We start from the raw sequence: 72,089 nt of genomic DNA, 5'->3' as shown, positions 1-72,089 counted from the left end.
TAATCTTTCCAAGAGGAAGCATACAGACTGAACAGCAGGGGGCCGAGCACAGAACCTTGGGGCACACCACAGGACAAAGGAGCAGAGTCTGACATATATGTTCCTATGGACACAGAGAAACTCTTGTCTGAAAGATAGGAGGAAAACCAGTCCAGAGCTGATCCAGTAATGCCCACAGTTGTTTTCAGTCTATCAATCAGAGTGCAGTGATCAACAGTATCAAACACTGCACTGAGATCTAATAGGACCAGCACAGAACATTTACCCCCATCAGCGGCCATCAAAATATCATTTGAGACCCTAAGGAGGGCAGTCTCAGTTGAATGGTTTTTACGAAAACCAGACTGAAACTTACCAAAGATATTATGGGAATCCAAAACATTGTTTAGCTGGTTCGAAACAACCTTTTCTAGAATTTTCGAAAGAAAAGGCAATTTAGAAATAGGCCTATAGTTTCTAAATAAAGCTGCATCAAGATTGTTCTTTTTCAAGATAGGCTGAACAACAGCATGCTTAAAACAGCTGGGGACCTGGCCCAGTAGATGAATCTGGCCCAGGATGGATTTTAAAAGCAAAGATGTGGGTAAAATATCAACAGGGCTTTGGGAAGGTTTCATCATGCCCACTAACTTAATGATGTCATTCAGGGTAATGGGGCAGAAAGAGTCCAGTATTGAAAGTCTGTGATGTTTAACTATATGGGGGTTTGCTGATGGAACAATGCTTCCCCTTGCAGCTCTAACTTTGTCCACAAAGTGAGACAAAAAGTTGTTGCAGTGGTGTTTTTTTACAGGCAGATATCAGGTTAGTAAAATAAGAGGATCTAACATCCTTGATAATTTCGTTTAAGTCTATTAAGAGCTCTTTAAGATGCAGGCGTTGGACTTGTAGCTGAGTTGCTTTCCATAAACGCTCAGTTCTCCGACAGACACGCCTCAAGCTGCGAATGGCGTCATTCATCGACGGGGATGTATTAACAGAACTCTAGTGTTAAGAGGCGCCACTTTGTCCAACAGCAGGACGCAGTGATCATTAAACGCCTGTGCACAAGCGTCCGCGTCATTCGAAATAAGTACCGAGCTTGTGTCAAACGCGGCAGAAAGTTTCTCAACAGTAAGCTGGTTAATCAAACGTGAGCAGGACGCTCGTTTAGCAGGCAGAGGAACCTCATCACAAACAAGACCAATTAAGATAACAAATACATCTTCGATGCAGACATTATTCATTTTTGAACTGTGAGAAAGAAAAGATCGTGCGCATGTCCCTTGCTGTGCGTAGGACCAGAGACATGCTGAGCGAAGTTAAAGATTCAGTGATGTTTACAAATTCAGAAGCATTTTTGCAAGTATCATCCACATGAATATTAAAATCACCAACAATGATCACTCTGTCCAGCTTAATAATGGATGATAAGAAGTCAGAAAAGAGGCTGCTGGCCCAGGTGGCCGGTAGACTAAAATACAATAAAATGTATGACTAAACTTAGTCATCTGTAGTTCAAAAGAAGAGTATGTGCCAGCGCTCATTGACTGGCAGATAAAATGTTTTTTAAAAACCAAAGCAAGACCTCCACCACGACCCGTGAGTCTTGGCGTGCTGATAAAAGTACAGTCCACAGGACAGAGCTCATTCAAGTGATAGTATTCCATATCCCGTTGCCAAGTCTCCGTGAGCAACATGAAGTCCATGTTCTTGAAAGTAAATAAATCACTGAGCAATAGAGACTTGTTTGCAATTGAACGGGCATTTATCAAACCCATCCTGAGCGGTGCAGGAACACCTGAAGCAGAGAAAGAGGCAGCAACCTCAGATGCACAGAACACACGTCACGACCAGTGGTAGGGTTTCTCCAGGGCACCGGGACCAGAGTTCTAGGGACGTTAGGGAAGACAGAACGAAGACATGAAGGTCTGGCGTCGCAGTCAAAGACCCCCAGCTTCAAGAGTTTTTTCAGATGAACCTGCCTCCCTGCCCTTTTTCCTCGCTTTCTTGGCCGTCTATTTGTAGGTCGTATTAGGCCCTCTCCATGCCACATACAGACAGTCTCTCAACTGTCCGATCTGAAATACAGGTACAAAATGCCTCAAAATATATCTTAAACAAACAAGACAGCATTTCCAGATTTAGCTTAGCGTGGAGGCAATGAGCTAACACACTAGCTAGCGTCATCTAAATAGACAATAAATGGCAATAAGAGTGGACACTGTAACATCAGCACGGAGCAGTGAGGTTTCATAAATAAAGCTGGACACACAGAATCTGGCGACGACGCATCTGGACGCAGCGTGCCAATGAACGCTCCGGCTAGTAGGTGATGAAACTGCGAGTTGGGTGGTGCTTGGCTGTGGATTGTCCGTTGTCAACATGGCAGCTGGGTCAGAAATGTTTTCATATTAGATTATACACTAAAATATGTTTCTGAAAACATATTTTAGTGTATAATATAACAGGCGAGAAATAAGCAGTCCAGTAACATAATCTTGATTCATATTTGGTCGGCACTGCCATGTTTTACGGTTTGCAGTGAGTTTTGTGAGCCTGGTGCGTTGCGTTGGATTAACTCATTTACTTCTGAGTCGTCTTTATGCAAATTCAGATATGGCAAGTGGTCAGCCAGATCTCCTGCTTTCCATAAAAAAAGAATATCACATCACATCTGTCAACGGATCCAGTGTGATGAAAACTGACTTAGGGAGTGCGAGTGCTAATAGCACAGATAGTATTGGAGTTTCGTGATCACTTCTTAGAGTTCAGCAGCAGAACTGCACCACACAGAATCCTTTACCGTAATGACCAAGCTCTGACTTGCAAACCAAAAATAATAAATGCAACCTCACATTTCTTTGCATTTTTAATTACACACAAAACTAACCCTATAATTTATGTCTGAAGTGTCTCGGTCACCTGACTCAGGCCTGAACATGGTTAAAAGCCGGCACACACCATTGTGGTTCCTATATAACAATAATTGCAGACCACGTTAAAATAATGAATAATATGATGGGTAGCATTTACAGACCGCACACAAGACATAAGAGTCAATAACAGTTGCTCTGAACATTCAGTTTGATAAATAATGATGAAAACTAATTGGATATATATGAATACAGCAAATATCTTCTAGCACTTTTACTCCTAAAAATCCCACTGTTCCTGTACCATAATAATCATATAATATTAATTAACAGTATTCACACAGGTGACACGTTCGTAGAAACAATTTCAAGAATACTCTAAAAGCAATCTCATCTTTATATTCAGAGGGCTTAGTCTGTAAAAATGCTTTGTTGTCTTTAAGTGCCCAAACTGTCCTTCAAAAGCAGAATTACTTTTAATTCAGTGTCTCCATCAGGTTTTTAATTTCCAGGAGTACTGTTGGATCCCGTATGTCCATTTAGAAACAAGAAATAAAGGTAATTTGTAACCTTCCCATGAATTAATTTGTGTAATGAGCTGCTGCTACAGTTTTTCTGCTGAAGAAATATGAAGCTGCAGCTGATTAAATTGAAGTGACGAGTCTCTGTGGAGCAGGTTCATATAGTCCACTGTTACACTCCACGCTCCTGTATGTCATTGATGTGAGCACTGAGTGCGTCCGCTACATTCAGTCAGATGTGGAGAGTTTTAACACCATCTTATTTCTCATCATCATATTATCAACTTCACTAACTTTATTTAATGAGGTTTTTCTCGTTAATATTCAAGATAGACCTGTCAACAAGGCATTTACAGTGGTGGAAGTAGTATTCAGACACTTTACCTCAGTAAAAGAACTAAAACCTGTAAAGTAAAACTTACATGTTTGCAGTGTTGCTGTACCATGAGAATCACGCATCTCTAAAAAGTCAACTTTTCATGAGCTCTGAAAAATTACCCTTTTTTTAGCTTTGTGACAACACATTTTCTTGCTAATCCAAGGGGGGTTTATTTAGCTTCAGAAGGAGGAGAATTTTCTTAACCCACAAAAGATTACATCATCCTTCAATTTATCACAAACATTCACATTCAGAGTCACCAGATTTTGAGATACGTGGTTTTCACTGGACAGGAAGGGTATGAAAAACTATTGCTAAATAGCTGTCAGACAAATGCAGTAGAGTAAAAAGTGCAATATTTGCCTCTGAGATGAAGTGGAGTAGAAGCACAATGTGTCATGAAAAGAAATGACTCAAGTAATGCACGGAATAAATGATTTATGTTACATTTCACCTCAGCAGTCGACCAACAATTACAAGATACACTAAGGTCCCAAGTACACGATACAAGTCAGAGCTGAAGGTACAGGTATACATTTTAATAGGCATGTGTTTATCTACCAGTATTAATTTTTAATTAAACATTATTTTCTAGTTATACTCGTTTCATTGCAAATGTCACAATTATTTTGGAAAGCACAATGGAATATTTGATATATATTCCCAAACTACATGTGCGATCTTTGGCATGTTATGTCACAAGATGTTTAACACATAAAAGTAAAAGTTGTGAAATGGTCGTAGTTTGGTTAACAAAACCACTTGGTTTTAGGAAAAGAGTGTATGATGTAAGTAACTTACGAAACGTGATTTAACTTACTACCTATACGGCTATTTCTCCAGTTAGGACGGGCTGGCCATTTGATTTACAATTTATGCATGTTTCTTGTTATTTTGTTTTTTATATTATTATTGGTTTTGACATTTAAACAATAAACTGGTGAATTAATGGAAATATGTACTGTAGTGCCATCTTAAGTCAAATTTGTCCAGATTTGGTGTGATTAATCTGCATAACCAAACCAAATCTCTGAATGTGAAAAAGAAAAAAAATCAGTTCTGATAAGGTTTTAGTCCTCAGATTATAATAAGCAAAGTTTATTTTCTCTTCACTGGAAGAGGAATTTCCTAATTTGAAGTTTTATATGTTCATCACACGCAGCCTTTAGATATTTACATGTGAAAACAATAATGTTAAGTGCTTTTTGTTGGACTTTCCAGGATTTCCAACTGTGTCTTAATGTTTAAATGCTCCGTTAGTAATTCCAAAGTGCGTGTTTTTATCTACATATGACGTCCTGTCAGTTTAATTACCCACAGAAATCATCATCATCATCTTTGACATACAGGGCTCCGTCTTCCCATCTGCCTTGTATGTAAACTCCTCAGATTAAATGGCGGCAGGGAAGGGTTGGTGTGGTAATGGAAATAAGGCCTGCTGCAGGTGAGTCTGAAAAGCATGTGATAACAGAACAGGATGAATCAAAGTCTTATCAGAAAATAACTCTTATTGCTCTTTTGTTTACTGCTCATCCTCAGATGAACGAGCTGCCAGGGAGCATCATCAAACATCCTGCAGAGGTTCCTCCTCTGGGTCAAACTGACTGGAAATCTGTTAGAAATAAAAAGATGGGATATAAATGTTTAATTTAACTTGGTTGAAACCTGACATATCGTACTTGACAAGAGGCATATTTATAATTCCAGACAGGAATTTCAAAATACCTCTTAACTCAGTGAGCTATCAGGATTTCAACAGCTTCATCAGCACTCACACAGAATAATTAAAATGAGAGTTCAAATGACAACGTCGGAAAAAAGGATGTCATGACAGCGACGACTTGAGATTAGTCTGTTTGTTGTTGATTTTCAACAACAAACAGACTCTTATCTTATCTATAAAACTACAAATCCTATCATCTTAAATAATCTGGATATGTTTCCTGGTTAGATTCTTCTGGTTTTGGACAGAGAAAACAAAACTAGAATTTCAAAGTGTTACTAATCTGCTTATTAACACAGTCAGCTATTAGGACTGTCAACCTCAAGCTGCTCTTGCACACGCCAGAAACATCAGAATCAACATCCAGTCTGAAAGTTATTTTAGTCTGCAGGTTAACAGTTTGAATTTCCTGAAGGAGAATTTTCTAGCAATTCTTCAGTCTGACCTTCTTTTTCTCTCCGGTTGGTTGTGTTCACCAGCACAGAAGATGGTCCAGGGGAGACAACCCGGTCTCACATATGGACGCTTGATCAAGAGCCATAATCGTCAGTTTGTGACGCACTAGGGATCCCTTTGACGTCATAGTTTGACGTATTGAGGGAAGCCCTGTTGTGTCATTTTTTGATGGTAAAGGCAAGTATGATATTTAAGAGAAAAGACGAAGTAAGGAGGTGATTGGGGTGGATAGAGGGCCAGAACCCGGACCTTGAAGCAGGAGAACAGGGTTTGTGTCCCGTGCGAAACAAAACATTAAATGTTTTTATTTAGGCGAGTGAGGTAAATTGACATTAACGTTAGTTAACTTAAGTCTTAATTGACATACATAGCTATTTTAACCCAAACCATGATCTTTTCCTAACCTTAACCAAGTAGTTTTGTTGCCTAAACCCAACCAAGTACTTTCTGTGCCTAAACGTAACGAAACTGCAACGTTTCACGACTTTAATTATGCGCGTTTCAACATGGCAATGTATGGAAACGTTACGTTTTATCTTGAAAGTGTAACCGGATATTGCATATTTATTGTTGCTAAGCGTTGCTAACTTGACTGTGGATCCCTAAACGTCAATAATTGATGCAAAAGGGCTACCCAAGTCTTTAAAAAGTGACGACAAAGGGCCTTGACCATGCGTCAGACATTTGACGAGTAGGGAGTGAGACTGTGTTGGGGGAGAAAGACACCGTGAAGTGATGTTGAGACGTGGGTTCGAACCACGGCTATGACAAAGGTTTGTGATGTGTGTGTGAAGTTTAAAGAAATCCAAGCACAGCGTAATTTGTGTTGGCCTTGTTCGACACGTGAATTTCATCTTGTCAGGACAACGGTGACCATTGATGGAACAAAGACCGTGTAAGTTAAAAGCTTTTGCTTTTGTTAAGTTTTTCTTGCTTTTGAAAAGGTTTAGCTTGTAAACAACCATAGCTATGTTTTGACTTCCATGGCTGGCTAGCATGTTAGTGGTTTGCTCGCCAACCAACCCCATAAGTAGGTCTCTAGCACCATCTGTTTCAAGAGAGCACAAATAAATTTTTGCTGTGCAGTCATTTTTGCACTGTCGCCTCACAGCAAGAAGGTCGTTGGTTCAAACCCCAGTTGCCCACCGGCCTTTCTGTGTGGAGTTTGCATGTTCTCCTGTGCTCGCGTGGGTTCTCTCCGGTTGCTCCCGCTTCCTCCCACCATCCAAAGACATGCAGGCTAGGTGTGTAAGTTAGGTGTGAATGTGAGTGTGAGTGGATGTCTGACTATGTGTGGCCCTGTGATGGACTGGCGTGTGCCCAAGCCTTTTGCCCGATGTAGGCTGGGATTGGCTGCGACCCTGTGCGCAGGATGGGCGGTTGACAATGGGTGGATGGATGTCTTCATCTTTGAAACTGAATATCTTGAATAACTTTTTCTGTTAGTCTAACAAAGTGAGCAGTTCAAGTCAGGGGCTGCTGTGGCACAGGAGGTGTTGAGCGGGTTGCCCGTTAATCAAAAGATCAATCCCCATCTCCTACAGGCTGCATGTCAAAGCGTCCTTGGGCAAGAAACTGAACCCTGAATTGGGGGTATTGGTGGGTTAATGTTAGCATGTTCCCAGCTAGCTAGCTAACAAATTTTCAAAAATATTGGTAGCCTAAGGAGACGGAAAACGGAGAGCTAGTTTAACAGAAGTTTCTCATAAATGCCTCTAGTGTGCAACATGAAAGTTGCTTTTAATTAAGTAATATATTTCATGACGGCAGCAGGGGCGGCCTGATAAGTCAAACCTTGATGCTCTGCTGTAAAGACAACTCATTGTGGTACTTTAAATACTACTGATACGCTCTCAGTGCAGCAGCCTCACACTTGTGTTTAGTACACAGTATAACCACAATCTGTGTCTCTGCAGGGGAAAATGAAGTGACGGCCTGCTGATGTATCACCTCTGTGTTTCCTTTAATTAATCCTCCTCCTGTGCAGTAAAGTGAGCGTAATAATTCCACACAGGCCACTCTGATCTGCCTAATGTGCTGCTCTACCTCTGACTTAAAGACGAACCATAAATCCAGCTGCAGCAGAACCTTCAGAGACACCGACTGAATAATGTCCCTATTAGGTGATAAGGAGGGACGCAGCAGGGGGTGGGGTCAGGGCGAGGGGGGTGGAGTCAGGGCGAGGGGGGTGGGCGTCCACTCAGCTCTGAGGTTAACCTGTGAGAGGGAAACTCACCTGCGATTGTTGTTGACCTCAGAGAGAAAAGCACCTTAAATATCTGTGTATAATCACCCTGCTGCAGATTTCTTCAGTAGGTAGACGTCTGGGTTTTTTAATCTAAATGTTAATGTTTAGGTTTAAGCAACAAAAGCAGTTTGAGGTTCAGGAATGACTGTGGTTTTAGTTAAATGTTAGTAAAGTAAACTTATTGTTAACTTTTATAATATTTAAGAACACTGTCTTTCTTGAACCAAACCACGTGCCTTAATAGAACCATTAGTTTTATCATTGTTTAGTTGCAAGTGAGAAAAGCTGATACGTTCATGATAAATATTTAATGACTTACAAGATACGTTCATGAAAAAAAAAATCATTCATCAAAAAAATTCATCAGTATCTTGAAGAAAATCATAATTGGGCCACATTACGTTTCTCCCAAAATTAATAGTATAAAAATGTCATTACTAAGAGACAGGTTTTATTGTGGATCATAAGTGTTCTGTTTGAATTTTTTGTGTAAGCTTACAGCCTTATATTACAACATTAAAATGAGCTCCTGATATCATCAAGAGAATATATTCTATAAGCTGGCAAAATTCACTTGGATGAATGTTTTTTATTTCTAAACAATAATTTCTGCATATTTTCCTGCTGGATTTTGCAGAGAAACACTGAGAGGTGAAGAAAGAAACACAAGTTTGAGCTCACTTTTTTAGATATTATAATGCGTTGCCTTGAGAAACTCTGTGTTCTGCATAGCAATGATTGAAAACAGAATGTACATTTCAGATTGCATTTGGATGAAATGTGCTCACTGCTGACCTGAGGCCAGTTTCATTCACTGCCTGCTCCTCTTTTTATGGGAACATTAAACTTGTTTCAGCTCTTTCTCCGCCGGCTAAAGAACTGAACCAGTCTCCGCTCTCAGTCCACTCAAATAATGTTTAAGTCCCAGCATTGTTTTACAGCTGCAATATCTACAGGAGAGATGGCTCTTTGAATTGTCCCTGCTTGTTTATAAGATGGTTTGTTAAAAAATCCATTGCTCACCCTTTTCTGCAGGCAGAACTGGAAATGAATTGTTTAACGCACGGTTTCATCTCTTTGGAAATATGAAGCTGAAAGGTCAGAAGAATAAAAAGTTTTTATTTTAATGGGTGTTTTTTTAAAACTTTGCTGTTTATTACATATTTAATAGACACACGGAATGAAAGAACAAAAGATAGATTTAAAAAAAGTACAAAGCAAAGAAAATCTTGACTAAAATGAGAAAACATCCACACTGAAAACACAATTTACATGTGAAAACAAATTTTGTTGGCAGTAGCCTTGGCAAGTGGTTGGTCATCTCCCACTCGCTACATCTTTTCAGATCACACCAGTTCTGGATCAGTGTCTTCATTTTTGACACCAACATACCCAGTCAGAGCCTTGAACTTGAACAAAATCAGCATAGAAGTAGCCAAAATCTAACTAGCTTACTAACTTTACCTTTCGTACGACCAGCATAATCACTTCCTCTTTAGTGTTTTTTCCTACAAACTAAAAGCGCGAGAAGCTTATAGAACTGAGCTTTTACTTAACTGACATTAAAAGAATCTGTAGCCTGCTTGACACACCTCTGAAAGAGCCCGTAAGAAAACATGATTCCCCTAAATGTCCTCTGCCTGGAGATACTGGGGAATTCCAAAGCAGCACATGGCGTGATCTAAGAAACATTCGCTGCAGAATCCATTTGTTGAAGAGAGAAAAAAAAAAAAGAATTGTGAGGTGAGATCAAACCATCAACCCTTGGGAAGTGAGTACTGCACCTTACCAACTGAGCTAACCAGACAACATGACAAAACAATGTGGTGACGTCCATGGAAGGGGTGCCTGCGGTTATGGAGAAATAAATGGCTCATTCTAAGGTAACAAAAACATAATGGTTTATTATGTAAGGTCTTTACACCACTGAAAACATAGTTTTGGATCTTATATTGAATTTCTGTCGATAGATCCTCCGAAATATTACACACTGAACCTTTAAAGTACCAAAATTATGCAGAATGGCTTACTTCAGAATAATGTATGTTATTCTAGGTCTTCATACTTAAACAACAAAATAGGTTGATTGTCCAAGACTGTTGTCCAAAACGACATGTACGAGTCCATCGACAGGCGTACTCAGCTGACCTAAGTCACAGTTCACATTAATACATGGTAAACAGTATAAAATGGCGGTAGTTTGGTTAGGTTTAGGCAACAAAACCAGTTAATTAGGTTTAGGAAAAGATTGGGGTTTGGGTTAAAATAAGTACATTACGTAAGTCATCTACAAAACGTTATTTAACTTAAAACATGTCAACTTTCTTTCACACGGGCCTCAAATCACAGTCTCCTGAATAAAAGTCCTTCTCATCTCAGAGCGTCATATACAGACGATTTGAGAAAGGGTGACAAAGTGTAGTTATTTGCCCTTTGGCAGCTGTAGGAGATGCCCCGGGTGCGTGTGTATGAGGCGCATCTATATATGACGCTAGCTAGCGAAGTTTTCTCACAAGTCTTTGTCCAAGTCAAGCATCAAGTCACTCGTGGTTATAATGAATGTTGTATCACCTGCTGCGTTCAAACCAGGCTGCTTATAAAACTGCATAGCTATAAGGAATTGTGTAACTGTAACATGTTTTTCACTTACAGAGCACAACCATGTAATGTGCAATGCAACTAATAACAGCTTATTAACTAGCAGCCTACTGTAAGTCAACACACCCCGCAGACTCTCAAACCCAGCGTTGACTAAATAAAACTGTAACATCACATGATCAACAATTAAATCAATAACCTGTTTGCAGCCAATGTTAATAATAACACAATGGCAGCCAGGAGGATGTAAATGATTACGTTAATCGACTGCCAGAAGTTTGGCAAGTAAACAAACGATCATTCATCTTTTCATAACGAAGGGCAGTCGGAGTTAAACTCCGGTAGGTCGCAGCTAAAGCAAGAAGCAAGGTAACGATAGATTGCCAATGCTGAGACAAACATGTTTACTAACCTCAGGTTACTAACCTATTTTGCATTCAGTGCTTCTTTGTTTGGGCCTTATTGTATGAATTTTTAAACCAAAGTTTCTGATGAGTGGCGGAGCAGCTGCCGCTGTTAGTTAGCAGCAGATTCATAGCATGTGTTACGTAGGCAGGTTAAAGGTAACGGAGGGAGGGGAAAAAAAGCAAGATCATCAGTCGTTTTCTAAAAATAAACATTGTTCACGAGTCCCGCACCTCAAGTCTGAGTCAAGTCTGAAGTCACTGTGTGTGCGACTTAAGTCCGAGTCTCAAAATTGAGTACTCATCTCTAATATTAGGTCACCTGACTTCTTCTGCCACTAGATGTTGGAACCTAACAAAAAACGTAAAAATGGTTTCCAATAAGATCAGAGCCGTTTTGAATAAGGTCCTGCATAATTGCGATATGGCTGTTTTTCTGGTGAGGAAAGACGATTATTATATTAAAGTAAATGTAACATAACATAATGTAAATTTTTCAATGCCCAGATTGGAAACATCTTGAAATGAGAACTTCCTGATGCGGTTGAGGAAAACTAAGCTTTTGGAAAACAATGAGTTAAATAAGTTGACGTTGACTTCAGCTGCATCATTCCATCACCTCTAACCTTTTCTGTGATCACTCATTTTAAATGTTAGTATAGAACTGTCGTTTTCAACCTGTATATATGTAACCGTAGGACCAAAACAGAGATAAAAAACTGTTTCTCTGATAATGATATCACTTCGCATATGGCTGAGCTACAGTTTTCAGATGTGATTTACTTGTTTCCTTTCAGCTGCAGGTTTCAGTCTGCCGTGATTCACTAACTCGCACGGTGATAAAATGTGTCGTATTTAATCACTGACACTTAAGTTTTTACTGCTGCTGTGTGTAATCAGGCTGCTGCTGTCAGACACTCGTATTTCAAACTCACACACAAGTACAGTTACACAGTTCTGATATAACGCTAAAATTACAGCATATGACTGAGTTGAACATAAAAGTAAAAACAAAACTTCTTTAACATACGATATTTACCAAAGGTATGTGGCCAAATGTTTGCATTTACACTTGATATCAGAGAGAGATACATTCAAGACATATGAAGTGGTTCAGTGTAAAAACACTCTCATTGAAATCACTTCTGTTCTTGCACATACATCCTATGCTGCTGATTGGATAACACTGAAAGAAGAAAGACACCAATGTTGTCACCGAGAATCAAGTACTCACACATGGAGGTTCGAATATGTCAGGACCTTTCAAAATGACTGATATGATTGTTTTGTAATCTGCCACCTGTGTGGTTAAGGTTTGGTTTGGTTTAGACACAAAACCTGCTTTTTTTAGTTTAAAGAAAGATGGCGATCATAGTTAAAAGAAGCTGGTGGGAGACGGTTGTGGACAGTAGTCTCTGGTGTCAAAGTCAGACACTGTTTGGATGCATATCTTGTTTCAGAAAAATACTCATAACAGAAATTTTTTACCAAATGATTTTGGGCTAAACTGAAGTGTGTGTGTGTGGTCACAGGGTTTTCATATGACTGACATTTCTAAAGGTCAAAGTAAAACACACTGAGCACCTCCATATCAGATTAAGTTGGTCTGCTTTGACTAAATGTCATCTTTACGTGTCACATGCTAAAAGCAATCGAGCAGGTTTCCAGCTGGCTGAACTTCATCGAGCATCAGAGAAACAGCCGGCAGGTTCAGACTGGAGATTTCAAGAGGAAATAATCAATAAAGTTGCTTGCTGTGACAAGTTATGTCCCTAAACTAAGTGGATCCTGAATTTACTGCAGATGTTTCAAATTCTATTGGAGATCACAAAGTCACCAAAACATGTTAAAAGTTGGAGAACCATATTGGAATTAGATAGATTGGCATGATCATCATCAGGTCAATTTGTCCAATGGTTTATGACCAGATAAGTACCAGTATTAGTAATAAGCAAACATGCTACCATTGAAATGGTAAACATTTCCTAGACATCACACTGTTAAAAGTGTCATAGCATTTAGCTCAAATCATTACTGTGAGTACAGAGAGCCACTAACATGGCCGCAGCTCTTAGGCTTGTTTGTACACACAGTGAGAAAAAAGATGTCTTCTAGGCTTGATCATGACCAGATGACGCAACAATCAGACACTGAAAGGAACTAGACTTTATCCTTCTCTAACGATACCATCACAAAACATCAAAACAAGGCAATACAGAACATGAAAAGGCAACAGAGGCCCCAGACTGGTGACATTGTTACACAAACCCCCGAGGCTGACCGTGGCGCCCTCATTTGAGAGAGTGTTTGAAAATGTCTTAAATGAGATGTTTCAGTAGTATAGAAAGAAAGAAGTGTGTGTGTGTGTGTGTGTGTGTGTGTTTTTCTGTGAATCGTTGAATCGAGGACTCTCATTAGTCGCAGGTACGATCTCTCTTCCGGCTCCATACAATTTCTGCTCATCACCAAATAAACAGCATTTGTCAGAGTGAATCTGTCCCTTCTGCTGTGTTAATTTGGCTCCTGGAGGAACAAAATGAAACCCAGACACTAAAGAAACAAACACAGACACTGATCCTCAGCTCTGAGTTAGAGAAGAAGAGAATCGCTCCTCGTTTCAAAGCCAGCTGTGTCGTTCTCGTTGATTGTGTGCAGTTTTGCTGTGAATTTGCATTTGTTTCCTCTGCTTCCTTCACGCCTGCTGAAATTCTCTTTAACACAGTCTGGAGGAGTTTTGATGGCGAAGCACACATGGAGCTGATTTCCATGAAATAAACACAAAGACCCCCAGAGGGTTTTTAATGGGGTTTACACTTTATTCTTCATCAAAGAGAGACGACACACTTCTCTCCGTTCATGCATATTTGGACAAAAAAAGTGTTCATTCTGCAAACAGCAGAGTTTGTTCTGAATACCAACCAGTTAATGGTGTTAACTTTTGTTCAGGTGGGCATGCACATGCAATTCAAAGCATTTTTTTTAATCATTGTTATGGTAAATAACCTCTACTTATATAGTGCTTTTCCAGTGGTGCAAAGTAACTAAGTACATTTACTCAAGTACAGTACAAATTAGAAGTACTTTACTTGAATATTTTATGCTACTTTACACTTCAAATCCACAACATGTCAGAGGCAAATATTGTACATTTTACTCCACTACATTTGTCCGACAGCTTTAATTACAAGTTAGGGGAGACCGGGGATGGTTATAACATGGGGAGAGTTATAACAGATAGGAGTTAGGTGATTATTTCAGTATTTACCTACTTCCTCCCAGATCAGGCCTGGTTGTTATCAAGTCTGGAAAGAGGTGTATTCAGAAAATATATAGAAAAAACTGATTTTGAGTTAAGAAAGTAATTTTTGTTTAGTATCTAGACTGTTGCATGTAGAATAGTTTGACTTATATTAGATTGAAATATAGTTTCTCAGGCAACATGTGATGCATTTCCTTTCTAATTTCAAACACCTATGGTAATACAGCTAGTTAAACATTGGCTGACAGGGGTGGGGTGGGTTGTAACACTTCTTTAAAAAGTGTTACAACCATCCACGATACATCAAACAGGAACCTTCTTGATTTTAATATTTTCCAGTTTGCTCTATGCAGTCTGGGTCCACCAAGCCAGCACCACGGGGTTACCGGCATTAATTTGTCAGCACTGTGACCAGCACCTCCCATTCACATTTTGTACACATGTTGGCGAATGTATCGTCACTCGACCTTTTCCATACTCGGTCTCCGCTGGTGGAGAGGGTAGAAAAGTGTATGGGCAGCTTGTGAGAAGTGCCTGTGTGCAAGAAAAAGTCCCGATACGCCAAAAAGTAAAATATAGAAGTGCAAGAATACCGGCCCACTTCACGCACTGACTGTGACTCTGAATAAGAAAATAAAAACACTGACACACACACACACCTCTTTTTAGTTAGACCTAAGGATGTACAAAGATGATCTTTAATTAATTACATTTTAGTAGTATTTATTAAGTATACTTTTAAGTAAGTTTATTCTATAGATAAATTTACATACACATATACATATACATATTCTTTTATATAACTACCAGTTTTGGAAGCTTATCATATAGTGTGGCATCTATTTTTGATTCTTTTGTGTGATTGTTACAACCTACCCCAGCATGTGTTACAAGGGAACACATTGCATTTGACACCAACTCACGAGGTCTGTGTTATTCTTTTAGAGGATTGAATTGGTGCCATTTGTAGTGAACAACAGTGTTGGCACTTTGTATAAAAATTTGAAAACTGTAGCTAAAAAATTCAGTGAGTTAGTTACTGAAACAAAAAGTGTTGCAACCATACCCGGTCTCCCCTAGCTTTTTTTTTTTTTCCAACAACAAAGTATCTTCAGTCAGGGACTCCTTCAGCTCTGCAGCAATAAGGACCGTTACAGAAAGTAATTCCTCTTAACCAGTGTGCAAACTATGCCATAGCTTTCGGGGGAGCTCACTTTTTTTCCCCCGGGATTCTTACTGCTGACTCATTATTAGCTGCAAGCACGTAGGCCTGGGGCTGACTGTGCAAGTATCAAGCATGTTTGTCTTATTATAATAATAATAATTATCATATGTAGCCATTTTGCTACAATTACGCTCAGGGTGCGAACTACGGGGGAGCCAGAGGGAGCCGAGCTCCCCTTAATAAGACATCAGCTCTCCTAAACGCATGGTTTGTGATATTTTGGGGGACTCTCTAAGATATTCACAGCGTGCATTATTGCAATTAACTTCTATATTTCTCTGTCATCGTGGATCTTGCATAAAAGCAGGAGCGACAGACTTCATCCAGCCAGTCAGAGGGAACGTTTTGCAGGACTTTTACATGGAGTATTTTCTCAGTATGATATTACAACTTTTACTTAAGTAAAAGATCTGAATACTTCTACCACCACTGTGCTTTTCTACCTCAACTGACAAAGCGCTTTACAATTGACCCCTCATTCATCCATTCACACACACTGATGGCACTGATCTGCCCATCGAGAGCAACTTAGGGTTCAGTATCTTGCCCTAGGACAATTTGACTTGTGGACAGGAGGAGTCAACCAATCGCCAACCCAGAGATCTCAATATGTTGGAAATGTTTTAATTGCGCTCGCTATGACTATGATTTAATTCTGTACCAGACCCAGCCTGGCGTCTGTTACGTGACAACAAAACTCAAGTAGTCATTTGAGCGTGTGAGAGGTGCCTGGTGGGTTTTAGTTTTTGTCTGTCTACATGTGGTGTCTCGTCTTTTCCTCCCTCTCCCTCAGGGCGGAGTTGTGGGCTGCATCTCTGGAACACTGGTCGTTTCCCCCCAGCTGCAGGCAATCTGCGTTTCATACACCTGTCTCCTGTGATCATCAGGACTGGCTTATATACCCTGCCATCTCCTCAGTTCCCCGCTGGATTATTGATTCTAGTTTGTAGGTACACTATGACCATTTTCACCTGCCTCCTGTTACTCTGTACCAGTGTTGACTCTGTTTTCCTGTGCCCTGCTTTAGTGTTTGTTGGAGACCCTGCTTTGCTCCCGTGCCGTTCTGTCACGGAGGACGCCTGGCTGGAGATTTCCCCACCGCAGACTCACTTCTCTGTCAGCCCTGTTACCCGCCTGGCCATGGCCTCGCACTTACCTGCCACCCAATGCCACACCGGAGGAACCTTCTCCCCAGCATCAAGCCTGTCTAACCATATCTTGTGTTCAATAAACTGTGTGAATATCCTCCTGAGCTGTGTTCTTGTTACATCTGGGTTCTGAGCCACAAAATCCCTGACAATTACGTCAGTATTAAACAAAGTGGGCGCTAAATTTTCTCTAAAAAAGAAGGTGTACCCCGCCTTTTGCCCGATGTCAGCTGGTATTGGCTCCAGCCCCCCCGCGACCCTGTACGTCGATAAGCGGTTGAGGATGGATGGATGGATGGATGGATGGAGATCTCCTATTGCATCCAGAGACATTTGTGCCTGCTCCAATTGATAATGCAAATTGGAAATCGATCTGTACATATCAAGACTGTTGCTTTAAGTACTCTTTAGGTAAGTTGACAGAGTTTGTGGTCACAGGTGTGCGTTAGGTGTTCCTTCCAGACCTTTTTTGTTTTGACTGAACCATCTTCATCTCCTCCCGACTTTCCATCCTGTCAGACAGTTTTCATTTCCTGTGCCGTTACAGATGCCAGATGAGTCCTGACAGCATTTGCGTTGATCTCTCTCTCTCCGGTAGCTTCTCAAACGAACCCTCCAGCCACTGACTGATGCTTCTGTGGAAAGGTAATCGATGGCAGGAAAACATCAGCAATAATCACAGCTGCCAGAGGCCCAGAGAGCAGGACCTGACGGAGACAGATCCCCGTCAGAGCAGGAGGGCAGCGGTGATGGAGTCCGTCTGACAGACAAGAGCTGCTGAGACCTTTGATAAGAGTTTGAACGTAACCTGGAGCCTCTAAAGCTGAACGATCAATCAGCCAGATGGATTCATTCAGAGAGGAGAGACACACTGCTGCTGTTGCTGTCATCATCAAACGCCTCCATCAACCATCAACAACCAACAACCAACGCGGAGGACAAATATTGCTGCTTGAAATTTTTAGGTAAAGTTTTTTTTTTTTTTTAAAGGATTGTGTGCTCAAGAAATGAGAAGATTCTTTAATTACATACAGAACATCCTTCCACTGAGCCCAACAGGTATACAATGTATTATAATATTTACAGTGTCATTTGGTTCAGTACCAATACATTACATACTGGTTCTTACTGCTACTTAAATGTAGGTACAATAGAAGAAAATAGACAAGTGAGCACTTTAGAGAAAATGAGAAGTAAATTATACTTGCATTTTTGTAAACACTAGGTTTTTAAGGGTACTGGGAGTGTTTAGAGGTTTGTTGGAAAAGTTAAACTGGTAGAAGTGTCAGTACAATTTATATTCCAGCCTGCATATTTAGTTCTTACTGAGTAAAAAAGGAGAACAGTCAAGATATTTGTGTTATTGTCTGCATGTGTTTTTAAACCATTTAAACTGTCACTTTCACTTTACCCTGTAGTCTTGAATTGCTTATGTATTACTTTTTCTACTTCTTCTTCTGATTATTATTATTATTATTATGTATTTATTTTACTTCTCTATTAGTCTGTAATAATTCTGTCCTTGCGCTGGGGATCAATAAAGTTTTATAACCAGAAATAGGCTATGCCAAAATACTGCAAGTGAAGATATATAATTTGACATATTCGTAGATACATAACAAATGTGTTATTAGAAGTAATTTGGCTTAATGGAAAGGACATTTTTGTATCATTTCAGATTCTGTGTCGACTGCAGCTTCAGTTTTTATAGAAGCTCTAAATAATATACACCATTATGGTAAATAAAACATAGAGCATAATATAAAGATCAGCAGATTGTAGACTTGGATCACAACAACATCTGAGTTCATGGAAAAAATAAAAATAGTTGTTGGCTGGTAGATTACTGCAATAATTCATGTAGTCAGGGCTGCTCGCCAACAACTGCGGATCCATGTGACAACAGCACAGACTGTTCACAGAAACATTCTTATGAAGGAGGATTATATCTGACAAAACCCTTCTGGTTTAAATCCAGACGTGTTGCTTTTTCATGATGGAAAAAGCAGCAGTAGAAGTTTGTACGTGGGGTAAGTACAACACTTCGCAAAAAGACTTGTGCCTATAAAATAAGAACTTGCACACAAAATTTTGCAGTGGTGAAATAAGTACTCTATTTGAGTAAAAGTAGTAGTCCTGAAAATCCAATAATTTAAGTAAAAGTACAGAAGTATTGGATTAAAATTACTTAGTGTCACTAAAGTTGTCGCAGGTAACAGTGGAGATAATTTTAACAACTTTATATACTGTACTTTCAGGTAGCTTGATCTATAAATCACAATTTAATCTATCAGTTGATTGTTGTTGAATATTAGTTATATTTTGTATTATTAATCTGAATCTGTAAAAAGTACCTAAAGCTGTCATATAAATGTAGTGGAGTAAAAAGTATGATATTTTCCTCTGAATTGTGGTGGAGTAGAGGTATGAGGAAATACTCAAGTAAAGTACAACTTCAAATTTGTACTCATGCACAGTACTTGAGTAAATGTACTTAGTTTACATTCCACCGCTACAAATTTGCACAGAAGTTAGATGTGATGATTGATTAGTCGATCAACAGAATATTAGTCTGAAACTATTTTGATAAATCTTGATTAATCATTTTTAGCAAAACTGCAAAATATTTGACGAAGAATTGGCAAATTGTTTTATAAAATATATATACAGAACTTTCAAAACAACCTTCAAAACAAAATTACAAAGTGCTGTACATGATTGAACCAGGATTAAAACATTTCATTAGGCAAGAGGGGAAATAAAATCAGAATTAAAAAATAAAAATAAAACATAATCAGCAGATTAATGGATAATGAAAAATCATTTAGTTGCAGCCCCAATAAGAACAATTTCTTTGGGTTGCCAGGTTTGGAAAATCCCTGGCTGGTGTTTTCATAGGCTAATTCATGGTAGGCAAATAATGCTAAGCCATCAAGTTTTAATGCGTTGTAAAGTGTTTTTAAAACAATTCTAGGCATCAGTTCAGTGGTTAAACAGTTAAACCACTTTTTACTGTCCATGTAAAACGTATTAAACTGACTCGTGAAGCATCAGTAAATCAGCTCTATTAATTAACTATTAATTACAACTTATAAGGCTTTGTAAACCACACCAGGCTGCCCCTTTCAGCCTTTTCTGTAGCGCATCAGTCTCGGTGTCTTACAGCTTGTGGACGGTTTTGACACACGTTATTGTAAGCGGCGTGACGTCAGTCCGTGATTAGAGAGAGACAGAGAGAGAGGGGGAGAGAGAGAGAGAGACAGAGAGAGAGAGAGAGAGAGAGAGAGAGAGTCGGTGTGGACGCAGCAGATCGCGGCGGATCTTCAGACCCTGAGGCAGCAGCTGCACCTTCTCCTCTTTCTCCTCCTCTTCTTCCTCAACTCTTCACCACAAGTCGGGCACCGAACAGTCGGTCCGTGGAGTGACAGACCCGGCGGGGAAACGTGCAACATGCCCGCTGAGCAGCTTCAACCGGGCGCGGTGTCGGTTTTTCCACTTTTTGGGGAATTTACGCGGACGAGCGGAGGAAGTCTCCTGGTGGATCCGAAGCGCAGAGAGCTGTAAGTTGGAGGCGGAAAACTTAATATTCGGTGAAGATCTTGTGTTTTGATGAACATGCTGTGGTGGAGGGCATCGCCCCAGGCATCTGCTGCTGCTGCCGGCCGCCGCTGCGCACCGTGAGGCGCCGGAGGAGCGCAGCGAGAACCCAGGCAGTTTCTCCCAGAGAGTCCTGGGAGGGAAAACAAAAACCTCTCTGCTCCTTAAAATCTGGCCACTCTGGATTTGTCACTTCAGGCTCGTGCGTTGATTTATATCCCGGAGATGCCAGTCATCTCTCGCCTCCGTCCTCCTCTGGGTCAGATCGGGATGGATGTGGCGCAGTGAGCCTGCGGATAATCACAGTTTGGACTTTTTGGTTACCCCTGCGCTCGCGGCTCTCCCTCATGCAGCTCCTCCGGCTGGCCTGGGCTCTGACTGCCGCTGCGGTCTGCTTCCTCTTCCTCCTGGTCATCCACAACCAGATCCTGAGAGAAGGTACGGCTCTGTAGTCTGGTCACAGACTTTGGGATGGTGTGTGTGCGTGTGTGTGTGTCTGTGTGTAAGGTCAAACTGAGTGTCAACATGCCTAAAATCAAATCTATTCAGGGTTGTTTTTTTTTGACGTTAATCTGAGGATCTGTGTGCGCGCAGTCCTAGGTGTTTTGCGCACCTGTCGTCCCGTCTGTGTGCGCAGCAGTGGATGGTGATATGACAAAAAAAGGCAGGAGATGGAGAACAGACAAAACAGCAGCAAAATCAGTAACAAACAGTATTGGGCTCTGGCCGAACCGGCCGGGCCGATCAGGAGGAGGGCTGAACTCCAGCAAGGTCCGCTGGTTTTTACTGGAAGAATCCAGAAAGATTGGAGACAGATGATAGAGGAGGCACTGTGACTCTACCTCTCTACCTGACTCTCTCTCTTTCACCGTGCACACTCACACACACATACACACTGACGCCTGCTCTCTCAAATTTGTTGTATTTGATTGACAAATGAAAACCATTTGCAAAGAAGGAAAACAAATAAACTAGAAATAAATGTAGAGCTGCAACTAACTTTCATTATAGATTAATAAATACATACCTTTCAGTATATTGAATTGTTTATTCTGTAAAATGTCAGATGTCTGATAATGACTTGATATTAATAAGTAGTTCCTGAATAACTCCAAATCCAGGACCATATAGTCGAAAATGATGAGTAACAGACTGGGGGATATTAATGAATTATTAGTTAATGATTAATTTATGAATATCTGTGAATAGACACACAAGTCCTTCCTCATTTACTCAAACCAGCAACCACTCATTCATAACTAATTAGCCTACCAAAGCATTTCTCTTTTGCCCCCAAATTAAAGCATCATCATACAAAACTAACAATGTGGAATTCACATTTAGTTCAGTAATTACAGTGACCAGCACATAGTTAATGTTCACATCCACATGTCACATACTACACAGGTAGGCAAGCTATTATATATTTCCGATCACTTTTAAAACAATAGGCCTATCTTCCGTCAGAAATACCACGAGGAGATGCAGGTCCTTCCGTCAATCTCTTACACAAAGCTAAAATATCCAAGATTCACATTTTTATTGTAAAACTACAAAAAACTACAAAAAAACTTTTGGAAGTCACTAGCTCCACACACAAAGACGCACACTAAAATAGATTTTTCACTAAGTAAGTCAACGTGGACATTTGTGAGTGGTGGAAGCTCTGCACAAAGCAACATTAACTTGCTAGATGTGGTGTTGCTGTGTTACAGCAGGCTATTGAGAGAAAACATGACATAAAACCAAATAAATACATATTTAACAGCCATAAACTCAAAGTCCCCTGTGAATTTAGGGCTAGTCGCCCCCTGGTGGCCATTACAAAGAATGCCAGTTTAAGAGACTTCCGCATTGGCATCACTTTTCAGAAGGTTCTTACTTTAACTCAAGTTCAAGTAAGAACTCAGAGTTAAAATCAGTTCAAAACCAGAACCACTTTCCTTGTAACAAAGTACTATGGCATGGTTGAGGTTAAATGCACGTTAACGTTTCCTAGCTATAAAACTGACAACGAAGTGTTGGCTTGTGTTAATATTCCAGGACATTAACTCCAGTAGTGTCTAAATCAAACCATCCAGAATATTGACAGATAGCTTTAATATTCAAGTATTTATACATGCATATTTTAATTACTTGTTCTTCTTATTACGTATACAACGTAGTGACAAAACACGCTCTGTAGAGCCGTTTGTCCATTTGGGCTACTGTAGAAACATGACGCTGCAACATGCGACGTCCATGTAAGAGGTGTGTGTAGATAGAAATGGCTCATTCTAAGGTAATAAAAATATTATCGTTCATTATGTAAGTTGTGGATATTATATTGCATTTCTGTCAATAGATCCTCCTAAATATTACACACCTTTAATACATTTACAAGGCGGCTAACCCTGATGAAGTCATAGTAATCCCATAAGGGTTATCTCAGTTTGGCCTTGGAGACTTCAAATTCATAACAGATACTGTCTAGTTGCATTACGGGAAATGTAGGACTCTATTTTTTGAGCTTGTCACGTACAGTAGTAGGGACTTATTTTCAGGATATTTGTTTTTTTCAGTCTGCCTCTCACAAGTACAACCGTGCAAGTGACAACCTAAATGAATCGCTAAAGTACTAAATCTCTCTTTTAAGTCTTTTGAAGTCTCATTAGTCTGATCATTAAAGTGTTCAAGATCTGCCTACTTATCGAAACTTAAAAATCGAAAGCAACCATCCGCAAAACACCAAAGAAGAACAACAGCATTATCGTTTCAGCAAGAGCCCCAAAACATTTTGTATAAAACCAGATTTTCCCTTTACCAACCTTTACCAAGTGCTGCCAGTGCTTAAACATAACCATATTCACCAAGTAATGAAGCATGTCAGGGTGCCAGAGAATGAACAAGGCTCAGTCCTTACTGCAGTGTCCCGGGTTCGAATCTAGCCTCCCTCTTTACTCATTCTATCCACTGTCCTCTCAAATAAAGGCAAAAAATATCTTTTAAAAAACAAAAGACATTAAATATGTCAGTAAACATATACATTCGTTATCAAACATATCCGGTCGCCATTACGTTTCCCTCAAAACATACTCGCTGTTGCAAATTATTTGCAAGCGAATGTAATTTCTAGGAGACAGGGTCGGCTGACAGCTTGAACTAATCATCACCTTCATACTTGGTGGTGAAATATGATAAAATTGGGAGTTTGTTTACACTCTGTCCAAAATTAGATTTTCTTTCAAAAAGTCACTGATTCGGTCCTGACACGCAGATGACAAGCGATGTTCAGGTTGAGATTTAAAGCTTCACTTCGCCTGTGGTGTACAACACAAACAGTAAAAGTCCTTCTGCTCTCCGAGAGTCTTAAGGAGAAACTCAGCAGTTTTTGTCTGGCAGCTGACTCCTCGTATGCTGATGTTTCAGATCATCAGCGCTCCAGAAAGAAGACAATCATAAAATCCAGCAGATGTTTATTGAAATTCAAAAGTCAGCCCTTGAATAGACTCAGCGGAGCAGGTTGGGGTTTCCTGTGATGCTACAGTGAATCTTATTTTGAAGAGAGATGAGGTCTGTCGGTTTATATTACATCATTGGGTTAAACAGGTGAAGTATCCGATCAGTTATCAAATATAATTAATGGTTCATCATATTTCTGTTTATATTACACATACAGGCATGTTTTCATACATACTGGAATATACAGTATAGTAGTTAAAAATCCCAAATGGGAAATCAAATAAACCCTTTTAAAGAACATAAAGAATCAGCTTTAGGGGCTGGTGTCTGTTGTCATCTTTTCTTCATTGATCATCTCAGTGTGAAAAGCTTTAATGAGCACAAACTGCAGAATGAAATTAATTCCCTCACGCTCTCTGTTTACTGAGTTTCTCTTTTCTTTTCTCTGCCCGCTCATAAAGCTCATTTAGATCCTGGAAACAAGCCTATTATGCAGCACATAGACTGTTGTGCCTGCGGTGTAGAAAGCTTACCTAAGGAGCCTTCCTAGTCCAAATTAATTCTCAGTGCTCCATTAAGTTGAGCATATATTCATGGGAATTATGAACACGCCGCTGATGAGAAGAAAAAAAACAACACAAACAGAAATTAACGGAGCAAAAAGCTGCAGAGGGTGTAATTGGATTTGAATAAATTCTTCTGGAGGAGTAACGTCAGTGAGTGATTCAACAGAGCATGACTGACGAAGCTATTTTAAAAAATTTAAGTCACACCCCAACTGCACAACGATAAATGTCCTAACCCCCTCGGCTTACAAAGGCATTACAGTTTTGTAGCTGATGATTCTATCCAAAGCCTACAAATGACATGAACCACATCAACTACATAAAAAATGCCGAGCTGCTTCCAGTGCTCCATTTAGAGATAGACATAAGGTGAGTTTTCTGACTGTCATGGTAGATGTGTAGAGTTTCTGCTGTCCTGATGTCAACGGGGAGCTTGTTCCACCACTGCAGAGCCAGGACTCCCCCTCCCCATGATGAGGGAGCAAGCCGATTGGCAGTAGAAGATCGTTGTATGGCGTGACCTTGGATGTAGGATGGGCCTGAGCCATTCGCAGTGGAGTGTCTGCATCAACAACTACACAGTAAACACTGGCTGAACCCAGGGACCGACTTTACCTTCAGAAAAGTCAGAAATAAAATTTGGAATCAGGGGAAACATTCAGAGACTTGATGTCAACGTCACTAACTGACTGACAACGTCTACCATTGTTTGTTTGTTGGTATTTTTAACCACCTGACCTTCTCAAGTCTTCACATACACTCGGTAAAGACCCTTGGTATCACACACTTTTTAACGCACTGGGTACCCTTTTAGCATAACTGTCAACGCTACAAGAAGGCCTAGTATAATAAACTCTAAAGTCCACATTGGGAGGATTGGAGGACTGGTGTTCGTTTCCCGTGTGCAACAAATAGCATTGACTCTTTTTAACTTGATGCTGGGGCAATGATTTGTTGAAATTCTCTTTACATCCCGACAGCAATGAATAAATCAAATGCTCTGACACAGGAAAAAAAAAACCTGGACTTTAATAAGCATGATTTTATTTGCAATGATTTCATTTGCGCGTGCAAATGGTTTTTGGGGGAGTTGGATTTGGAGGGAAGCCTGAAGGGAGAGTTGAGGGATTTGTTTGAGTTTGATACTTTCAAAATGCGGCTATGTCTTGCTAGTTTCTCCAAAGTTGCCTATCCAAGCTTTAAGCTACATAAAGTACATAATTTACGTAACTAACTTCAGTTACATAACTTAATTCATGCAACTTAACTTAAACTAAACATAACCATGTAGTTTTATTGCCTAAACATAACCAAACTGCGACAGTGCATTAAAAAGCAACACCAAAGGGTCTTGACTAAGTATATGTGACAACTTGGGAGTGGAAATGTGTTTTACCTCTACCTTAAACCCTAAAAAGATGGATGGATCGAATCAGTGCGGACTCTAACAGACCTCATCTCTTTTCAAAATAAAAGTCTCTGCAGCCTCTCAGGAAACCCCAACCTGCTCTGCTGAGTCTAATTAAGTGCTGACTGTTGCATTTTAATCAGCAGCTGCTTTATAATTTTCTTCTTTCTGCAGCAGCACTGACGATCTGAAACATCTGCATATGATGAGTCAGAAGCAACTGCCAAGCTTTTCTGCTTCAAACGCTCACAGAGGAGAAGGACTTTTATTGTTTTTGTCGTACACGAGAGACAGAGTAAAGATTTAAATCTCAGCCCGAACGCAATTTGTCATCTGTCTGTCAGAAATGGCTCCATTAAAGGTCACACTTGTATTGACTGATTTGCATCAGGCTTCACAGTGATTGGCTCATTCACAGCTGTGTGGCCAGTAACATCCAATCATATTCACGCTGTAAGTAAAAGACCTAACAATTCATATGAGACTCAAAGACTTAATGTTAAATTTAAATCTAGTTTTAGCACATGTGCCTACAGCTCTCTTAAAAATGATAAAGGGTGATAAATATTATGTAGAATCTGAAAATGCACATCTCTTCTTTTTTTTATATATATAAATCCACACTATGCAACAATTTTTTGTATTTGAATGTGAATTTCAGGTGAACTTTGTTATGACATTGAAGTTAAGTCTTAAATGTTGGTTTCCAAATTGAATTTTGGACCCCGTAACCTTTACAGGGGTTGCTTACCATTCAGAGGTTCCTTCCTCCCCTCAGTTGCCTTCACTCCTCCAAACAGAGCGGATAAATTAGGTTGTGAAAAGCTGCAGCTGCAGTTAGTCTGATACTTTTGAGATATTATAGAGGTAATAATAACTGTGCAGCTGTGGTGCACAAATATTTGGAGAAACCTCACAAAAGAGCCAACATGAACTTGGAATAAAAAAATATGACTCAGTCTTGTTATGATTCAGTCAAGATTCAGTTTACACACATGTCTTAGTAAACATAAATAAGAATACATTTGCAATTATGCAGTAAAAATAATATTAGAAGTACAGTTCCTACAGTAGCCAGACATTATTTTTACTGTCTCACCAGTTCTTCTTGTGAAATAGTTTTTATTTATGTATTTATGATGATGATAGGTTTGCCTGACTTCATTGTGCCAAGTGTAAAGTTTGGTGGAGTGGGGATTATGGTGTGGGGTTGTTTTTCAGAGGTTTGGCTTATTTCCAATGAAAGGACCTGTTAATGCTTCAGCATACCAAGACATTTTGGACAACTTCATGCTCCCAACTTTGCGGAAACAGTTTGGGGATGGCCCCTCCGTGTTCCAACATGACTGCACACCAGTGCACAAAGCAAGGTCCATAAAGACATGGATGAGCGAGTTTGGTGTGGAGAACCTGACTGGCCTGCACAGAGTCCTGACCCCAACCCAACAGAACACCTTTGGGATGAACTAGAGCAGAGACTGCGAGCCAGGCCTTCTTGTCCAACATCTGTGCTTGACCTCACAAATGCCCTTCTAGAAGAATGGTCAAAAATTCCCATGAACACACTCCTAAGCCTTGTGGACGGCCTTCCCAGAAGAGTTGAAGCTGTTATAGTTGCAAAGGGCGGGACAACTCTAAATTAAACCCTACAGATTAAGAATGGGATGTTAACAACCTTCATGTGCATGTAAAGGCAGTCGTCCCAAAACTTTTGTCAATATAGTGTATTTTGATTGACTGATAGATGTTCTGCTTCTCCTCCAATAACAAAAGCAACAAAAATCTGTACCAACTCTTTTGTGTTGTTGTATATTTTGTTACACCTATGCCTGTCTAATTTGACAAATTATGTCGTATTGCACTATTAAAGAAAACAATGAATAAACAAATAAAAAGCTCTGCTGACCAATCAATAAACACATTCCTATTGAAGGGGTGTTACTGTCCTGTTAAAAACTTCTCCACAAGATACACACCATGGTTCCTCACTCCCAATCTCCAAGATGCATTTAAGGGACTGAAACGTCTTTGAGGTTATCGGACCTTGATTGATTTCAGGGTTATGGGTCAGGGGATGATTAGCACCCACAGTCTGCCTTAAATCTTTCTGTTTTAGTGTATCTCGTGTCATCGTGTTAAACATGCCCAATAGTAACGACCTTGACTCGTATTAAAGTCCTCTGTGGTATTTTTGTTTCAACTCAGCTTCAGGGACTTTTGTCTAGCCTCATGTTGGATTCTGGATTTGCCTCCTGCCGCAAACAACTCATTAACTATCATCAGAGGATCAACAAACAGCCGCTGCGTCGTGTCAAAAGCAATTTCAGCCTCATCATTATTCCTCTCTCTTCGCTCTCAGGACAAACACAGTGACTCCAGTTTTCCTGCTCTGTGATTGTTGTTCTTATTTTCAATTTGCGGAGAATTTAAAAAAAAAAAAAAAAAAAGATGACGGATAATAAAAGCTCATACCAACCAGATGTCAGTTTAACTTCCTCTCTCTCATTCATGAATAGATTACATGTCAGCTGCTATTGAGAAAACATAGTCAGAGCAGAGAAAACAACGTGCTGTAATTTCATTATTCTGCTGTAATGTGAGCGAGTCTTTATGCTTTGTGCGAACACGACGCTGAGGTTCATCTGTGATTCATTCAGCCAACACACAAAGTCAAATAGATGTAAAAGAGTTTTACCGCCGAGAGGGAGGAAATCAATCCCTGCAGGCAGGAAGTCATCACAGCAAGTTTACTGCTGTAAAAAAGGAATAATAATAATAATTATAAAGTTATAAATAAAGATTTTCCTGCAGATGGAAAAAACATTTTCAAGTTTACAAAGCAGATCTGACAAGTTTGAGTTGAACAATACAAGAGTTTCCACCTTTTAAAAGTAAATTTGAGGAAACTTTATTTTTCCACCAAATTTATTCTTGACCTTGGGAACCTTGTAAAGTCCACGTACCAGCTTCATCAGCTGAAACTCACAATCTTCATCAGCTGATAGATTCTCAGTTGTCATCATGACCACCATACAGAGAACTTATTGTGGAACCTAAGTGGACCTTGAGTTTTTAGATTACCTTGATAATTATGGCTTTACAAAAAAGTAAACATATGCTTAAAATTTCACTGCCGCTCAACGCATCACATTACTGTTTATTGCACCTTTTTATGTTTTATGTGCTGCACATCCTGTTCAGGGACTGTGACTGCAAATTAGCTTAAAGATAACTGTGGATCCACTGTTTTTAAATTGGACATGAATGCATAAACAGCAAACTAAACACAGAACGTGCACACAGTGAGGCGCGGACCTGTGGGCTTCAGTGCACGACAAATTAAATAAATGATAAATAACTAACATTCCTCTTTGGTTTAGTTTTTTGCATCAGGGTTTCTCAGGATTTGTTATAAAATACTAAAAGTGTGGGATGCAGACAAATAAAGTGAGATAGAAACTGCTGCAGAAAGAAAAGTGAAAGTCAGCAGAGATCCAGTGAACTTTTTATGTTTTCCTTTCATTCAGTGAAAGAACTTGCTTATCAGCTGTTTACTGCGTTTTTCAGTTCTGAGGATCTCAGAGGTCCCTGAGTGTTGTCACTAAGCTTTTCAGCCTCAGTTAACAACTTATTTATTTCCCATCATAGAAACTCTTGAGCTCACAGGAGGGTGAAGCCTCCTTTTGGCCTCATATTCAGGTCAAAATATCCACTCCTGTCATGTTTGAGGAAGGGTTGCGTATGTTTTTCATCAGAAGCGATTCGAACGACCTTCATGTGATAAGTGTTAAATGAAGAGAGAGGAGGAAAATCTGCAGAGTTTCTGTGTGTGTGGCCGAAAAGTATAGCTTTGGTTTAGTTTAGTTTGGCGCTAGAGGAAAGGGTCATTATTGGAACAGGAAAATCCACAGAATATTTTATGTCAGTCTGTCAAAAAGTAGTATGTTTTGTGATGATGGTATAAGCGTGTGTTGAAGTGCAGTTAAGTGGGAAACGCTGATTAAGAACTCCTCTGATGCAGCTCATAGTGAACGGTTTTTCATTCACTAAAGACGTCCAACCGTTAACAGTTTTAATGTGCAGCTCCACAATAGACCTGCGGCGTCGTGCCTCAGTCATCAGATTTCCTTCAATTGTGTTTTTGTTTTCCATTTTGTTATTAGTATTATTATACATTTTGCTGCCGTGTCTCTTTAATCATGTTTACAGCGAACGTGCTGTGCGGTCGTCTTCTCCCAGCATGCTCTGCTCAGACTGATGAAAATGAGAAACAATAGTATTTCCATCCTGGTGTTCTGCAGCAGATGGAGAACTAAAGAAGGCTGGAGCTGCAGCTAATGAGCAAACAGAGGCCCGCTGCTGCTCTGCTGCTGTCTTGGTTTCCATGGTATACTACCTGTTAGCGAGCAGCGTCTCTCACATCATCTACATGTAGGCTGAATCCCAATTATTGCAGAAAGCTCCAGGGCTTCTCGATGTCAGCAGCTCAGAGGGTTCAGGATCACTGAAATAGAAAAGTCGGTCTGTTATGTTTAAAACGCACTGCAGCTGTTTCACCGAAGCGCTGACACTGGTCCTGCAGATAAATAATCACGCTGACTTCAGTTTGAAGGGTAAAGCGGCACGGCAAAATTAATCTGCACATCTTCATGAAAATATTGGTTCTATAAGCTTCGTGATGTCATTGACTACTCCCCAGGCTGCTTGGCGAGCATTGACCATAGCCATGTTTCACCTGTTTTAGTGGAAACTGGCCCCGCCCTCCAAATATAGTCAAGATCTTTCTGAAGCGTTTCCTCACTGCACTGCATAATTATAAGCTATGATGAACCGGTCGTGGGTCACATCCTTCTCTCTCGTTGAGGCGCTGTCTCTCCCTCTTAATCGTCTTCAGTTCAGTTAATATCTTGCACCATTTAGTATGACGTCATTATACAGACTGACCTTCTCTCAGCGTCCTTGTTTAGCGGAGATCAGGGTTGGTTGGCACTCTTTTCACTCTCCACTGTATTTCTCTGGCATAATTTATCTCAGAATAATACAACAAACGAAAGGCTAAGGTCTCAGCTATAAATACAAATGTTTTATTGTACGTTAATGTTTTCTAAAATTAGGTGATTTGTGTGCTAACCAGCCCCATCATGGGGTTGGCTCTTAAAAACAGGTGTCCAGATGCTGAAGCCTGCCACGGCTGGCGAGAGAATCACTAACACGTTAGCCACTGGCGAACACGCTGGCACTATTAAGTCACAATTGCTCTCTGAGCTTCTTTCTATTTTCTCTGCACAGTCCTTTTTACTCCTAGCTGGCATTTTGTTCAGAGGACTGACGAACTTGCTAATGGTCAGTAAGCAAGTAGCAGACCAGAGTTCACATCCTGAGTCCTGTGTGTGGTTAGATTTAGGCAGCAAAAGAACTGTGCTAAAGGTTAGTAACAGGGGGTAGTTTCAGTTAAATGTGAAAGGATATTTTGGGGGAAATAATTTGATGGGAAAAGACGCTCTCATGTCTGTAGAATAATAGCTTTAGATTTGAACAAATTAACCCAGAGAACCATACTTGACCTAGGGAAAAACATGAAACCCTTTTGAGCTGTGTCAGGGTTAGATATGTTCATTAAAAACATTTCCTCATGATAAAAAATAGTCTGACCAGCTTTATTTTTCTCTCTTGCTGAACATATTTGCTGTTGCAGAATTTTAATGTAATTTCTAAGAGACAGAGTTGAATAAAGACTTTGTATCTGCACATTCTTGCCTTGTCAGAGCCTCTGAGTGTAATTTAGTTTTTTTCCTAGAGGTCAGTCTCTCACTCCTCTGTGGTTTTGTGTGTGTGTGTGTGTGTTAGCATCCATCCTCTGACCTTTGACCTTTGTGTCAGATATGATTACACTGTGGTGGAGGTTATAGTGTCCTCCCCTCTGTGTGTTGTGTCACTTGCTGTCAGATTGTGACTTTTGACCCTATAAACATGAAAGCACATAAACTGCTGATTCCACAGAGCTTACAGAGGTCTGACTATCTGTATTCATACAGAAATGAGGAGGAGGAGGAGGAGGAGGAGGGGGAGGTGATAACCCTCATCACAGCGGCACTCAGACAGAGATGAGATAGTTTATTAGCTTTCATGTAGCCTCGAGGCTAACAGGAGGGGGAGAGCACATCAGACAGAAAGCAGCAGTCGTGTTAATGCAGGCTGTCAGGTGTAATTATGAGCTTCATTAAAATTGCAGAGTCTCAACACCAAGATCTGAACAGTGTTAGTGTTTTAAAGAAGAAAATTCAACCTGTTTAATCTGGATTTTATCAAACAGAACCCTTCCTACTAAGTTTTTAAGTCAATCCTTTAAACTGGAGCTCGCTGGTGTGAAAGGAGGTTCAGCATCTAAACCTTTCTGTTTTAAGACCAGCCTCAGTAGCCTTTTAAAAATTATCTTCCCTTGTGGCTGTAGTTAGAGAGAGGTAGAGTTATTGTATTTACAGGTGTATTTATATATTTCTAAAAGTAAAGTTATAATCCTTAAGATGTACTTGAGCCATTCAATGCATTTACATTCAGTAATTACCTCTACATAGTAGTTTCTATCATTAGTGGTGGATTCTGCCATTCATTCGCTGAATTTGCTTCATTTGTATATTGAATTTGCTCATTTATATCAGTTTATAGTGCACAATATATGATGACCAATGGTGTCACACACACTGAATAACAGGTAACACCAGTGGTGTAGTCTAGTTTTTTGTAGTGAGAATACTGTGAATTTTCCCTTCCAGCCAAATACTCACACGTCCCATTGCGACCCGTCCCAGAACAACTTCCCATAAGCACCACTATACTCACTAATATATACAGTGTTCATGTACATGGAATAGAGAGCATTGTGCAGGACTGCTTAGGCCATGTATGATCAACACTGCAAAGACTTTAACAGCCTATGACGGTAACAGGTGGGCAAGGGCGTCACTTTGTGCTGAACAGTGGTGGGGACATTTAAGGGCTCAGATTAGAGTTGTGACAAAACACTTGGCATACAAGACGTGACAATCCAGAATATTTGGGTCACAATAACAAGCCTAGAAGATATTTTAATATTTAAAGAAATATTTTCCTTGATGAAATATATGATTGGGGGGTCTGGGGCTCCTCCCCCAGAAGATTTTGAGTATTAAACACTTAATTTATTGCATTATGTGGACATTTTTTTGTTACCAATTTATGGTGGAAATGTCTTTATATATACAAAGGTGAACAAAGTTCATGTAGCAGGTGTCGTATCAGTAAATTGTTGGTTTTATTTTACTTAATAATGCAGATCTGTTTTTGTCAGTGTATGTTTACACTGTGTTGCATGATTTCTTATTTTGCCAAAAAATCATTTGTTATTTAACATTTCTTGTTGAAAGCTATTTTTCAGAACATTTTTAACAAATATTTTCAGAAAGTGGTGGGGACATGTCCCCAGTGTCCCCATTGTAAATGACACCTATGCAGGTGGTAAGAATAGACTGATTTTCTAATGTTTTTACTTTAGATGAATTGCTTGCGCAGAGTGACCGCCAGGTAGCTGTGCTGTTGTTTGGTAGGTGACGTCAGATCCCGGTCACAGGCCACGGAAGCCCCAAACGTCAGTTCAGTGCTTCGCAACACAGACGGGGTGAATTTATGAATGAACGTGTGAAAGTTCTGCCACAAAACAATATTGATACTTATCATCTCGCTATTTTAAGTGGGTATACGGAAATCTTTGACCGTTCCTAGTGGGTATACGGCGTATACGTGCGTATCACATAGACTACACCACTGGTTAACACGCCAACAAAGACAGGAAAGAAGAAGACTGCAAGTTGGGAAACATGGATGTAAATCATTTTGGATTTAAAATACTTATGTTTGTTTGACCTCATTGATACACACAATCTGTTTTTGTAACACTGAATGTAATCATACCTTTTATTTGGTAACAAGGAAACTACACAGAGCTTTACTTTAAATAAATTGCAGCCTTTCTGTTGATTGGTGTGTGGTCGTCTGTCTGATGAGCTACAGGTGGGCCGCTTTGATTGGTTGATTTGACTCTCTGAGGGAACAAAGGCCAGCTGCTTCTAATTTTCCACTTTCAGACAGATCTGATTGTAAATCATCAGATTCTTGAACCTGTTGCTGCCCTGGAGATGAAGAAGTGGGAGTAATTTTTGTTTTTTAATATAATTTTCTTGAGTCAGGAGCTGAGTAACTTGTGTTTTATCTCGTGTTTTGTCGGCTGTCATCAACATCATCAGGGTTAGTTTCTCAGACTTTAGAAAAGCATCTGATGTTTTGATAAGTCGTTTTGATTATGTAATTTCCCTGTAGAAGTGGAGGAGCTTGTGCGTACGTGAGAGCAAAACACTCCTCATCACACAGACATTAATCCTCCTGAACTCACCTGATGGACAGCAGCGATGACTCAGACAACAACAGTTTCTTCATTCATGTTTCTCAAAGACGCTGCTGACAGAAAACACTGCTCACTACATCAAAACCTCTCAGCTTCTGAGTGCTGTTGCTGTTGCACCATGTTTCAGGCTGACAGCTGAAGCCTTTCACCTCAACACATTACTTCAAACAGCTACAGCTGCAGAAATGACAGGATAGATTTTTTAAAAACAGCTGAAAGATAGATTGACCTTTTGTAAAATAACTGTAAAATAACGATTATTATACTAATTTCATAAATACTTACATTTCCCCTTAACTAAAGATAGAAAAAAAGCTTCTCAATACTTTTGGGGATGCCCAGTTAAAAGTGCATTACAGTGTAGCATATGACTAGATTCAACTGTTAGTGGGACATGGGGACAAAATAGTTTAATGCAATTAGTCGTTTTTGGTCGATATGTGCACACACAAAAAAATATCCATAGCTTAGCAGCTCCTGTTTACACTGGATGTACAGACAACTATCACTGGGTTACTTTGACACTGAAGAAAACTTGATGTATCTCTGGCAGGTTTTGGACTTATAAGGAGCGTAATTTTTCTATGATTTCTAAGAGGATGGACGTTTATTCACAATAGATGATCAGAGCGAATGATAACCTACCAGGAATGTATGTGAAATAGAAATGTTCTGTCAAAAGTGACGCTGCAGGAATGCTCATAGACTGTCTACAATAAAATGTTCAGGATTTATCATTTTTGGAGAGTCTCAGGGGGACTATGTGAGGCGAAGGCCATGAGACAGATGACGGTAGCAAAGATAGTACAAGGATGCTAGGCTAATCTGTATTATCACAAAACTGTCAGGGGATTCAGTGTTAACAGCCTATCCAACAGTATAAGCATAGACCTCATATGTTTTGGCTGTACAGTTCAAAACATGAGTTAACACAACATACCAAGATTTAAATAATTGCGGTGTCAAATACATTGATGATATTTTATTCATATAAAAAAGGTTTTGCTTTGTACGTAAAACCTAAATGGAGCTAAAAGAGCAATGAAACTGGCTGTCAAACAAAACACAAGCCGTGTTTCCATCAACATTTTTATGCGCATTTTGAAGCATCGCATTAGAAAAGGTTGATGGAAATAGAAAAATTTGAAAAAAACTTAATTTCCTTCCTTCCTTCCTTTTTTTCGCAAAAAAGTTTTATGCTCACTTGAGGTGGTTTTTTGCCTTTGTCAAAAAAGAGTTAATCCGCTAAATGGGAGATGAAAACACTTTTTCTGATAGCGAACAGGTATCTCACGACTGATGGACGCATTTTTCTATAACGCACTGAGATATGGCTTGTAGCAGTTTGCCCGCTTGGAACACATTCTTGAGGACCTCCCTCCGTTTTTCTCAGATCCATGGTCCTCAGGTCCATGCGACTGGTTCTGTTTGTGGTTTGCAACCCATACTTCTTGTTTATTACAGCCATGTGTAAAGTCAGCTACTGACCTAACTACGCTTGCTGTAGCCCGGTTTATTTGCTCCAAACCAGCTGATGGAAACGCACCTATTTCGCGTTTTGTTTTGTTTCTTTTTTGCGCCATTTCAAAAGTCTGCTTAAAATTCAAATGAAAATTAAATGGAAAGATGGCTATATTCTTGTTTTCTCTTTGCTGTGAAATTGTTTTACAAGTTTTGAGTACAGTTGTCTAATCTCCAACTAACTTTTTTTTTTGTTTTTGCCACAAGCAGCGTCAAGCAACACAGAGCAGATTGAACCAGGCGGGAAGTCAGACACAGAACGACATAGAGAATTAGGTCAATTTTCAAAATAAAACACCCTGTGGAGACTCCCGATCGTAAAACAACAATAAACACGGTTGAAACAGACACAAAAAGAAACCTTTTAACTACGTAGCCCACTTAATCATAGTAGAAGCACAAAATGCAAACACCGGTTACCAAATCCACAAAATCTAAACATGTCATCAAAATCAGACTTTGACGCCGGGCTATGGACACATCAAAACTGTGGCGCAGCCGTAAAGTGGCGTAGTCAGTGGATTCCAGGCATTAAAAAGACTCTCTTACTCTCTCCAACTGACCTCTATCTTTCTGAAAACTGTTCCCTCTGTTCTCCTTACTCTGAAGTCCCGTTTGTTGTAGGTCCAGCCCTTTCTGAAGAGGGGACGGTCTATGACTCTTTACCAAGTACTTTTCACCCAGCATTCATCCATCCATCATTCAGCCTCTGCAAGAGTGAAGTTTTATTATTGATACTGCCAGCCTCCAATGATTCCTTCCATTAATCAGTTATTTTTTTAGATGTCCAAAGTAATTCTTCAAACCGTTTGCGTCTGCACGCTAGCGTCATCTTCAAGGTAGGTAGTCAATGTAGTTCCCAAGTTAAATAAATCTCCTCCAAAGACAGAGAAGTTCATTCAGACCAGTAGACACTGATAATGGAAGGTGACCTTATCCTAAGACTAATGAGATGAATGGACACAATGTCGAAGCAGTCAGTGACTTTCAACTCCAAATCTAAACATCTTTCCTTTATTCAGCTTTCTCGTGTCCCAGTCAACAGTACTGTGCAGGTTTTGACCACACAGCTCTATGTTTACATGATTTACTTCCATGCGACCCTCAGGTCAGCTGGCGGCAGGGACCTGTGAGATCGTCACTCTGGACCGGGACAGCAGCCAGCCGAGGAGGACCATTGCTCGACAGACGGCCCGCTGCGCCTGCAGGAAGGGACAGATCGCCGGGACAACACGAGCCAGACCGGCCTGCGTTGACGGTAAGACGCTTGCTCTCCTCTTGACAGTTGCTGCCAACAAGTCCTCCAAATTAAACAACAGAATACATTGTTTGGCCACGCCCTCTCGCACGACGCAAGACCGTGCCATCCAAAACGGTTACAGAAATCAGTTTTATGATATGATTTTATGGTTTGGTTGAGGGAAACATCATAGTTTGGGTCAAAATTATACATTTTTTTATAGTTAGAGGACCTTCATCATCATAGCTACAACAATAAACATACATTATGGTTATGGTTAATTAACAACAATGGAAAAACAATGGTGACTGTTGTTTTGAACCAGTAAACAAACAGCAGTCTCTGCTTTTGTTGACACATTGATCCACCTCGACCTCCTGGATTTTGTTGCTTTATAATAATCCTTTGCTGCTGTCATAATCATTACAGCCACGAGAACACTAGGAATCTCAACGTATGTCATTTTGGGGAACTTGCTGACGCAAAAAATTATCACTCCCAACTTGTCACATATGGACACTTGGTCGTGACGCCTCAAGCATTGCTTTTTAATGCACTGGTTACCCCTTAAGGATCGTTTTTGGACGTGTAGAGCTCCGTGGTCAAGTTAGCAATAATAAAAACGCAAAGTCCTGTTAAACTTTCAAAATAAAACACATGGTTAACGTTGTGAAATAGCCACATCTCTGTTAGGTTAAGGCACCAAAACTACTTGGGTTAGGAAAATATAATGGTTTGGGTTAAAATAAATACGTTAGTTACGTTCAAAAGAATCAACACTATTTGTTTCAAACAGGAATTGAACACCACCTTCCTGGGTAAAATTGTGGTGTCTGAGCCATTGAACCACCTAGACCACCTCCCTATGTGTACTGCTTTGAGTTATTTATACTAGGCCTACTTAGCATTGAACAATGACCCTAATGGGGTACCCTGTGCATGTAACAATGACGATAAAGGGGCTTTCCAGTGCGTGAAAAACTGATGCCAAGGGGTTTTGACCATCCATCTGCTGATTGGTGGAGACACTCAGCAACAGGTCTCTTTTACAATTTTATAACATTTGATATCGTTAAGGCAGGTGAGAAGATTAGTGAGTTTTTACTGCTTCCGCCATATTCCACTATGCTTTTTTTTTCTACTTCTAATCTATTCCCTAATCTATGGAGGTTGTCTATTACTGTCTTCCCTGTCTCGCTATGAATTTCCTGCCATAACAAGGACTTGTTCTACAGAGTTTCTGATTCCTGACAATGTTCACAAACTTGGATGAAAGCGTGTGTTTTTATGGGTAAATTAAAGGGTCTTTTAATGGATTGTTGTTTCACATTGAGTTAAGGTGTCGCCAGCACGCAGACTGAAGGCCGCTTCACAGCTTGGGGTTAACTTTAATTTATGAAGGAAACAAACACACAGATACCTGCAGCTTCCATCTGTATCCTCCTCATCTCTTCATCTGGACTGCACGGTTCATAAAGTCACAGTCCAGATGGGAACAGCCCAGAGTTGCATTGCATTTCATCACCGGCTGTCTCCTCCTTTCTCTTTCTCTTTCTGCCATCTGGAGATGATGGCAACAGCTGGAGGGACTCGGTCTGCTCTGCAGGGATTTACAGGCTCTCCCGGTGATACAGTGAGACAGTGAACAGTTGTTTAGCCGAGTTAAAGAAGCTCTGCAGTCTCTCTCGCTGCTTTCCTTTCAATAAAGCTTTAGATGAATAGAACTTCAAATATGTTCTTCTTCAGATATTAGTTTTTCCTCACATCTGCACTGACCAAAAAGGTGTAACCAAGATTGCATTTTTACCTAATCAGCAGAAAAACTTCATTGAACAGGTTTGAGCTCTGACTAACTCTACTCTCAGACTACAGGGTGGACTGCTACGCTAGCAGTTCCCCCTCGTCCCGTCTTTGTGCTAAGATAGGCTAACTAGCTTTACTAAGCTGTTTATATTCATATTTTACTGATATATCTGCTGAGAAACCTTTTGTGTGTCGTTGGTCAACAGTGCTGATCCTCAAGGTGTTGCAGACAGTGCTGGAGCTGCAGCCTAAACACTGTGACGTCAGTGATCCGAGCTGTTTGAATTTGCTCTGCTGCTTTGGGAGGATATTTTCAGCAGCAGACTCGATGTGAGAACGCTGCTGATCGCTGCGACCTGTTTTCTGAGCTCAGAGACTCATCAGCAGCTTCCTGTTTTTTCCTCACTGAAATGTCTCAGAAAAAACAAAACCTGTTTAAACTCTTAGTGACTTCTTCACTGCAGTGGATGATAAATTGCTGCTGGTTGTTAGATAGGCGATGTCAGACAATAAACTCTGGAAGGGAAAATGCTATGATTTACATACAACACCTTTAACCTGTTATTTTTTTAAAACTAATTACTGCTAAATGTTGAGGCACAAAGTATCCGGACATTCAAGCTATATAAGACAGTCGACATATTTTTGGAGAAATAGTGTAACGCATATTAGTGAACATTAATCCAAATCTTAGTAATACAAAAAACATTCAGTGCTTGTGAATGGCAAATCTTTGTAACTGTCCATCAGAAAGAGTTGTTTCGTAAAGTATTCGGTGCAAACTTCAGCCTTCATCTCAACGTGACCTTTACAGAGCTGCGTGTTGATATTTATGTCAGTCCATGTTTTCTGTTGCAATCTCAGGTAACATAAACTCTAAAGTCTCTTCAGCGTTTCAGGGAGAAAAACTGATGTAGTTCAGATAAAATACAACTTACAACACAATCTAAACTTTCCACACCCACATCATGGGACGTGAAAACTGAGGTGGAAGAAGTATTCAGAACATTTACTTACGTAGCAGTCCCACAAATAAAAATTACGATTCAATTCAATTTTATTTATACAGCGCTAATTCATAACATAAATGATCTCATTACATTGCATTTTTATATGGAGCAGGTCTAGACCATAGTCTTTGTAATATTATGTACTGTAAATAATAATATATAAATACATATACCAGTACAAGTAAGTCCTGCACTGAAAGTAGTACTAAAAGTACAGAAGTATAAGCAAGAAAATTTACTTCTTTTCCTGAAGTAAAGTGTCTTTAAATTCTGTTAGATAGTTTAATTAATAATATTGCTTCACATTTTAGATTATATTATTGCTTTTCCCAGTAATGACTAGGGTTACTATTTCCAAAACAGTAATAATATTACAGTGATTAATCCAAGTAACGCTGTGTTACTGAACGCACCATCTTGTTGTTCAAGTCAGCTGTTAGCCATAAAGGAAGAATGGAGAACGAGGGAGAGAGGCGATGTATCCACAGCTGTAAGTAATGTTATTGCCATTATTGTGTCACAGTCTAAGATGCAAAGAACATTGTCATCCGTTGTAAACTTTGTGCGACCAGCAAAAAGCTTTCAGCCGCGAACAATTCTAATTTATTGAAAGAAACTAGTAACTTGCCCAACACTGATCCTATGTTTTGTACATTTTTAATCTGAAAAGTATCATAGCATTTTAAACAAATTACATTTTAAGTAAAGTATTTCTCTCTGAAATGTAGTGGAGTAGAAATGCATCTTTTTGTAGTTTTGTTATTGTATAGTTTTTTACATAGTAGTGTGGAACAGTTAAACTGGTAAAACACATTCATTTATTCTTTGCACTTGCCTGGATTTCATTTTCCTCACCATTTTTATTTTGTTGTATTCGATTTTAGATATATTTGTATCTGTATATCTTTCACTGTGTATATCAAGCTGGTATTTTCTCTGTGATTAGTGATGAGTTTGGTCTTACATTAACTTATCCTTTAAACAATAAAATAGACAAGCAAGCTCTTCAGATATTTTGTGTGTGTGGTCAGAGTTCAGAAAGTCTTAAATAAAACTCAGACCTCTCAGCAGCCGATTTGTTTGGATCTCTGACCTTTCTGCTGCCTGTGAGAGCTGCATGTTGGTATTTATGTCAGTTTGTATCTGAGGCGGCTGCTTGCTTTGCTTTTTATTGTTCTGCTGTTTAAATCCACCGGCGCAGCTGCAACCGCCAAGCTCAGAGAAAGGATCAGACTGCAGTCAGTTCTTATCTGACCACTCACATCTCCAAGCTCCGGCTCATATACCTTGGCTGGCTTAAACTGTGATTCTGAGTCTTGGTTCCTGTGCGGCAGGTCCCACTCTGAGTGGAGATAATCCCAGCATGCATCACAGGAGGTCACACTGAGAGGACATAACATGTTTACAGATACAGAAACTTCACCAGGATGGAAAAGTCCTCTTAACTTAAAACGTCTGTAGAAAAGGTCTGTGTCTGCGTTCGTTTGTATCAAGACTTTGTTGGGCTCTGAAGGAGCTGCTGTTCACGTAAATCGTTAAAAAAAGAATATGAAAACTCAGCTTAATCCTGAAAAATTAATTTTGAATGGTTCTTATCATCCTCCTCTGCTTTTTACACCAGAAAAAAACGAAAAGATGCTACTGTGTCAGAATATTTCATCCTGCTGTTTTGTTTCAGTCGTATCAGATTGATAGCGATGAATAAAAAAGGCCACCAGGCTCTGAGTACGTGTGGAGAAACAAACAAACAGATGAGACCTTTTTGTTTCTCATCAAGTGCAGATGAACTGAAAAGGGCAGAGACGCATTCGAGAGTATGAGAGAAGGTAAAACCTCTGACCTGAAGACAGAAGAGAGGAAAAGAAAATATTGCAGAAGCAGCAAGTGTGTTTCACAAAATTTATTATTTTTATTCTCAAAATCAAGAGTGATGTATCTTATAAATGGGATCTGAATGAAAAATATTTCAGTATTAGGATTTCTGTATCTATATATGAGATCTTTCTCTTTTAATCAGGATATTTTTGTCTTGCAATGATGAGATTGTTAACTTGTGACATAACCATAATAATAACGAGATCATTTATTGTTTAATTGAGAAGCTACTGTATATGCTACTTTTCTTTGTTGAATGCAATGTACTTCTGCAGAAACTAAAGTAAAACAGACCCTCAGGAAAGAAAATGTAAATAAGGAAAAAAGAGAATAAGTAAAGGAAGACAACATCAAAGTGAAAACGAATAAAAGTTGAGAAAGGGTTGGGTAGGAGGCAAAGCAAAAAATTTAAGGAAACAAAAAGAAAGATCAAAAAAAAGGAGCACAAAATGGATGATTGTCTTTGCCTTTGCAGATCATCAAACTGTGTTCTTTAAAAGAGGAATAATGGTTTCTGTATCCACTTCCTGTTAAGACTGTAGCACAGATTATATTTTTTTCTTCTTGTTTTTCCGCCTTGTTTCCTTTTCTTTGTTCCTCATCCTTTCCTCTCATCCTCGGGGGATGAAGCAGTGTCCCTCCTTCTGGACGCAGTCTTTGATGAATGAAGCGATTACAAAAATGGCCTCCTCCCTTTTCGGATAAATGAACTGCGCTGAACGGTGGCGGCGGATGGATCTGCGTTGCGGTCATTCATTAATCAACGGGGTGATGCAGCGCTCGCAGGTGTTCAGGTGTTCACTGATACCTGAGATTAATCCACTGCGTCTCCACTACACAGTGTTTGTTAATATGAAAGTCTGTTTTCTGTTTCTGACCGTTTTCTATATTTAACGCCAGAAAACACGCCGATTCCCTCTGGAAACACCAGGTATATCATCCTGAGTGCATATTGGTCAGATAGTATGAAACCTGCAGGTGAATGAGGTTTCTATAAACTCTACTAAGAAGAGTAGATCCCAGTATAGATAAAAGCCACAGCTCTGTTCTGAACCAAAATAGAATCGTTGAAAAATCAGGAGAACTTTGAGTGTTCTCATGTCTAACTTTTATTAAAAATGCAATGGTTGTTTAGGTTTGCTGTGGACATTCACGCCATGAAATGTAATATGTCAGATGTGAAAACTTTAATTTGTTTTTATAAGTAATAAAATTCAAAACCAAGACATTATCCCTTTAACTCTAACAGTGCTCATTTTGGTGTCTTATTTTAATGATTTTAGAGAAAAAAAAGATAAAATTACAAGAGAACAAACACAAACATACAAACAAAAAAGAACTAAAAAGTAATATAATATAGTTAATTCATTGCCTATAAGGACTTTGGTAGGATTCATCCTCTGGGGACCATGAATGTCTGCTCCAAAAGTTCATGGGGATATTTCAGTCTGTACCAAAGTGGTGGACATTGCTGCTAAAAAAGATCTTTTGGCACTGTGTCCGCCCTTCATCCAGTTTCATCTCCCAGGATTTAACTTCAAATCGGGTGAAACTGCAGGACAAAACTTCCAGCAGCAGTGTTCAGAAGAGTCGGGTCACAGTACAGATGTGGAGGCCAGGGAGGAGGACTGACATACAGGTGGTTCACTGTGGCAGCGGAGGGCCCGGTGGCTCAACATTTTTATTAGTATACTTTTATTGTGCCTAAAATAGAACCACTAAGGATGACTGTAGATCAGATGGTGTTTACTAATCGTATGGTTGATGGTTTGATTCCCTGGCTCCACCTGTCCACATGCTGAAGTGACCTTGACCGTACGACACTGAACCCCAAATTGTAGAGAAGAAAATATAAGTCAGTGTGAATATAAACTAATAGGTAAATTAAGGATATGTAAAGTTTAAGAACTTTGAAAGAGAGAAAAAGCTGAAAAACAGTATTTTTAATAGTGATCGGCTTTTTATCGGTATATGTAGCTGCAGTTCATTTCGAGGTTGTTACAGGTCTTGATTGAACATTTTGTCTTGTTCTTTGATTTGATAGCCTTTATTGTACCCGAGAGGCAATTTGTTTCGCAACAGTAGTCAATACACATCAACCAAATGATAAATGGAAGACATAAAAACATATAACATACAATAGGTGCTGTCAACAAACAGTAAAGCTACCATGAAATATAGAGCACTATGAAATATCCTGTATTAGAGTATATGTGCAACAGCAGTTTGTTTAAAAACCCAACAGCTGATGGAACAAATGATCTCAAATATCTGTTTGATTTGGCCTTTCTAGTGTTCCTCCTCCCTGATGTCAGAAGTTGAAACTTTGCCTTTGCCTTTCGAATGTCTCTCTCTTCATAAACATGGTCAATATCATTCAGGCTAGTGCCAATGGTCTTTTGGCAAAGTTTAACAATGTTTCTCAATTACCAATTTTTGTTAATCATGCTGAGATTGCCAAACCAGCAAATCATTGCAAAAGTTGCAAAAAAACATTTTCAACATTTTACATTTTCTTTGGGTTGATGTGTTCAGTCTGGACGTTTCCAGGTGATTCTAGGAAACGGCAGCATTTACAACTTCAACTCTGAGCCATCTTATAAAACACTGGGATACTGCTGAGGTAATAGAGGTGTTATGGAGAGAAGCATGCGGCGTACTCACTCAGCGGAGGCGTCCAGGGACGATGGAGGAAAGAGATGAATCAACAGACATCGGCTTCCATCCCCGTCCACAGCAGGAAGTCAAAGAAGCTGTGATTACATGTCGTCCTCTCAAACAGGGCGCTGCTGTTTCCTGCCGCTCTGTTCTTTGACGCCTTATGTTGTGTCTCAGGGGGTAACTGAGAGCGTTCAGTGCTCAGTGAAATGTTTCCATACAAGCCTGGGCAGGACGACACACTGAGCCGGGGGGCCGGCATTAATAGGCTTATTATTAATAACTGACATCAGCAGCAGATGTACAATCAGTATCTCTGGTCCATCATTTAATGTCAGTTTTCTCTGTTCTCTCTCACACTCACACACACACACACACACACACACACTGTCCGCTCGTTTTCATGCTTAATGTTTTGACCTGTCTGCACATCAGCCACCTATGAAAATAGAGGAGGAAGAAGAGGAGTAAGAAAAAGAAGAAGAATGAGAAGAGGAATGTTGGCTGTGTCCGACATCCCCACTCATTCACTACTCCCTACCCCCTATGTAGGGAGTTGTATGTACAGGACTATATAGTGAGCTCACTCACATTATTAAAACAACACTGTCGGACACTACTCCGATCATTATTTTGGCGCCTTTAATTTCGTCATTGCCGTCGGACAGTCAGTTGGTGGATTGTTTTTTCTATCAGCGCAAAGCATGATGGTAGGTAGGGCTTGGTTAGTGACCATCGGTTGTACACTACTTCTCAAAATGCATACTGGGATACATTGAGTGGACTATTTAGGGTATAATAAGCTCACTGTATAGTCCACTATATAGTGAGTAGTGGGTGATTTCGGACACAGCCAATGAGAATGAAAAGAGGAAGAAGAAGAAGAAGAAGAAGAAGAAGAGAAGGCGAAGAATGAGAGGAGGAAGAAGAAGAAGGGCTGCAACCTACATTAAAACTTCAATTAATAGCCGAGTGACAGTGTCAGTTCATTTAACGGAAACAACAAGCCCCAAAGTATAATTCTTATAGATTTACTGGTGTAACCTGGTACAGGAGATGAAAAGAAAAAGAAAAGTGCTAACTCACGTTACCTTTGATGCGCTCTTTAAGTTCAAGCGTGTCTGTTCCTTGATTATTTATATTCCTTTAGTCTGTAAGAGTCCACTGATCAAAAGATTTGAAATAGCTTTTCATAAAAAATAATCCAAATTATCCTGTCATGTGAAGTCCTTTGCTCTGTGTCTGCTAACTTTTCTCATCCTGCACTGTGTTGATCTTTGCATTACATTACTGCCTTCAAAATAAAAGCACATAATGCTAACAGTTTGTAAAGTTAGCTTCTTGGTCCCTTTGGGCTTAGAGGTAATTCTAGGTACAATTAGAGTTTTCAGAGTCTGAGATTGTGGGCCTCCCCTCAGACAAGCATGGAAAAAGGTGCCCCCTAACCATAACTTCAGACCACACCAATTACATAAAAAATGTCTGTCACAAGGCATTTGTTAGTTTCTGACTCTGGGAAAGAGCATAAACTTCCACAAACTTGATGTATCTCTGAATGTCTTTATAACCAAAACATTTAGGACACTTTTATGGTAGCTTCTGCCCCCCTAAAATAGGCCTAACGACGTCCATGGATCAGACTTACAAAATGGATCACCAGAATCTTTTCTTTGAAAATAACCTTCATGCTATTTGTTATTTGAAAACTAACATTTTCATAAGCAGTTGAAGTATCTCCTCTTTGGAGGATCCCTCTTTCGCCACCTTGATCGAGGTGTAAGCGATGTGAGAATTTAATTAAGTATCATGGCTGAGAGGAGCTGCTGTTCAATAGGAAATTGGTTTGATAATTGGGGCCTAACGGGCTATCACAATCACACCACTGCTCTGCTGCTCCAAAGGGAGACCTGATTACCTGGTTATGTATTACAGGCCTATACAGACTCTCATTTTCTTCATCGTTCCCCATGTTCACAGAGTGTAATTTAATGCTGGGAATGAGAGCGGGGCTGGAACGACAGGAAAGAATGGGTCAGTAAAGTGTCGCCAAACAGCAGGAAATCGTCTGAGAGAAGAATTAATTTTCTAATGAGATAACAGAAAGAGAGAGGCTAGACACATGATCAGTTGACAGACTGGACAGACATATGTTTGTGTATGTGTGGCGTTCTACTGAGGACACCTGCTATAGGTACTAAATAATACCAGTATATTATTTATTTCATTTACGTTAAGCCGTGTATATTGTGTTGTGTTACCATACGTTGCTTTGAGATGTGTTGCTTTGCGTTAAATTACATCACCTTGTGTTACATCATATCATCCTATGTTATGTAATGTCATGCTACTTTGTGCTGTGTTACGTTACATTATGTAACAAAGTCATTTTACATTAAGTCATGTCACATTAAGTCATGTCACATTACGTCACGTCACATTAAGTCACGTCACATTAAGTCACGTCACATTACGTCATGTCACATTAAGTCACGTCACATTAAGTCACGTCACATTACGTCACGTCACATTAAGTCACGTCACATTACGTCATGTCACATTAAGTCACGTCACATTAAGTCACGTCACATTACGTCATGTCACATTAAGTCATGTCACATTACGTCATGTCACATTAAGTCACGTCACATTACGTCACGTCACATTAAGTCACGTCACATTACGTCACGTCACATTAAGTCACGTCACATTACGTCACGTCACATTAAGTCACGTCACATTAAGTCACGTCACATTACGTCACGTCACATTAAGTCACGTCACATTAAGTCACGTCACATTAAATCACGTCACATTACGTCACGTCACATTAAGTCACGTCACATTACGTCACGTCACATTACGTCACGTCACATTACGTCACGTCACATTAAGTCACGTCACATTAAGTCACGTCACATTAAGTCACGTCACATTAAGTCATGTCACATTACGTCACGTCACATTAAGTCACGTCACATTATGTCACGTCACATTAAGTCACCTCACATTAAGTCACGTCACATTAAGTCATGTCACATTACGTCATGTCACATTAAGTCACGTCACATTAAGTCACGTCACATTACGTCACGTCACATTAAGTCACGTCACATTAAGTCACGTCACATTACGTCATGTCACATTAAGTCACGTCACATTAAGTCACGTCACATTATGTCACGTCACATTAAGTCACGTCACATTAAGTCACGTCACATTACGTCACGTCACATTAAGTCACGTCACATTACGTCATGTCACATTACGTCATGTCACATTAAGTCACGTCACATTAAGTCACCTCACATTAAGTCACGTCACATTAAGTCACGTCACATTACGTCACGTCACATTAAGTCACGTCACATTACGTCACGTCACATTAAGTCACGTCACATTAAGTCATGTCACATTACGTCATGTCACATTACGTCATGTCACATTAAGTCATGTCACATTACGTCATCTCACATTAAGTCACGTCACATTAAGTCACGTCACATTAAGTCATGTCACATTACGTCATGTCACATTACGTCATGTCACATTAAGTCATGTCACATTACGTCATGTCACATTACGTCATGTCACATTAAGTCATGTCACATTACGTCACGTCACATTAAGTCATGTCACATTACGTCATGTCACATTATGTCATGTCACATTAAGTCATGTCACATTACGTCATGTCACATTACGTCATGTCACATTAAGTCATGTCACATTACGTCATGTCACATTAAGTCATGTCACATTACGTCATGTCACATTACGTCATGTCACATTAAGTCATGTCACATTACGTCATGTCACATTACGTCATGTTACGTTGTGCAGTGTTACGTTTTGCTGCTATTTTGTGTTGCATTTCGTTGTGCTACGCTGCATTACACAACGGTTACTGTTACGGTAGGCTACTTCATGTTCCGTTACAACATGTCATGCTATGTTATGTCATGTCATGTCATGTAATGCCATGTTGTGTTGCATTACATTGTGCTATGTTGCGTGGTGCTGTGTTACGATGTGCTGTGTTCGTCATTATAGCAGAAGCAAGCATTATTACAGTTATGAGTTTTTGTTAGTTATATAATGCATTAAATATTAAAATGACATTATACATGTTATATATAAGTTTTTTTTGGATCCAATGCTGTCCATTGAGGGCAAAGAAGTCAATCATTGTAATCATATTAAAGGACCCCAGATTTATTTTAACCACATGTATTTTTTTCAGGAAATGTTTCTCTGATTTATGTTGTTATGTTTGATGCTTCCTCCTTGTATCTTTCCTCTCCATAATGAGGAACATCTCTTTCGGTTCTCCCTTGTGTGTTTTTCCCCTCTGGGACCAGCGGCCATCTTTAATGAGATGCATACACTGTTAATTGCTGACAGATGTTTGTCCCATATTCTGCTGAATAAATGAACAGTTCAGTATTTTACTGTGTGTCATACGTTATGATCCGGAGTCACAGAGACATCGACTCCATCACTGTGACATTTGACCTCCTCAGTACAGACCGGCAGTAATGTTGATTATCTGGAGATTTGATATCTATGATTCTTTGCTTGAAAGGATCATCCCCCAGTTTTACACATAAAGGTCAGTTCACTTAATCATACTTAGCCTCAAAAACAGTTCTAATGTATTTTGTGACTCTCGAGGGGGAAATAACCCTGTTGATGTCATGTCAAGTAACAGAAAGCCTGTGTTATCTGTGGGGAGGATGTGATGAAGAGATCTGGTTGTATTATGGCTATAATGTAGGATCCAGTGTTTTTAGAGCTTGACACTTACAAAAGGACTGAAAGTCAGGATATTTCTGACCCCATTAAATGTCCTGTGATTCTGTTTGTTTTTTGTTAGCTGTTTTCTGCTCAGTTAGACTCCTGCCTCCACAACTCAACACACTCCTCTTCATCACCCCCTCCTTTCTCTCCGTGGGCCAATCAGGAAGCCACAATATGCAAATGTCGTTGTGAGAATGTCCTATTTCTTTATAAATAGCTGATTGTGATGAAGAGGAGCCCTGAACTGAACAGCATCAGTACTCTGATGTTGGACTGAGTTTAGTTTGGTTCTTTGATTTGTAAGTTCACTCCTTTCCATTTTCTTTGGATATTTAAAGAATAAATATGTAAAATTTTGACAAAGAAGTCATAATTTAGGGAAATGATTTACAATCTGATGAGAATAAAACTATAGTATAGAGCGTAAAGTTGGAATTTTACAAGAATAAAGGTAAAAATTGAGATTAAAATTGAGCTGTAATGTTAAGTGATAGATGTATTTTTTTTTGTACGAGAGCACATCTTTCTTCTAAAGTTGTAATATTTTTAGAATAAAGTCAATATTTTAAATAATTTTTAGTTTGAATGTCGTCAGAATCAAGGTGTGAACTACATGAGAGCCAGGGGGACCTTAGCGCCCCTTTATAAGACATCAGCTCCCCTAAAAGCATGATTTGTGATATTTTTTGGGATCTCTAAAATATTGACAGCATGCTTTATTGCCATTAATTTCTATATTACTCTATAGAGGGAACAATCACCCACCGTCCGCAGCAGGCCAGTCGCTCCACGATCTCCTGTTGCTCTCCGGTACGGGTTATGTTGCTAGTATGACCGACGGGCTGTGAACGGTTCGTGATTGTTCCCTTTGGCTGGATGAATATTATGCATGATCCATGCACTACTGCAGCTGGGGGCTCTCTGCAGCGTTATTATTATTGTAATAAGACAAACATGCCTGATACTTTCACTGTCAGCCCCAGGCCTACATGTTTGCAGCTATTAATGATTCAGCAGTAAGAATCACAGTCTACTAGTTCTACTAAAACAATTATACATTTAATCTCATAATAGTTTTTTTTCTGAACAGTGGCCACACAATACTCTGCGATACTATCTTTTTCTTCATCTCGTGTTCTTTAATTTCAGCTCACTGTAGTTAATCATCATGACATTCTGTACGTATGTGTGTAGATGGCTACAATCAAACAGGAACAGCTATAATTATAAAGATGCAATGATAATGTAACAGTTTTAATATATATAGGCCTAACATCATAATATAAAAGTTTGAAAAAGACAATAAGAACAAGAAGACACCAGTGGAGAGAGGAAACATATCAGCTGTTTGTCTGCTTGAGGACTTCAAGGAGGACTCACATAAAAACGATGCACATTCACTACTCTCACGCGGCAGTATGGAAATCCACAATTTGACCCTTCACAAATTAGAACAGGTTGCAACAATCTAATGGTTACTTCAGCAATACAGTATTGTAAAATAAGTATTAATTTTTAGCAATAAAAGTAATATAAAGTCTATATATTTATTTTTTCCTTTTCTTGTATGCTGCTGGATACAGCACTGTGCTACTGTTACAACTGTAATGTTTTGCCAAATAAATATTTTCTGTTTCAACATTGCATTGGTGTTTACAGTGTTTTTAGCACCTCTCAGCAGATTACTTTCACTCAAGAACATTGTAGGGAAATGTACATATAAGCCTATGAAATACAAAAGAGCTTTATATTTAGAACAACAGTGTCTATATATCCAATAATTTTCTTTAATGAAAAAAGTGTTTGCCATCTGAAGCCAAGGCTTCATTTTGGGATGTGTTTATGACATTTTAAATGCAGTGTTTCATTTTGAAGGAGATATGAGGCATTTTGCATTTTGTGTGAGCAGTTTTGGGAATTGTGTGTAGAGAAAAAAGCAGACATAGTCTTGAAAACATGTGTGAGCAGTTGTAAAAAAAAACTGTAAACCATCTCAGGCTGTACAGAGAATGTTAATCAGTCATATATCTGACATGTGACTGTTTATTACTTCTACATTGTTCACAATCTAAGAACAGTAACATTAAAGAGTACAATTATCATGATAAAGCAAAAGTTTGAGGACACTTAGGAGGAACTGAGAAAGTCATTGAGGGATGTAAATAAATAGCATAACACATCGAAATAAAAATGAAACAAATTAATTTACCTGGGTCTCCTTCTCCTCCTCAGTTCGTATCGTCTGGAGTCGACAGTGGTGTGAAATGTCTCCGTGTTTGGACGATGAAGGTTGTGATCTCCTGGTCAATCAGTCGGGCTGGACCTGCACGCAGCCAGGAGGCCGAGTCAAGACCACCACGGTGAGAACAGAACCGATCCTTCACTGTGTTCTATCTCGCACCAACATTAAGGAAGTAATTCTCAATTTCATGGGACCTTGAAATCAAAGTTTTTGGTAGAATAAAATATTGTGGGTTAACATTACAACCCCAGTATGCTCTTCTGAAGGGACAGTAGACAGCATGAGTTATGTTATGCACACTGTGACATTTGAAGTCCAGAGATAATAGGTAACAGTGCCACCAATTTTTGAATTTCTAATGGTAGATTTGGCATAAATTTTGAGTTAATTTGGTATCACACAGTTCATTCTTTTATTGTTGGTAAGACGTCCTTTCTTCTCTGCTTTTCAAATTCCACATTTAAACCTTTGTATTACTTTCTCCGGCTCAAATTTGTTAAAATCTGAACTCATTAAATTGCTGTAATCATTATTCTGTCCATACTGGCCATTAAAAAACTCTTGCAGTGTAAGTATGTTAAGAAGCGATCTCTTAATGATCAGTTTGAACAGGAGGAGCGATTACAGCAGGCGAAAATGTACATGTGGGCGCATGATGTTTTAACACAGGCTTGAAAAATGTGAACCTTTCCTTTAAAGTGGAAAAAATGAGCAAGAGAGGAGGGATAGACAGACACGTAATCGATGTTATCTATAGACAGAAAGACCAATATTAGAATGACAATAAGAAACTAGAATGAATATATCTGGTGTGGGCTCGTTGTGAAGAAGTGTGCAGATACACACTGTTGGATCTATTAGAAGACTTATTTTTATCATCTACCTGTCCACATTGTTCCCACAGACATACATGTATTAATTTCCGCTGTAATATGACTTTTTTTTTATTATACCAGTAGGTGTAATGAAAAAGCAACCAGTATATTTTTTTTATCATTCGCACATAGTCAGAAATACTAATAAAAAGGCTAAAAAATTAGAAGAACACTCACTTCTGGAAATGTTATTTTTTAGAGTTAGTGTCCTTCATTCCTTCTTTTCCACTTCTGTGTGTTTAATTCCAATCAAAAATCTAATTTTAACATCAGCTTCTAATAAAACATAATAACGTCTCCTAACGAGGACGCTGCTGGCCCTTATTAAAATCACAGCCTGTGTGTGTGTGTGTTGATTGAAAAATTGCTACCCATGAGCAATCTCTTCTCCATCTGCCACTCTTCACAGCGGCTGATTAACTGCAGTTGTTTCAAAAGCCTCTTCATGCAGCAGATTTCACATCAACCAAACTCATTCAAGATTTGGTGTGTTTTAAAACGCAGCTCTTCGTCTTCTTTCAATTCTCTGTCATGCTCTGTTTAGCTGAAGACAGTCGAGTCTGATGAGGCTGATTATTTGATTATGTTACATTAGTATCTACTGAAAACCTTCAACTAGCTTCAATTGTGAGTTTCTGGTTCTGTTTCTGTCTGGTTACCTGCACGCTGATCACAACTCACCTGTAAACTTTTCTGTAGTAGTTAGTCAGCAGTTTTTTTTTTACATCTATCTATCTATCTGCAGATCTGTAAAAACATTTTTAAAATTTTGGTGTTGGCGAGCTTGGAATGGTGAGGATTTGAGGACAGCCATAGTGCGTGAAGATTTCCAAGTACCAATGAGGATGTCTGTTTGTGTTGAGTTTGAGCTGCCATTTTAAAAGGACAGCGGCTGGGGGACTCAACCGGGGGACTCGATGAGAGAAATAACATAATCATTCTATCGCTATTTAAAGTGAGAACTGACAGTAAGTGTGCTTTGCAGCAGAATAATGTGCATGTTTTTTGATGTATTTTACAAGATGGTGCATGCACGTTTGTGTTTATTTGCTGTGCTGTGCAGTGCTATCTTGTACTGTGCTTGAACTGCTTTTACATTACAGTGCTGTAATGTATTACAGCTAATGCCACAGGTGTGCTGCTAGGGAATGTGTTTACATTCAATTTGTTTGATTTGTGTGATTATCCGCTTTGCAGACATGTTTAAATTGCAAATGTCAGTAAATAGTCTGCTTCACCAAGTAGGATGAACTAAATTAGCTGCCAACTAGCGTTAAATTCTTGAATGTAAAATGATACAATCTAGAAAATGGTTGACAGCCTACTTAACACACAGAAGCCGATTAACACACAGAATTACTGTATGTGAGCTTTGTTTGGTGTATTTTACAAGTTGAAGTGAGCAAGCATGTTTGTGTTTATTTGCAATGTTTGTACTTCACAGTACAAGCAGCCAGTTGCTGCCAGCTAACAACAAAGGTGTGCTGCTATAAGAAGAACAGTATGAGCAGGTTTTGACAGGCACCTTGTTTCTGTATGTCTTAGTTTCTTTCTTTTCTCATGGGTGACTCTGTTCTCGATCAGCGCTGGTATGCAAACTTGTGGCCCTATGGTAGATTTCTGGAAGAGGTATAAAATGTCATTGTGTGTGTGTGTGTGTGTTTGTGTGTGTGTCACACAGGATAAGGATCAGGACCGAGCAAGCTGCTACGCCCTACTCTGCGTTCTGTATTTTATTTCTGCTTTTTTGTCCTTTACCAATCACATGCCTGCTATAGCGGCATTGGCAAGTGGTAACAATGCGCTTAACTATATGATTAAAAGGTTACAATCATATTATATTGTACATGTGAACAACAATGGCACAACTGTAGCCTAAATACAATGACAAAATCTCATCACTTCCATCAACTGAGAGCTCTGTGTCATATTAATTGATCAATTGATTTTGGTAACCCAGAGGAAACAGGGTTTGAAGATTTGCTGAAAGTCAAAAAGTCAGCTGCTAGACATATGAAAAATGTAGGTAACACATTACTTAATTTAGCATTTATAAGCAGTATACAAACATTTAATAAACGGTTTATTACCTAATATAGTGTAGTTATAACCAGATATAAGGACAGTATTCAGTTAAATATGTTTAATATTATTATGAATAGGGCTGCCCCATAGTCAACTAGTAGGCCTAGTTGAAGCAATTAGTTAACTAGAGTTTATGATATTAATTTAATTACTTAAAAATATATTTTTGCTGCATCAGAAAATGGTTTGAGTTCTGGCTAAGTAACATTACTGACACCTTGCTACGTTACAGATAAATAAAAAAGCCGTAATAATGAGCCCTTTTAAATATAAATTTTACAAGTGTGTAAAGCTGTATGGTTAACTGGTTGACATGCATACAATCACTTATATGGGTTTAGGCACACACCCCTGTGATGGTTAGGGTAAAGGTGAGGGGCTTTAACACTAACATCATTTGTCATTTTGTTTCACGCGGGAACCGAAAGCTGGTTTCTTGGGTCACGGGACCAGCTTACTGTCCATCCAAACACCCTGCCACCGCCTTATTGTCGGACTTTTCGTGGTGAAAAACAATTTGCGTTATATACCATGAGAAAAAAGCATGTTATTCATTCGCCTTTTGATGATATCAGGCTGAACTTCCTACTTCACAAGAACAAATAGTAATGCCTCTCCTGTCCCCGCCTGAACCTGCTGTGTCTTCGTCGTCCCCAGAGTCAGAGTCCAGTGGCCTGTACTACGAAGCGAGGTCAATCTACTCAGAGTTAACTCAGGCAAACTCGGGGTTTACAAACTCTGACCGCCTACACTGAAGTTAAGCGGTACTATGAAGGTGAATAAGATGTTGGTTAGTTCAGTCTGTGTTAACTTAACTGGAGTTGGTGCATGTTCACATAAAAGGGGCGTGTTCGGCCGTGCAGACATTTTTTTGCAACGGCGCATGTTCCATATTTCTCCAGAAGAATGCATTGATAGTGTCAGGATATGAGGAGTTTAAAGACACGTCAATGCCTAAATCTAAAGCGGCCGACAAAGCCAGGGAGGCTTGTTGGCATTGCATGGAGTAAATTTGTAATTATCGTCACAGTGTTCTTATTGTAGGCTAATTCTTATTCTATGGACTCTTCATTTATCCTATGTGTAATATGATTAAGATGTAAAGATACAACTGCACATAAGGTCCATTGTAATAGAAAAAAAGGTGCTAGCCAAGAGAGGTAATAATCTGAGACAAAATTTAATTTCCAAGATTAGGTCATCTACAAGTAAAATACTTGAATATTCTCTGACATTATAATCACACATTTATGAGAGAAACTTAACTTTGCAAGGCTGCAACATCACACACACACACACACACACACACACACACCTCTGCGGTGTATTATACATGCAGTGAAAAGTTATATTAGACTTTGCAATCTGATTCAGCAGTGAGGAAATACTCGTGGGTTTAGCCCACTATCACTATCATGCACCTTAGAGACTTTGCCGTGGATTTGGGCGTATTGAGACACCAGACTGATTTTTGATTTTTAGTGACTTTAATTTCAGGGAATTTTTGTTCTTGTAAATTTGACACTTTCATCTAGGATTTGTTTTTTCTCGGTTTATTAACCCCTACCCTGGCTCCGTATTTTTTTGGACACGTAATATAGTCTATCTAAATATGTTGATACAGTTATGATAATTCAATTATAGCCTACAGATGGGCTGCAACTCAGAAACTGGTGCATTAATTAATTAAGATCTCCTCTCTAAAATCACAGAGGCTGCAGGGTCGCTCTTAAGGTAGCCTAATGCTGTTGTGTTCAGAATAACGTCATTTCAGCTGCAACCGCAGTGAAACAAATCGGGATGAAATCTAAATATATTTTATCAAGTGGTGTGAAATAATAACCTATCATTAACACTGAGTACAGATGTGGTGTGTAGTCCAAGTCTATATTCTGCACATGCTCACATATAAAAAGCTGATTAGAACCCCAGTTAAGTGTATTCATGGTCAAGAAATTTCTCTTATCCCCTACTGTGATTACAAACCAGGTCTCAGTTTACATCATGTTAATCAGATCACAGCAAGAAGAGGGTTTGCTCATAGTGTCTGAAAGCTGACGGCCAGCATCCTGTATCAACACACCAAACCCCCATTCACTCCTTTTTCTTATTCCTGCTTTCTCGTTGGTTGGTTGGTTCTCTGAATAATGAATTCTGTCAAACCACCACTGACTTTCAAACGACAGGACGCTGCCCTGTCTGAGAGTTTCTCCTCCGTAGGGAACGTGTTGTTTAAAGATGGACAGCAGAGCGAAGAGCTGCTCGCCGTCACAAAACTCAGGGTCAGATCGATGAAGCGTCCCCTCTCGGCCTCCTGAGGACATACAGACACAGCTGCAACACTGCAGGACATCTGAAATCAGATACATGTTGTGGGATTTAGACTGAAAAATACATTTATCTTTTTTTTAATCGACGGTGTTATGAACAATTAATGCAGTCTATATGAAGAATTTACAACCTCGGAAATGTTACTGTTTTACAATGTTGAATCGAATAATATTTAATGTTTATACAGTTTAAGTAGCAGTAAAGGGAGCAATTCAAGGTTGACTTGATGCTCACTTAATGTTATATGATGAGCTTTGGATAAATCTAAACTAAACACAAAAGGCATTAGAAAAATCCCTTAATTAACAGAGCCTCCATGCATGCAGCCATAAATAAATCCCTAACCCTTTAAAATACATAATGAATCTGAATTATAATCAAGATGGTAAAAACATTTAAAGTCTAAATAATCCTAAAACATGCCTGACAGCATGATATCATGAGTGGATGGTGATTTATACATCCTCGATGATGATCCCGGCTCTTACTGGAAGCTGAGGATTCTGGTAGAAGATGTTTGATCCTCCGAGCTCGTCCTCCAGCAGATGAGCGTCTCCCCGAGCTCTCACACACAACACTCTCTCATGCCTTCATTTGGTTGAAAGATGCGTTGTTGCTCCTGCTGCCTCCAGCTTAGTGCTGAATACATAGACGACAAAATCTCATTTTTAAAAGGAGCTACACACAAACAAGCTCCTCTGCTAATGAAGGACAGCAGATCTGATTGCCTCGCTGTAAGGCAAATTAAATCACAGAGACGCAGCGCTGAGTGGGCGGACCGACACGAAAGTCTACTGTGTTTACACGAGGAGAGGAGTCAGCGTTCATTAAAATTCAGAAAGCAGGATCAGAAGAACAAATCACATTCAATTACTTACAGGGACATACAGAAAGTGTGGAGAATTTAATTGGTGATATTTAATGAGAGAAAGACTCACAGTGTTCCTTCACACAGTTTGATGAAAGACTCCGAGAATGCTCTTAAATGGAGACCCATTGTTGGGCCTCATGAAAGAACATTTTCTTACCCCACACCTCTCTTAAGGTTTCTTTACACTGTGTAATTCTGGTCAGTCCCATGAGAAAGTTGGCAGTCGTGAGAGAAACATGGTTAATGGTCTGAGATGACACACAGAGGGTTGAGTTTTGGAGCGCAAAGACAGACTGCATCAAATTCTGACAGCGTCTCAAATGTTTATTGTATTTCTCTGCTAGAAATTACATCTATATTAAACAGATTTGCAACAACATATCTGGCAAATTGCAATAATCTTGATACTGAACGTATCAGTAAAATGTTCACTGACAACAGATTTCGTTTTATTTCGTCTGCAATAATGTCGGCTCGTAGTGACAACAGCATCATTAAATGTTTTTATGGTTAAAAAGGGAGCTGGCAGCACTTTTTAAAGGTTAGGGAAAGATTCATCTCTGTTTAATAGAATCTGCAAACTCTGTTGCCTAAATCAAACCACAGGACTTAGTGCAAACGCTCGACTCTGCTGTCAATGCCCTGCGCTTGACCCTCCATCGGTATCACTCCATCTCCCGAGCATCAGTGATATCGGTGATGTGAGGTGCCTACGCAGAGCCCAAAGGATACTAAAGGACAGTACCCACCCAGCCACAGCCTGTTCACCCTGCTGCCTTCTGGGAAGAGATATAGAAGTTTCTGCTGCTGCACCACCAAACTGCAGAGCAGCTTTCCCCCCCCAAGCTATCAGACTCTTAAACTCTAATTCATCCTCAGCACTGCTCCATTGACTATAGTTTATTTCAGTTTACTATTTTTATAATTGCTTCTATATTAATGTATATTGCCTGCTACGTAGCAGAAGGGAGTTACAAACCCAATTTCACTATATAACCTGTTATATTGTGACAAAATAAATCTACCCACCTACCTACATCCACCTCAACCTCCTCCCTGCGACTCCAGCATAAACATTGCCTGTGAACATATTCCAGCGATTACGTTTGTCAGTACAACATAATTAGGACAAAAAGTAATGTATAAAGAAAATTTGTAGGAGACAGGGTTGGTGACTTTGGTTTTGGTTTGTAAATGGTCATTTTTGGAAAACCACTCTCTTCTATAGATTCTACAAATGACACACACTTTGGTTTACACGTGCATGTTTGTAATCACATTCTTTAAACGTCACCATTTGGGGAAAAAATGTTAATGTTCCTTTTTTTAGTCATGCTCGTAGCCTGGCTCTCAGCTGCACTTCAATTTAGTTCCAAACAGCCAATTAGCATGCTGCTGACATTAGCATTTAGCCCACAGCACCACTGTAGCTAAGTAAAGTCTTACAGAGACGCTTGCATGGCGATTCTTTGGTTGTGTCCGAAATCACCCACTACTCACTATATAGTGGACTATCTTGTGAGCTCGCCGAATATGTAGTGAGAATTTTTATACCCTATGTAGTGGACTCCCAGTGTCCCAGAATGGATTTTGAAAAGTAATGTACAAACGATGGTCACTAATCAAGCAATTTATACAATCATGCATTGCACAATCCACCAACCAATTGTCCGACAGCAATGACATAATTAATGGCGCCGAGATAATGACCGGACTAGTGTCCGAAAGTGTTGTTTTCATTTTGCGGGTGAGCTCACTACAATCCTCTACATACAATTTACTGGAGAGTAGGGAGTAGTGAATGAGTGGTGACTTCGGACACAGCCTTTGTATTTCTCATGATGCTTCAGCATCTAGTGGTCTTTCTTTTCTCAATTTGTTTTTGCAATCTAGTTGACTCTGGTGTACCTACTTAAAGTCCAGTTCCTGACTCGTAACCTGCTGTCACCTCTACTGTCATCTCCACAGTAGAGAACCATACAAATCAATCAAAAAAATCAGTTTCTTGTTAGTGCAGCCGAAGAGAAGCTGAAGTTTCTTCACCTGAAAACTCACCTGTGTGTTTCAGAGCCGGACGGTTATATCTCAGGAGGATTTTAAACATCTATAGGCTCAGAGAATATTAAAAATGGGCTTTAATATTTTAAGAAGCCGCAGCTTTGCAATATTAATGAGACAACTTCTGGCTTGTTTTTGCTTTGGAAGTGAAATAAATAGTAACAGAGCTCATTGTTTCTCATCACCAGCCGCAATTCATCATAAAGCAATTATGTTGGAAACAAGGCCGCCTGCCAGTTTACTCCCGGTGCAGTGTTTATCATGGAAACAGCAGACAACACACACACACTCACTCACACCTCTGATAACTGAAGGCTGTATTTGCAGTTGTAGAGCAGTAATAATGTGATGTGTAACTAATACTACGACGAAGCTCAATTCTGTTGTCTCCTGTCCCTGATTTAATTTCTTTATAATATTTTTTATCATCAACAACAACACGGTCTCCTCTCCTCAGAGTCTCTGTTGATATCTGGTTATTGCGTTCTGATGCTTTTAGTCATTTGTTTGTTTGCTGTTAGTTGGGTTTGAGTTAACGAGCTGCAAGCAGTAATGTTCGTTTATTAACATGAACTCAAGAAATCAGTTTAAGATATCTGACAACATATTTACAGGCACTGCAAATGTAAAATCCTCACATTGTTGTTAAAAGGACAATTTTACAACCAAAAGGTCAGCACCTGAAACCGACTTACTTGAACTTCTAGATGCGACTTATTGTCATGTTCTATCAGTTTTAGTTCTGCTTGGTAGAAGTTCATCTCAGTTCCTCTCTGTCACCTTTACCCTATGTGCCATGTTTGTGAGTTGCAATAGCAAGCTAGCCCATGTGGCTTTGTTGACTGTCATCACTGAGTTGTTGTTTTCTTTTTTTTTTTTTCACACCTAACCGAAACACCCATACTGTCCTGGTGGACTTTCACCCAGGAGACCAGTGTTAATTTCCTGTGTGAAAGAATCAATGTTGATTCTTTTTAACTTATGCCATGTAACTTACTAACATACATAAGTAACCTACTTTTTTTAACCCAAACCACAATCTTTTCCTAACTATGTAGTTTTGGTGCCTAAACCTGTAACCATTTCACAATGTTAACGTGTTTTATTCTGAAAGTCTAATCGGACGTTGCATATTTGTTTTTAGTAAAGGGGTGCGGTAAAAAGTGATGAGGGATCTTGGCTAAGCGTCCATATGTGACGAGTTTGGAGTGAGAATGTGTTGGAAGTCAAGCTTCCTGTAACTGGTTGTACCTCTGCCTGTAACGATCTCTCCTTTCATCCAGCCACTCTGCTGTCACAGCAAAACTTTCTCAGCCTGAATTTTCTGGACTTTTTGCAGATGTGAGCATGTGAGAAGCTGAAAAGAAAGCCAGTCGCACTTATTCAACGACAAGAAACCCGTTTTCGCACTGAGCAAGCGTGCAGGAGTCAGAGAGGTTATTATTGTGCTGCTGGAAAATGAGGAAAGTTTGTTTGAACTTTTCTCGCTTCCACTGATTTTAGTAAAAGGGCATCAAAATGGTATAATGCTCCTATTTTCTGACAATCCATTGCCATGAAAAAAAGATGGCCTTCCTCAAAATGTTGCCACAGAGTTGGATGCACACTGTTAAGATGAAGATTTCTGTTAATTGGAATTAAGGAGCTGAGACCAAAACAGGAATAAAAGACACTACAGTACGTGTGCAGGGTTACTCCTTCTCAGTTTGTGTTCGCATTCAGTAAACTGCTCAGCTGATGCTGTGTTTTCAGTGAATCTTTGGTTGTTTGTTTCCTTTGTTCGCCATCGGTTCTATTATCTGTTTGTCTGAACACCTGGCTGTGAGCAAAAACCCTCTCCCATTGGGGGAAAAGAGACAGCAATGCGGGACAGGTGCTCCAATCTGATCCTCTTCCTGTAATTGATCCCATTGGGCCTTTGCGCTTTAGCTGAATTCAATCAAGAGCACAGGTTTAAACTGTGTGGTCGCAGCTGCTTTTGTGAAGTCGACAGCAGGAGGCAGGAAGTGTTTGATTATCTGATTAAAGCTCTGATCAGTCAAACCAGGTGAAGCTGCAATCACCTGGCGAGGTCCAGTTGTGTTAATGTTGTTTTAACTGGGTCAGAGCTGGGTCAATTTGATGATATCAGTTTGTCCCTTAAATTCACACTGACATGTCTTATGTTTGTAACAACACAGTGTCGGCCTGAAATCAATTCCAATCAGTGGGTTTGCTTCTGTATTAATTTCAACTTCAGTAAACTCTGACATACATATATGTGGTGTTGACCAAGTTGTAAAAACCCTGAACACTACCTGCTCAGCAGCAAACATCATACAGACACAGTTAGAGATTAGCTGGTGAACATAGTGGAACATTTAGCGACTGAACTTCCCTATGGGAGTTGGTGGAGGCCATAAACAGAGCTAAATGAGAGAGAGAGAATATTGGACACAAACACAACATCAGATGAATGATCATGTTGCTCTGTGACTGCTGGATGTGAAAATATGTTAACCGTCAACTTAAAACTTTATACATAAAGTATATGTCTATTACTTTACCTGTAAAGTTAATAAGAACTTGTTTTTATTTAAAATAAAGTTCAATGGAGCCACATGTGGTTTCAGTTGAAGAGGTCAGACCAGCACACTGCTGTTCAGCTCTTTAGAACAATCAGTTTGGTGCAGCTGAAAGCATTTCATTTCTAACGTCCGTACATGATCATTACAGTTTGTGGAGCAAGGGTGTAATTTGCAGTTGCAAAGGTGTAATCAGGCGTCGCAGCAGAAAGCAGAACTCATTTGTGCATCGGTTCGCCTCAAGTTCGCCTTCAAGACACAACTGTCCTTGAAAAAAATGTATGTTTGTATGTTGAAGTGTCCTGTCTCGTCGAAACCTGCAGAGATGTACTTTGTATTTATTTTCAGTCACACCAGGAGAAAAAAGATAGAGGTACAAATCACAGTCTGCTCAACCGGACAGAAATCCTATTCTCCTTGGAGAAAAGGAGAACGATTTACTTTGAGGGTGAACACAGCATGATGCAAATCAGAGACAGAATATCCTGTAAATTGTTTTTCTTTAGAACCAGAAAGATTACAGCTGCTTGTTTTCACCTTGTTTTCTGCTCAGATAGAAACTCTCAGGGGTCAGTTTGACTAAAACCTTCCTATAAACAGCCAGAGGCAGTTTGGAGGCGGTCACATTACATTCACATTCACTTCAGACTAAAGATGTCCAGAGTCAGTCAGCAGTAAGATTAGGTCCTGATAGACAGGTTCCCAGGTGGCAAATATCCAAACTCATTAAGCAGTAGAAATAATTCAAGAAGAAGCTCCTCACTTTTAGACGGTGCTGACAATTTCACTTTTTTGATCAAAATGAGAAACGTCACCAGCTGCAGATTTTAATCAGCTGTAGATAATTAATGTTAAATCCTAAATGAGCTCTCTGCAGCCAGTGACTGTACTCAGCCAGGGAAAAGAAAACACCATTGTACTAACCATGGGAGCACTGTTTTTTGCAGTCCAACAAGACCAATTTAGTGGCAACTCTTCACTAGAGAAATTATCTGAATCTGATTATCTCACTTTTAGGAAAATCTTCCAGTTCAACGTTTATTCATATCAGATCAATAAATGAAGCTGATCCACCTCAAAGTTGCATATCAGGACCTCCAGGATTTGATTTTGAAGTTGCTGGTGAAAATTATAGTGAAAAGGTCGTTAGGCCCCAGCTCTTATTTCAGTGTGTTACATACATATTTAATCGACATGTCAATTCTTCTGTCCGGCTATTATTAGGTTGAAGTGACACTTTGTCAACATAAATTAGACTGACACACAAAACAAAAGACAAACTACTTTTTTTTAAATAAATTTCTTTACTTTGTGAAAGCTAAACCTATGGGGATTTGAAAGGATTTGGATTCGATACTGGATTCAGATGTGATCAAAGTCTATCTAATCTTAACCAGCAGGATTGGGATCAGGACCCATCCAGGCATTTTTTGATGGATTAACGTGGTGTTTTTTTAAGTCCAGAGAAATTTCAGAAAAAATGATACATTTGCTGCTAACTCGCTGCCTATGTTATGTTTTCCAAGCAGATTTACGGTCGTTAATCCTCAATGGACATCAGGGACAGTATTATTACTGAAAAGATTAAGTTGTGCTGATTCCAGCAATGCATGTATGGTGTTTTCCACACGTTTAAAAACATTGCATTGGGAGGAAAAGTGACTAATATGCTGGATTGTGGGATACTGAGGTCCCAAAAGGGATCTATCTATTGTGTCCTCTAGAGCAAGACTGAAGACTGAAAATGGGCTGCAGTTTCTATGTTGTGTGATTATTTTAGTGTTCACTTTGGTTTGAGGATGACCTGAGCTCAGTGTATCACAGCAGCAGTGAAAACGGTGAGTGTTACCTCTTTTTCCTACAACAACGTTTCAGGTGTGCTCTGACTGCATGAGATGAAGCAATGCATTCGAAATGTTCCAAACACACCTCCTCCTCCATGTTTAATCAGTTGTGAGCGGAGCATTTAGGGACAGTGTGAATGTTGATGCTGTTTCAGAGTGATATATGGTTCTCAGTGTAATCCAACTCGTCCTTGTCTGACTCCTTTGGCTCTTTTTAGGATTCCAGCTGCAGTGAAACAGGATGGACATGAATAATTCAGGGTTGAGCGACTCAGAGGTGCCGCAACTGCTGCTGCTGCTTCTTCTTGTTCTTCTTGTTCTTCTTTTTGTGAGTCTTTACCTAGAAGCAATTACAGAGAGCTTTGCCTCCACAGAGGGGACAGAAATGAAGTGTCCATGCTCGTCCCCAGAGCTTCATGTTTTTAATCCGAGGCTCAGAGCCTTCAGGAGGACATGTCCACACTCTATGAGATGCAGACTCTATATGTTGAGCTGCTGTCATATGAAAGTGTAGTGTAGTTTAAAAACTAAGTTTAGGATTCAGAAGAGCAAATGAAGCATGCTGGTCATGTGTAATGCAGCTTAAATGTAAAGTTCACGTTATTTCACCAACAAAGACCACAGCACTTAAGATATGGATTCGTAATATTTGATTTTATGTCATGGATAGAGGAGAGTCGAGATGATGTAAGCGGAATGGATTAAGGGTCCAGATGGAGGGATGAGGGATGCAAGGATGAAGGGATGAGGAAGAAGACGGAGGGATGAAGGGTTAAAGGGAGGAATCAGGGTGGAAGAGAATGATGGCATGGTGTCAGCCAGTGGCAGGTAGACAGGAGGGATCCAGCAGAGTCGAGACTCTGAGTGGGGGAACCATCTCTTCGGATAGCGCCACCAGTCGTTCCTGTGTTCAAACAAAAGACAGAGAAATTGAGACAAGAACGACAAAGATGAAAAAAGAGAAACAGTTTGGGTGGGAGGGATGTGAAAACTGAGCGGAAGCGGAAGAGAGCTGATAAGGTGTACTTAAATGCTTTTGTGCGGAAATGGGATTTGTTTTATGCCTATCTGTTCCCGAACCTAAAATTTAATTTAATCAGTTACAGGTTTATTAATGGATAAATCCTAACTGTACCTACCATTCTCTATTTGTCTTCCTGTCAAAAAATCTCACAAAAATTCATCATGAATTAATCCCACTAAGTAGTGTTGTGTGTATATTCATAGTCTGATATGTTCTTCTTCTGAGTCATAGAGCTGCAATGTTGTCCAAAAAATAATAAAAACACATCCGTGAGTCACACTGTTGCACTCAGTGACATGTTCCTTCATTATCATGAACACACACTGTAGACTCAATCTCACCTACACCATGCTGCTGCCTCAAATACTCACTAGAGCACCAAATGTGGATTCATAAAGTAAATATTCAAAAGTAGTCCCCAACAAATGCAGTATTTACTCCTGTTCGAGTAATAACAGAAAGCTCAAAGAAATTACTGAGCTTGTTAAAAGTGAAACTTTATATTTATATGATGTCTTTAAAGATTTACTACTTAAATGGGCTTGGAGCTGAGAGCCAAAGACAAGGTAGGAAGTCAAGTTTGATAGACATGGTTTGGGTCTGCAGCAAGAAAAATATAGAAAACCAGCTTTTTTCTTTAAAAAAAAAAAAATAATAATAATAATAATTAATATTATTAAAATATTTACTACCTTTACCAACTACAGACACATTTTAATCCAGTATTTCTTAGAGAAACCCTGGCAAAGCTAGTCTGCAAGCAAATTCATTTTAAGAATGCTTAAACAAAAAAGCCTTTTAAGTTGAAATTGCAAACTTGTGCATATTTAATCATGCAGGCCCAGCAGTTACACAACAACATTATCAATCATATGGAGGCGTGTTTATGTCACTTGACAAATGTAAGTCCAATAATTACTCTCTTTTAGCTCTGTTTTTGGTCTCTACCAGCTCCTGAGGGAAATTTCAGGCTCTTTAGCTGCTAAATGCTCCACTTCCTTCACCAGCTGGTCTCCTACTATGTCTGCTGTTTGTTGCTATGAGAGCGATGACAGTGATCCAGAACAGTAAAGTGGATCTGGCAACTAAAAACTGAGCTGAAACTCACTATGAAGCTCCATAAAGCTGAAGTGAGCTGCAGAATCAGGTGATAATTCTCTGTAGGTTCATTACTAAAAAAGACCACATTCACATTGTCATTTGATAGTTTATTGTAAAAATATCAATTATAGCTGCTGGAGTCTGTGAAGGTTAAAAAATAAATGCTAATAATGGATGGTTTGTTTGTTCTAGCTGAATTATGAACTCAGCAGCCGCTGTTATAAAATTCATATTATAAAATTCACATTTTTAATCTTAGACAGTTCAGTCAATACAGCTGACTGCAATTTTTGACAACATTTTTTATTGTTTTTTAAGCTTTACAGTCAAACCTGATTTTTAGTCAGTGTTACCTTGTTTTACCTCAGTTTCTCTGCTCATTACCTCCCCACTCCGTGCCTTTAACATGCAGAGGCGTGTTGTTGTATAAAGTCCCATCTTGTCAGTGACTCTGTGTTCAGTTTGACTTCCTGCTCCGTTGCTTTAATTGGATGAAGGACTGTGTGGATTTTAATTCTGCAGTTTGTGTGAGGCTCTCGATAACAGCAGCTAGAAGGAAAACATGAAGCTGAGAAGATTCAAGCTAAACTGCTGTATAATCAACGACTTTATTTTTATGCTTTTCACATATATTATTTTGTACATATTTTATTTATAGTAGCCACTTTGAAGTTTTATAATGAACTGATCTAACAGATCTTATCTATATCAGCGTTCATTGCACTTGATCTAATAACCAAAACTAGAATTGTGTTTGTATTTCTCTCTGTCTTTTGCATCATAGCAGTGTGTCTGATGTTTATATTTCAACCTGTAAAGTGTGCAGAGACTCTTTGGGTGATGTGCAGTGAATTGAAGTTGTTGAAGTCTGTGTTGGTTTTCCTTGTGTACACTGGGTCACTGAAGGAACACATTTCATTCCTCTGTATGCGGAGAACTATGTGCGGTGGGAGTAACAACGAGTTCTTTCTTGCACAAATTTTAGAAAAAAATCTAGAGGATATAATGATCCGTAAATACATTCAACATAAACTAATTCCTTTGAAAATTAATATAAATTCAGAAATAGTTTTTCTATTTACTTCTACTGTACACTACATTTATTTGATAACTTTAGTTACTTTGCAAATTCTGATTCATAATACAAAATATAATCAACAAATAAATTATGATGGATTATTATAGATTAAAATAAGATAACAAAAGATCATGGGGGGAAATTCACAAGCTACCTAACAGAAGAAATATAATTTAAATCAAATAACCAACGTTACCAGCTGCAACATTAATGCAGCAATAATTCCATTTTTAAAATTCAATGAAATAATACACATAATTCTGAAATGGGCCATTCTATGTAATGACACTGAGGCTGTGTTATTTGTGTTTGTAGACATATATATAGTACTAATATAGATTTTTGTACATGAGATCTTTAATACTGATAATAAGTATTTGAATTGTATTGTAAAGATTTTATATACTTTTTTAAATATGAATTTAAATTTCTTCTTGAACTTCTTTCATACTGAAACATGTCCTCATCAGGCTCATGTAGCTGAATGTTTTCTCGATGGCGGTCTCCACTCTGCTCAGACCTGCAGACGCTCTGATTGGTTGCAGCAGATTCTATCCTAACGCTGCTCATTTTTGTCCTCCAGGTCTCATGACAGCGGCGGCAAGGACAGACGCTCCCCAGAGAAAGACTGGTTCCCATCGGCCATCACCCATCATCGCCAAGCGGAGCAGCATCCGCCACCGCCACAGCTGCTGATGACCAATCATCAGCCACTAAGAGCGAGGCATTGGCACGTCCTGCTTCATGCTTGGAGTGACTTGTGGAAGTTCTTCTTTCTGGGAAGAAAGTGACTCCATTTGATTTCCAGGAGATTTGAATTGCAGTGGATTATGACGAGCTGCTGGATTGATTTCTTTCGTTTGGCACAAAACTCTGTTTCATTTTTACAGACCAAAGATGAACAGAGCCAACAATGAGACGGTTTAGAGGGGCAGAGACTTTTCAGAACCCCCCCTTCACCACCATATCCATGTAAAGAAATTAACACATTGTGACATTATACATTAAGTGACTTAACTGAGCAAAGTAAAATTGTACATGAGTTAATGATAAAACATGTGTCTGTATGAGGACTGATGAAGCTGGTGATGTTTCTGTTAGGACAGAAAAGATAAGTCGGGTGGAGAAGGTGAAAAATCATATCAGTTTTTATGATAAGAGTATAAAACTTTTAGCAGAAACCTGAAGAAATATTTGAAAGATTCAATTAGAAGCAGTCTGGGAAAACTGTCAGTCAGCCATGGCAGGAAAAACAACTAACACGCCAGGTGAATGTACTTTTATAGAAAACTATGTACATTTAACTATTCGTACAGTTACACAAAGATTGAACACAGACACTAAATGAACCTCAGACGATAACATTTATCATAAAACTCTATTTTGATGTTTTTTTAAACATGAATATTGTTTCACTGAAGTTGCTTTCACACCAAGTCACGTTTTATTTGTACAGTTATGCATGTTACTAGTCAGCTGCTAGCCAAACAGCTGATGAATTAGCCGCTGATGGTGAAGCATGAATGAAATAGCCACAATATGATGAATGAATTTATCAAAATATAAATTACATATATTATCAATTAGTTTAGTCATGCTTGCGGCGTGGCTCTATGGATGTTAGTTGTTCCACCACAACTATTGGATGTCTTGTCATGAAGTTTAGTTTAGATATTCATGGTCCCAGATAATTTATTGAACTGGCTAAGTAGTAATTGTTAGCATGCTAACATACTAAACTACGATGATGAGTAAGGTAAACAATACTTAGCTCAAAGTATCCATGTGCCTAATTACAGTCTCACAGAGCCGCTAGAATGGATGTAGACTAACAGCTGAATTCGACTGGACACGGCGGCGTCATTATTTTGGCTGCGAGATGGATTTTTTCCACCCTCTGTGCAGCTTCAGATTAAACTCAAAGTGTTTCAGGAGCATTTTAGGAGTGGAGCATTTTGCCTGCCGGACTTGTTAATTTTTCCTTTTTGTGCTTCTACTAGCTCAGCTCCCTGCTACCCGGTTTAGTTCCGTCCTCCAATTGTCTTCATACCCTGCAGGGAACATTTCAGAAGCAGAGCGATTTTGCTGACTTGCTCAGATGTTGATTTGGTAATTTGTTCTTGATTTTGTCGTCTGTTTTAAATTGTGTTTATTGTTGAAATCCAATTGGGAGTCTGCACACGTTGTTTTATTTTGTAAACTGACCAGATTCTCTACATCGTTTCTGTGTCTGAATTCCTGCCCGGTTTGATATGCTTCTGTCGCATGCAGCAGAGCAGAGAGACACTTCTGAAACGCGCTGCGGCACATCTGGTGGACTCACAAGCGTTGTCTAGTGGAATTTAGCCTTTAGTGTGAGTTTATTGATGTATGTCTCGTCTGTTGAGTTAATATCAAATAACAAATACATGGCTTCACAGTGGACAGATGACATCTCCAACTTTAAAATATTCTCCTAGAGGTTTGATATCAGTGTGCAAAGTTTCTACTTTTTATCACAAAAACTGCAGAATTCTTAATGATTTCTGACTCTTCTCCACCAGACTCCATTATGCATCATGAATCAGATTTTACATTTTCCAGTGCCACTTTTGGACATCATGCAGTCAGCATGGTAGGTTTTAATGAAACAACAAGCAAACCATTTCACAACAGAAGCCAAGCTGTCGTGTCTGTTTGGGGGGAGAGAAGCATTAAATGTATTTTCAAAAGCCTAAAGTTCTATATTTAACAATTTTATATGTTGTATCTTTGTAGAAATCCTTATTTAACATCATTCTCATGAATTCACAGCCAGCTGCAGAAGTGAACATCACTGCTGTTCAAAGCGTTTCTGACAGTCGCACTGTTTCTCACCAGGTCGGAGAAAAAGTTTTTGATACCACTTTCTTATAAGTCACCCTTTATAAAGCATTTTTAAGTTGCAACTAATGATTTTATTTATTATTAGGTAATCATTTAGTAATGCTTTATAGATCAGTTACAAATTAATACCTAAACTTTTACTTTGCTAGTTATGTCTGTAATTACAATTATTAGTAAGTCATTAATAAAGATTTCTTACAATAATCAATTAAGTCTGCAGAAAATATAAATAACTCTTTACCAAAATGCCTGAGACCTGAAATAAATAGCTAAAAAGACAAATCAAGTGCCATGTTAGAGGGGGGTTGCAAAAGATTTATAGATTATTAACATAAATAAGTCAAGTCATTAGTTACAACCTATAAATTGTTTTTTTGTGAGAAAGTGGCATTGAAGTTTCCTCCAGTTATTGTAGGTTAAGTACACCAAATCCCAGAATGCAGTGTGTCTGTAGGTCATTGCCTTATTCATCTGCGTTTCCATCAACTGGAGAGATTAATTCACCGTCTCTGTTTTGATGCTCTGCCAGTATGAACCATATTTTTCATTAAACAGTAAACACATGTTCATCTGTTTTTCATCTCAAAGGTTTTCTTCTAATCACAAATTAAAGAGTTTTGTGTTCAAGACAAGAGGAAGCAACAAGGAAACAAAGCTGTTTCCTCAATATCATGACGTAAGGTGCCTTTCTGGGGTGGGGTTGTGTTCATATGTTCGAAGGAACAACACAGTAATGTGGTAATCAAGACTTTGTTAATTGAAAGATTTGATTGCTGTGAGTTATTTACAACGTCCATCAGTGTCTCACAACCTAAACCAGTTTAACGTTGTGTACTTGTCCTCCCACGTTGAAAACATTACAAATTCCATTTAAAGGCAGCATTAATCAAGGTATTAAGTTACCAACACAATGACTGCATTTTTCAATTATATTTTACATTGTATGTGAACAATAATTGAAGTATCAGTTGATGTTCATATGCTGAAAATTGAATGAAATTTAATTTCAAGCATGTAAAGTTTTAATCATTGAGATTTTAATGAAATTAAAAACCCCATTTAATTTCCATTTTTTTTATTATCTCTCTATTTGGTAGTTTTCATTATTAGTGGCAGAGTCTGCCAATCCAGCACATTTATATCTCATCAATATCAGCTTCACTGTTTGCTGCACAAAATATTGTTTTCCAAAGCCTCCCAAAACGACACCCTTACCAGTGCAACCGGACATTACCTACGGGACGCAAGTCACATGACATTAAACACATGGTTAATGGTCGCAGTTTGGTTAGATTTAGGCAACAAAATTACTTCGTTAGTTTAGGAAAACATTGTGGTTTTAGTTCAAATAAGACAAGAAAAACATTACGTCAGTCACTAAACGTATATCACGTATCTTCACGTGACTGAACTCACGTTAATCATGTGACAGAAGTCATGAAACCACACCAACAAATGCAACATTCATCATTAATGTGTCTACAAAACATGGCATTTTTTGACACCGGATGAGTTTTAAACATTGCAGGGAGGCTGCACACATTCAACTCCATGGCAAAGTAACTTTACGTTGTCCTACTATGGTGTGTAAAATTGCTCGCATTGTGAACAGCATGAAATCAAATCCCAGTGCAGTTATTATTGACTGACTTCTTCATTATTAAAACAGCTTGAATTTGTTTGGCTGCACTGTAAACATATACATTAGATCTTCTGTTGTATTTTTGTCAAAGTGGCTGCTCAGTAAGGTAACTATGGGTGTCAACCAGGACTGAAATCTTAAGGATTAAAACTTGAAAGAAGTTGAAATGTCAGTTAATGTGTAAACAATATAGGCACAATATAGGCGCCGTGCTGAAAATGAAATGTCAGTTATAATTGGTGCTACGAAGCTGGAAGTGTCAGTTCAAATGTAACTGATCAGAAGTGTCAGATTATGTGTAGGAAAAAAACTTTTCATGTGTGTTATGACCTTGCATGAC

General features: G+C 39.2%; 1 protein-coding gene and 1 long non-coding RNA gene across 2 annotated transcripts; both read left to right on the top strand.

Moving 5' to 3' along the window:
• The first annotated feature begins 16,467 nt into the window (after positions 1-16,467).
• Positions 16,468-16,920, top strand: LOC119894309. Its single transcript, XR_005442897.1, has 2 exons — positions 16,468-16,614; positions 16,696-16,920. It is a non-coding gene; the product is annotated as an uncharacterized LOC119894309 (long non-coding RNA).
• A 3,196-nt stretch (positions 16,921-20,116) lies between these two features.
• On the top strand, positions 20,117-70,671 carry LOC119894308 (chemokine-like protein TAFA-5). Its single transcript, XM_038706990.1, has 4 exons — positions 20,117-20,851; positions 36,895-37,044; positions 51,402-51,529; positions 67,826-70,671. Exons 1-4 carry the CDS (start codon positions 20,761-20,763, stop codon positions 67,832-67,834), a joined length of 378 nt encoding a protein of 125 aa, XP_038562918.1. The 5' UTR covers positions 20,117-20,760; the 3' UTR covers positions 67,835-70,671.
• Positions 70,672-72,089: the final 1,418 nt, after the last annotated feature.

Source organism: Micropterus salmoides, unplaced genomic scaffold (assembly GCF_014851395.1).
Source record: "Micropterus salmoides isolate LMB-PRFRI ecotype aquatic unplaced genomic scaffold, ASM1485139v1 Ms_hic_scaffold_8, whole genome shotgun sequence".
NCBI classification, from domain to species: Eukaryota; Metazoa; Chordata; class Actinopteri; order Centrarchiformes; family Centrarchidae; genus Micropterus; species Micropterus salmoides.
Note: the sequence above shows the minus strand (reverse complement) of the source record. Positions and strands in the feature narration are given on the sequence as shown.

What these genes read in the sequence shown, in the direction of transcription:
- LOC119894308 (XM_038706990.1), top strand. Translation starts at nt 20,761, where the DNA reads ATGCAGCTCCTCCGGCTGGCCTGGGCTCTGACTGCCGCTGCGGTCTGC. An exon ending in CAACCAGATCCTGAGAGAAG is followed by an intron (nt 20,852 to 36,894) that starts GTACGGCTCTGT and finishes TGCGACCCTCAG; the next exon opens with GTCAGCTGGCGGCAGGGACC. An exon ending in CAGACCGGCCTGCGTTGACG is followed by an intron (nt 37,045 to 51,401) that starts GTAAGACGCTTG and finishes TCTCCTCCTCAG; the next exon opens with TTCGTATCGTCTGGAGTCGA.